The sequence below is a fragment of the Dasypus novemcinctus genome, chromosome 31 (assembly GCF_030445035.2).
Source record: "Dasypus novemcinctus isolate mDasNov1 chromosome 31, mDasNov1.1.hap2, whole genome shotgun sequence".
Taxonomy (NCBI): Eukaryota; Metazoa; Chordata; class Mammalia; order Cingulata; family Dasypodidae; genus Dasypus; species Dasypus novemcinctus.
The window spans coordinates 21,567,198-21,639,286 of NC_080703.1; positions in this window are offsets into that span (position 1 = coordinate 21,567,198).

A 72,089-nucleotide genomic window follows, 5' to 3' on the forward strand; every position below is an offset into this window, starting at 1 on the left:
CTGAAGTTCTGAACCCTCCAAACCCATCAGATCTAATTTTCAATTTCATGGGTCCAATTGGCTGCTGTGACAGAGCTTCAGGAAAGTCTGTGAAGTTGAAAATTGTTATTCTGCTAAATGCCTGCAAGTGTAATGATATATGGATATCTCTCCCTGCCTGCCAGAAGAGGACAGTGCCCGCATGTTCAGCATGTTGAGCAACTCACAGGCAGAAAAATAAAAAGACAACATCCAAAGACAACCCTACAAATATCCCCTCATCCTCTCAATATCTACTGAGAAGTGTTTTCCAACCAAGCAATCCTATCCAATTGTTCCTTCATTACAAACCAATGGCAGAGGTGATTTTCTGAACTTTCATAATTTTGTATATGATTCTTTACATAATATTGTGATTATTGCAGAATGAATTCATGTGAAAAAAGCAGTTCTAATATGGATCAGAATTTACTCTGACCCTACCTGATTCTTTTGGTTGTTGCTCAAGTTTATCACACCTGAAAACTCTCCCTCATTGGCCTCCCGAAGATTCAGACATTTCTGAAGGGATTTAAATGTCTATGTCAGAACTGACATTTTAACCAGCCCTCCTTCCTGCCACCTTTCTTTTTCTATTTGGAAGAAAGCATGAATTAACATTTACCCTGATGTTCAAGGAATATGTGGAAAATATTGCCTCTTTATACCGGCTTTCCGTTTTAAAGCTCCTAAAGAGTTTTGAAGTAATGACTATCTTGATAGGTAAAAGGCATAGATGCAGATGAGGGAAATTGTGCTGTGTCATGTAAGTAATTAGGGGTGTCCATTCACATTATATATTAGCATTATAGTATGCTAATCACCTCTGTATACATCAAGGCACTGGTGGAAGTCCCTTTGTCACATTGACCTCTGCTGGATGGAATGTCACAGCAACCCTGCTCAGCCTGGAAACTTTCTCCTATTGCCTTAAGGCTCTTATCTAAACCAGCAACTAGAAAGCAGAAGGGAAGTATAAGGGCAAAGGAAAATATAATGAAGAAGGAAAGGATTCAGTCGAGGAAGATAAATGGAGGTAGTGATGGGCAAGGAGTAGTAAAGCAAATCAAAGCAAAAGGAGGAAAAGGCTAGGAAGAAAAGACTTTGAAATGCCGAGGAAGAAGGCTGCTAACTCCATCGATCTCATCAGCCTTTAGCAATCTCTGCCTGGATCAAAAGGGGCACATGAGGAATTTGGCAGTTGTCTAGCTAATTTGATCATTTAATCCATTGGTAATTTAGGCGTAAAAGTTTATTTATTCATTTATTTACATATTTATTTATCCTGAATTACCCAGGTTGAACATGTCTCCTGATCAAATAAATGGGACGTCGGCAAGTCTCCATTTCTCTTTGAACTCTGCAGACTCAGCCTAAAATAGCACCAGTAATGCAAAGCCAACAATTTCACCTACATGCAGTGTACGCCACGACCACTGGCTTGATGACCTAAATTAAGTATTTGAGGATGGGTCTGAGAATTGGACTTTGCAAAACCCAACTGCACCATCCAAAGGCATCCATTCCCTGCCCACACCCTTTCAGGACAGGAATTTGTGTGGTTTCCCCTTCCTCATAATATCAGTTCCTTTTTCAGTGGCAGAGTACCCTCTTCTGATTCTTTAGCTTCATGCCACTCACAATGGTGTGTTGTTCGTGGAAATGCTTTGTCTCTTTTCAGCCCTGGGAAAAAGGAAAGCATCAATTCTGCTGGCAACCTCAGTCATCTGGTCCTGTTTGCCACCTGAAGTGGCAAGACTGTCCCTTCCCACATTTCTGTGTCATTAAAAGAAACTGCCTATAGGGCACCTTGTTTGAAAATTAAAAAAATAAATAAATAAATTCCATCACTTCCTTTTGTGTTTTACCCTTGTCTACTCAGTTGTTTATTTATTTATTTATTTTTTTCACCTCAAAATTCTACCTTTGGGAAAGGTGGGCTCCATAAATACAGTTTGACTTAAATTATGACCCTACTGCACTATTTCTTTGAGCTGCTATTCTCCCTGCCTGTTTCAGCTGCAAAGCACAATTGCTACAGCTCAATTATTAAAGAGATGCTAAAAATAGCCCAGTGCAAGGCTGTCGACAAAGAAAAAATCATTCAAACGCAGCAAGAGACACAACTTGGGCAGCAAGCTCTCACTGTTATTAGATCTTTAATTCTCCCCACCCCCCTTTCCCTTTCAATTTTTCTTTTCCTTCTTTCAGCAGTAATAAAGTAATAGGCAGCTTAAAAGGTCCCTTTTTTGGTATCCACAGAAATTTGCATAAGCTGACTGCTTTGCCACCACATAGTCTCCTTTCCAAAAAGGCACAGCTTAACTTCAGGAGCCCTGTTGCCCAGCTGTGAGCAGAGGAACTTACTAATGATTTTTTTCCTTGCAGGTGTATAGTAGTCCAATCCATTGAGATTTGGCATTCTCCAAAGTGCCCCTCCCGTGATACATCCTTTTGACCTGTCTAAATGAGAACTTTGTTTTTGAGATTCATTTTAGAAAAGTATTTCAGTACCCCCAAGATAACAACTATAGCCTTATTATTTCACCCCCTAATATTCTATGACACTATTTATCTTTCTGAGATATATATCTATATTTATATCTATCTATCTATATAAACTGAACACATGTCTTTTCTCATGGAATAGAGAGCAGCATTGTTGTCTGATCAAGTAACATGCTTTAAAAAAATAATAAAATACATATTATTAGGAGCCATGGTAGAGAAAAGATTGGGCATGGTGTCACAAGATTTGGAGTCAAACCTTGACATGCTGGTTTTCAGCTGTATGGCTGTGGGGGGAGTTGTAGGATCTTCTGTGCCTCGTTTCATCAGACTGTATGGGGATATGGTATCAATTTTTAAATTGCTATTATGCTATAAGAAATCATATGTAAAGAAGATGGAAGACATGAACTACTCAAAGAAATAAAGTTGGACATTTCTAATAATAGAAAACAGATGTGAGTTTAATATAAATTACTGAAATCCTGACAAATTGAAGAAAAAGGGACTAATACATGGTAATATTTTTTAAAAGTTTTCAAAACTTTTCTCAAATATCCAGATAGGAAAATGCACACACACACAAATATGTGTGTATATATAGAGATGCATAGTGAAAAAATAAATTCGTTACCCCCAGATTATCAACAACAACAAAAAAAAGTAACAGAATTTTATGCAAAATAAATACTACAAAAAAAAAAAAAATCAAGGAGTAACTCCTCTGAACTCTGCAGGGAAAAATAATTGCATACTCAGATAAATTATGTTTTTTAAGCCGAGGAGTAAAATAAGCATTCACAGATATCCAGGAATTCTGATAATTTGCTATTCTTCTTTCTTTCCTGAAAGTGTTACCTAGAGAAATATGGTAGCAAATAGGAATAAATCAAAACAAAGTTAAAATGAATGGGGAAGACATAGCATGGGGCAGGGGGGCTGAATGAACAACGCCTATAAAATGGAATTCATGTCTTATTATGTGTTCATAATGTGTGAGCATATATATATATCAGAAATAGTTTTGAAAGAGTACATGTAAGAGGAAAAGAATAAGAAATTAACAATCTGCTGTGAAATATCACATTCTTACAATAAAAGTGAGAAATTGTCATAGGGAAGTACAATGTGAAAAGTTACTATTTTTAAATGATCAATTGCTCTTGGTATCTTGGGACCTATATAATGTCTTAGTTTGCAGGGCTGCCAAGGCAAATTGGTTTAAACAACAGGCATTTATTGGCTCAGAGTTTTGGAGGCTAGAATTCCGGCATCAGGGTTTGGCAGGGCTTGCTTTCTCGTGGATTCTGTACCATTCCAACAAATGTCCATCACACAGTGATTTCTCTTTTGTCTGCTGCTATGGTTCCCCCTGATTTCTGTTTTCTGCTTCCATGTCCAATTTCCTTTTCTTAGAAGGACTTCAGCCATTTGGGGTTAAGATCCACCCTCATTAATTAATAATAACGTCTTCAGAGGTTCTCTTTTCCAGTGGGTTCACACCCACAGAGATACACATTAGGAACTGAATATGTCTTGTGTGATACTAGATTCAATCCCCAAAATATAGGTACACAGTTTTGGTGGTTTTTGTTTTTTGTTTTTGGCTTCTATATAAAGGTGACTGATAAAAAACAAAACAAAAAAATTAATAGTTTACACATCAATAGGAAAAAATAACAAATATAATTCGAGCAACGTAAAATTGTAGAGATTTCATAAAGCCAGGTAGTGTTAAAATGAATGCAAAAGAGTAAAATAAGGGAAATAAGATCATAACTATTTTAGTTTAGTATCACTTCCAGATGAAAGACAAAGAATCTCAGATTTGAATAAAAAAAAGAAAAATCTCCAAGCATCTTCCATGTTAGAGGTTTGCAATAATTAACAAGCTGTAGCTCAGTTTCCCCTGATATGCATTGGGGAAAGGCTAACCCCATCCCCCATAAGGCTACATGTCCAAGGGCACGGCACTTCCCCAAAAGTTAAATAAAGAAACCACATAGAGACGGGAGTAAAGGAAAATGGAAACTTTCCCTACCTACATATCAGAGGGAGAAAACATTCCTACAAAACAAAGAAACATCTGCTCCTGCAGCATTCCAAGAAACCATAACTCCCTAACCCACTATCTTCTAGTCACTATCAGGAAAGTTCCAACTCTAAAGGCTTCCCATTGGCCCCTGCACTTTACTCGGACCCGACCCTCAACCCCTTCCACCAACTATCATTCCCCCGCCTAGGAAAGTTCTGTATAAATTCAAACCGCCCCCCTTCCAGGAGTGGGCTGAAATCTCTCTTCAGACCTCCACCGTGCTGTTGGGAGGCGGGGGGTGGGCTGAAGTCTGTTCTTCAGATCCTCTCTATTGGGAGAGCTGCTCAATAAATCTTTCTTTGTCTATAGCCAATCAGTCTCTGTGTCCCAGTAAGCGCCGTGTTTTCTCCAACATTCCATATCTAAGAGGTGCGACTAAAATAAGTGACACAGAAGTAATAAAAATAAATAGAATGAACAACATAGACTGGAAAAATGGTAGAATTTTCATTTCCTCTGAACTAATATTTACATGAAAATACATAAAAGAACTGCTGGGGCAATATCACATAACCAGAAAGACTGGTTACACAATCCCTAAATACTTACAGTTCTGCCATGAGGATGATGTAGTAGCATATAGTTGACCAATGCCCTTTGAGTGCATTGGAGAGATGCTGAGGCAACGAGGGACTCAAGGGGACAGAATTCCAGGAAGGAAGACAGCTCAGTGAGCTAAGCCCAAATTTCTGCATGTACTTTTCCCTTCAGGGAACTTCCCCGTTCTTTGTATGCAGAGAGAGGTTGAGAAATTGATCAGAGAGCTGCTGCTAAGAATCTGAAAAATGGGAAGACCTTTTAGCAACACTACAGGACTGGGAAGCAAAAATTGCAGTTCTACCAAGACATGCCAACATCCCAGAAAAAAAAGGGATTTGCTGAGAAGTGAGTCTGACCCTTGTGGATTTTTTCCCCACTAGACATTTTTTGATAATTTAGCTTCCCAGATGAAAGGCCTAAAAGCTGTTGCAACAATGGCTGAAAAGCACAGAATTTCAATAATCTCATAGTGCTGGGGATACCAAAAATGGAGTTCAGGACCTGCCAAGGAGGAGCGATCTCAATAAACTATCCGGTTCTCATTAGGGATCCCTGGTGGGTTCTATAGGTAAAATAAGCTTTATCACAGGACTGCAAACCAGGCTTTATTTCAGACTGTGATAAAGGTGATTTGTCCTCCTTCAGTTGCCATCCAGTGGGTTGCGTGGATCCTGCCTGGAAGGTGACACTATCATTTAGAACTTCCACAATTTTTCATATCCACTACTCAATAAAAATTATGATGTGTATTATGAAATAGCAATATGAGAGTAAAATTGAAAATAGTAACAGGAGTGCATATGATCCAGGTCTTAGAGTTATCAGAAGCATGTTTTATTATAATTGTGATGAATATGCTCAAGAAAATAGACGGAAAATTTCACCAGATTAAATCATTAAAAAATTATTTAAATGGAACTTATAGATTTGAAAAATATTTTAACATGAAATTAAGAATGCAACAGATAGGCTTAATGGAAATATGGAAAAATAAATGCAACACTGTTAAAGCAAGGCAAGAAAAGAGTAAAATAGGAATATAGGACAGGAGATTAAAATAGAATATAACTTGTAAAATTCAAATGTATTCATTTTCACATGAAATGTCCATGCTCTACATACTTTAAAATAAAATATTGCTAGACTTGCTTAAAAAAGATAAGAGTTTCTTGATGCATGTAAGAGGAACGTGTTAAATATAAGGATGCAGAAAGTTAGAAATGTTAAAGAAATATCCTATGCAAACACAAACAAAAGGAAATCTAAATTAGCTATATCAGATAAGGTCAATATAGAAGGGAGAATTAGTAAAAGAGGTAAAAAAAAATCTCTCAGATTTTGGCTTTTTTTTCAGTTGATCCATTAAGAGGATAGATGTTTGCTAGCAACAGCAAGAAATAGACATATAGTTGAACAGACTTTCAATTTTGTTTCTTTAGTAAATTTGGGATTCTACCTAAATCAAAGTCATTTCATTCTCTATCTTCCTTGGTCAAGCCTTCCTCTTTTCCTTCACCTCCAATTCTAAGTGGTGGTTTTGTGTTATAGTCGATAGGGACATAGAGGCAATTTCCTCCACATTTGACTTATTCCTATGGAAGAATTTTCACTATTCATCTCAAAGGCAAATCTTTCCAAATACACTGTGGACACATACTGGATGACGTTGCTCCTTTGAATCTCCTGTTCATTTATTATTTCCCTCTGTAGGGATTAATCCTATCAGTTTAACCACATCAACTATTCCCTCCCATCATTAAAAAAATATCTCACTTTCTCTGTCTGCCAAAGTTATTGACCTTATGCTCAGCCATGTGCAAACAAACTTCTGAAAGGTGTTGTTTAATGTAAACTGTCCTCATTTTCTCACCTTTCATTTACTTTTCAATCTACTCCAATTTGGCTCCCCTTCAATTCTGCCACTGAAACAGCTTTTGTCAAAGTCACCAACAACCGTGCGGCCAAAGGTCACATTCTGTCCGCATCGTATTTTGATATTTGACAGCATTTGATACATGTTGCCTACTCTTTCTTTTTCTAAACCACTCCCAGTCTTGGTTTCCTCACGGTTTTCCCTCCACATCTCTTCTATACCACATCCCTGCATGATCAAAATCTTTCCAATATGTTTTTCTTTTCATTCACATAAAAGTTTATTTTATTCTCATAAGCTAGAGCTCATTAAAGTCAGTTTAAAAAGAATTACAAATTTATTTGTTATTCCAAATTTACCTGAAAGTTTTGAAAAATCTGAATTTAATATTAAAAATAATTTTCTTTTAATTTTTGCATCCCCAGTGACAAAAATGAATCATCATTTTTCAAATATTTGATTTGACTTACGTGGTGGTTTGAAACAGTATGCACTCCAGAAAAACATGTTTTTGATTTAATCCATTCCTGTACTTACTATTCATACCTGTAGGTATGAACCCATTATAAGTAGGACCTTTTGATGAAGTTACTTCAGTTAAGGTGTGAATCCCCTCAATCTGGATGGGTCTCATCCTATTATTGGAGCTCTTTATAAGAGAATGAAATTCATAGAGAAAAAAGAGAACCATGGAAGCAAGAAGGTGAAGTCAGTTGAACACAGAGAAAAAGGAAGACAGCTGCAGAGGCTGCCATGTGCTGCCTTGTAGCAGAGGAGGCAAGGATTTTTACTGCTGGTCTTTGAGAAGAAAGCATCACCTGGATGATGCCTTGATCTGGACATTTTTCCAACCTCGAAATCATGAGCAAGTTCTCACTTTTTTTTTTTAAGATTTATTTATTTATTTCTCTCCCCTCCCCCCCCACCCTGGTTGTCTGTTTCTCTGTGTCTATTTGCTGCATTTTCTTTGTCCGCTTCTGTTGTTGTCAGCAGCATGGGAATCTGTGTTTCGTTTTGTTGTGTCATCTTGCTATGTTAGCTCTCCATGTGTGTGGCGCCATTCCTGGGCAAGCTGTACTTTCTTTTCCCCTGGGCGGCTCTCCTTATGGGACGCACTCCTTGTGCGTGGGTCTCCTACGTGGGGACACCCCTCTGTGGCAGGGCACTCCTTGCGCGCATCAGCACTGCGCATGGGCCAGCTCCACACGGGTCAGGGAGGCCCGGGGTTTGAACTGCGGACCTCCCATGTGGTAGATGGATGCCCTAACCACTGGGCCAAGTCTGTTTCCCGTTTCCCACTTTTTTTTTAATTTAAAGATTTATTTATTTAATCCCCCCCCCCCCCACCTGGTTGTCTGTTCTCTGTGTCTATTTGCTGCGTCTTGTTTCTTTGTCCATTTCTGTCGTCAGCGGCACGGGAAGTGTGGGCAGCGCCATTCCTGGGCAGGCTGCACTTTCTTTCGCGCTGGGCGGCTCTCCTTACGGGGCGCACTCCTTGTGTGTGGGGCTCCCCCATGCTGGGGACACCCCTGCGTGGCACCGCACTCCTTGTGCGCATCAGCACTGCGCATGGGCCAGCTCCACAGGGTCAAGGAGACCTGGGGTTTGAACCCTGGACCTCCCATGTGGTAGACAGATGCCCTAACCACCGGGTCAAGTCCTTTTCCCCCAGTTCCCACTTTTTAACCCTACCCATTTCATGGCATTTTCTTTGACCATCCTAAAAAACTAAAACAATTTAGAAACCAAAGCATCCATTTCAAAACTAAGCTAATTCTCTAGGTCATAAAAAAGCTCAGTTTTATTAACATTAACCACAGGGATATTCCATAAATTGAAAAATAACTATAAATTTATCAATAGCAATAAAACATTTTTCAATTTTTCTTGTAGTGGTTTTGCCAATTTATGTAACACAGTCAATTACAATTAAAACTTACACATTTTGATTCATGTTAGAAAATATAAAATCATTATTATGTATTATAAAAAGTTTCAATTTCAATATAAATTCATGAACTTGTCTAGCTAGGTCACAAATAATCTATTTCTTTCTAGAGAGTTTAAAATTTAGCTCATTTCTATGCAATGTAATATCAATTAGAAAACATAAATCATACTACCATTTCTTTGTCTTTGGTTACTGAATATTTGGCCAGAATTCATTTGTTTCAGGAAAATCTTGTCTTGGAGCTAGCAATATAGTAAATTTGTAAATATTTTCCATAATTCAAACAACAAGCGTTGGCAATGAACACAAGACCAACATTTCTATTTCTACCAACATTTCCATAAACTGGTGAGGTGTCATAGCATTTCAGTGTTTAACTGAACAACTGACAATTATATTCATGATATTTTTCATAAAGTTGTCTCTGGAAAATTGAACGCCTATATTTTTAACAAGAATCACATGTGGAACAAAACAACAAGGAAAACATGAATCTCTTGTTTAAAATTACAATAAATTCTCACTTTTAACCTCCTACAGCTGGAACACTGTGCTGATAGAAAATAGATTTTGTATATCTAGCTGAAAGTCTTCTTCAACAGAAGATCTGATAATATATATGCCACAAGTTCAATATTTTGCCCTGTGAATGACCATATTTCTCATAACCATGGAAGGCTTTTGAGATGAAATATACTGAAATGTTAATTGGGCAATGTCTCACATTGCATTACTCATCTAAAGACAAAGAAAAATACTTGTAATTAAAAAAAAATTGAGTCAGTTGTTTTTTTGATATTGTTAGAAAGATGTCCTAGTCTACTGACAATTGTTTGATGGCTTAATTAAAGATATTACTTGTTTTGTAAAAAATGATATTTTACAAGATTTTCTAGCTAAATTTCCATTACTGAAATAATAACTCTTTTACTGTCTCTCTATCTAAATATTGTTTTTTTTCTTTGTTCCAGAATACAATCCATTTTATAGCTGCCATTGTTAAAATCTTAGGTTCTATTAAAACTCTTTCAAACATTTTTTGTGGTACATTTAATTCTGATTTCAGGTGGCTAATTTTGTCAATTTTACTTTACTTGGGAAGGATCTTCTCATCAAATTTACTGTGTATTTGTTAAAAGTGTCTTAATATTGTCTGTTATTATCTTTAATTACATGTATACATACATATATAGGTATCAGTTTTTTCATTTTGCTCTGCTGCAAAAAATTGTAGTACCTTTTCATTGTGAAATTGTGATATATTTCTTCAGATTCCTTTTCACTTTACTGATTTGGTAGAAATTACATTTTCTGCATCTCCAGTCATTGCAGTAGTATGCCTTAATTTTAAATTAAAAAATCTATACTTATTCTTCAAATTAGAAAGATAATTTAATTAAATGATAATAAAATGATGATATATATTAGCATTTGCTTACAAATTAAGATTTAAATAGGAATCATGTGACCTGCACAAAATATTTAGGCAATATGTAAATAAATTACAATGTTAAATAGTGCATAGGAAAAAGTCATTTGAATTAAATCAGTCCATTGACATTGACTAGTTCAGGAAATAGTTTATGTGTACTAATAGAAATGATGCATGTACATGATGTACACTGCAATACAATCTAATATGTTATGTGATACAACTCTTAATGTTAAAGTGAAATGTAATCCTATGTGAACAAAAAGTTGTATTTAGTGGGAAAGTATTTTATAACATTTCAATTTTAAAACTTAAACTAATTCAAATTTAATAAAATTAAAAACTTGCCACATTTCAAGTTCTCAAAAGTCACATTTATAATGTCTCCAATATTGTGAAAAGATGACTGCAAACACTAATTTATCACCTTCCTTCTCTCTTGCTACATTTACTTTTCCTCTTCATGTTTTCTAATTAATTCTCCACAGTGTAGGAAAAGTGGCTTCACACCATTTCATGGCTTACCAATGAAATTAGCAAAAATTTCCAACTATTTACTGTTGCCTCCCCAGACTTAGATGATATGTGCCTGCTTCTGCCCTAATCTGATTTAGTTCTTTTTTTTCTTTTTTCACTCACTCTAATTTTTTTTGCATCCTTCGACTTTTCATTTTTATTTTCAAAATTTTATTTTCAAGACTATCCTAAGAACATTTCTGCTGTAAAGACTATATTTTCTTCTTAATTTTGACAGAGATCCCCTATGAGAACACCATTCATTTTGTTCTTAAAAATACCCTTATTAACATAACCATTTCTTAAAGATTTGTTTCTGTAACACCTGGTACATTTCCTTTCCAGCACTTAGTGTTGTATAATTTTGTGTTGATTTCATGCTTATTCAGTCCATTTACTTAAAGCTTTTACGACTAGTTAGTTCAAATATCATAGACCTACATGACACTAGATTTGAAACATCTTCCACCTATAGCTACAGAAACAATAAACGCAGCCCAACTTCTGGCCTGATTAATAAAATCCTCACACTGAAGACTTACTAACTTTTTTTCCTATTACATGACACAACATATCTGGCTTTTACAACAAAATTATATGATATGCCATAGGTAAGAATAAAACAATGTGAAGTGATAAGAGAAATACTGAAATCAGATTCAGATGTGACACTTATGTTGGGTTATAAGACAACAGTTAACAGCAACTGTGATTAACATGTTAAGAGCTACAATGGGAGTTGTAGGCATAGGTAATAAAGGATGGGTAATGCATGCAGAGAGATGGAAATTCTAAGAATGAATGAAAAATAAATGCTCGGAATCAAAACATTGTAAAATAAATGAAGAATGCCTTTGGTGGTAATTGGTACACTCAACAAGGTCAAGAGAAAATTCAATGAGTTTTAATATATGTCAACAGAAATGTCCCAATGTGAAATGCAAAGAGAAAAAAGAATGAAGTAAATAGAATAGCATAGAAAAGAATAGAACATAATATCCTAAAACTGTAGGGCAATTTCTAAAGGTATAACACATAGCTAATTAGAATGAGAGGTAAAAAAGAACAGAGTATAAAAATATTTTCAGTACTAATGGCAAAGAGAATTCCCCAAATTAATGACAGACATGAAACCGTAGATTGAGGAATCTCAGAGAGCACCCAGCAGGAAAACATAAAAACATCACATCATAAATAGCGTATTCAAAATGTAGAAAACTAAAGACAGAGAAAATCTCCTTATCTATAGAGGAATAAGAATAAGAATGACAGCAAACTTCTTGTAAAAAACCATGCAAGCAAGAAAAGAATAGGTATGAAATCCACTCCAGAAAGTAGAATATCAAAAAAAAAAAAAAATTCCCAAACTAGAATTCTGTATCCTGTGAGATTATCTTTCAAAAGTGAAGATGTAAACACCATTTCAGACAAACAAAAAACTGAAGGAAATTTATTGCCAGTATAGCAGTCCTACATGAAACTTTAAATGAATTTCTTCAATGAGAAGCAAAATTATATAGGTCAGAAACACAGCTATAAATAAGAAGTGTGTCAGGGGAGAAATTTGTTCAAAAGATAACTGTTTAAAGTAATAAAAGTAACACAGTATTGGATGATTATAACACTTAGATAAGTGAAATGAATGATAGCAATTTCATAAGGGATAGGAGGAAGGAATTGGAAATACTCTTGTTATAAGGTACCTGCACCATACATGGAAAGTGTAGCGTAGTATAAGAGTTGACTTAATTTAGTTTAAAAGGTGAGTTGGAAACTCGAGTGGAACCACTCATTTTTTAAAGAGGTATAATTTATATGCTAAGAGAGGAGTAAAATGGAATAATATAAAATGTTCAATCAAAACAAGGGAAGGCTGAAAGGGAAGAAGGAAGAAACAAAGAACAAATAGAAAACTGTTACAGTTATGGTTATTATTAACCTAATGAAATCAGCAATCACCTTAAATATGAATAGTCTTAATACATCAATTACAAGACAGGAATTGTCAGAGTATTTTTTTTTTTAAATAACAAGAAACCCACTTTATATAGAAAAACTTAGGGTAAAAGTAAAGTGATAGAGATATATACCTTGATAATATTAATCAACAGGAAGTTGCAGTAGTTATTTTAATTTCAGATAAAGTAGAGTTCAGACCAAGAAAAACAGTTTGGTGTAATGAGGACCCATTACATAATGATAAAGAGGTCAATCCTCCAAGAATACACACCAATCCTTAGTGTATATGCACCTTGCAAACCTCAAAATACATGAAGCAAAACCTGATAAAACTGCAAGAGAAAGACAATCCACTGTTATATAATAGTTGGAGATTGCACTATCTCTCTTCAGTAATTTGTAGATAAAGCAGACAGAAAATCAGTAAGAGTACAGTAGAACTGAACAGCACTATTCATCAATTTGATCTAATTGACATTTATAGAATACTCCACCCTATAACAACAGAATACACATTCTTATCAAGCTTAGATGAAACATCCGTAAAGATAGACACATTATTGGATGTAAAATTTTAAAGCAAAATCAGTAACAATGCTGGCTGGAAAATACCTAAAAATCTGGCAATTAAACAACACACTTAAGAATTACACAAGGGTTAAAGAAAATATCTCAAAGGAAATGAAAATATAATTTAAACTAAATGGAAACAAGATGACTACTTATCCAAGTGTTTAGGATGTAGCAGAAACAGTACTTTGAGGGAACATTATAGCATTAAGTATATATTGGAAAGATCTAAAATCAATAACCAAAGTTTGCAATTTATGAAACTAGAGAAGGAAGCAAACTTAAGCCTAAATCCAATAGAAGAAAAGAATTAATAAAAAGTAAAGTCAGGAAAAAAATGAAATTGAAAACTGGGAAACAACAGAAAAATATTCTTGGAAACTAAAGTTCATTTTTTGAAAAGATTGGAGAAATTAATAAACTTCTAGACTAATCAAGAAAAAAAGAGAAGACACAAATTACTAACATCAGATGAGAGAGGATCATCACTAGTATTTTCATGAATATTAAAAGGATAACAAATGAATACCACAAACAACTCTGTGCCCCCACATATGATCATTTCAATGAAATAGACTCATTCTTTGAGAGAAACAAACTACCCAAACTAACTCAAAGAGAAAGAGATCATCTGAATAGAACTTTATCTTTTAATGGAATTGTATCAATAATAACCTTCAAAAAATCACCATGCCCAGATGGGTTTTATTACTGAAGGATTCTATCAAATATTTAGAAAAGAAATTATAACTGTTCTTGATAATTTCTTCCAAAAAAACAGAAATAGAGGCAGAGACAACAATTATTAAGTCAATATATTAGGTCAGCATTATTCTAAAACCAAACTCAGATAAAGACCTGATAAGAAAGGAAAACTATGGTCCAATACCTCTCATTAGTATACATGCAAAAATCTTCAAAAAATATTAGTAAACAAAGTCTAACAATTTATAAAATTATGGACCTTGACTAAGTTGGATTTATTCCATGTAGGTAAAGTTGATTCAATATTCAAAAATCAGTATAACACAACATAGCAATAGGATAAAGAAGAAAAATCATCTAATCATATTGATTGACACAGAAAAGGCAGTTGAAAAAAATCACATTTGTACATGATAACAATGCTCAGCAAACTAAGAGTAGAGGATAACTTCCACAACTTGACAAAGAACCCCTACCAAAATTTAACAGGCAATATCATTCTTCATCACAAGAAACTGGACATTTACCCCCTAAGATTGCGAATAAGGAAAAGATAAACTCTCTCACCACTGCTATTCAACATCATATTAGAAACCCTAAATAGGACAAAAAATAATAATGAAGTCAAATAAATTGGGAAGAAAGAAATAAAACTGCCTCTCTTTGCAAATCAAATAATTGTCTATGTAGAAAATCCAAAAGTATCATAGTAAAACTTCTGGAATGAATAAGTGACTAATGAATAAGGTCACTAACAGCAATAAGTTAAAGTACAAAAAATCAATACCATGGTCCAAAATGTAAACCAAGTGTAAATCATTGACCAAGGTTAGTAGCAATGCTTCAATATTTGTATACCAATTTTAACAAATGTGCCACCCACAAGTAAACTATAATTAATAGGGGAAAGGGGAAAAGGGGCAGGATGTTTGGTATATAGGAATCCCCTATATTCTCCACATGACTTTTCTAAAAACCAAAGCTTCTTTGAAGATAAATTGAAAAAAACAAGACACTGGGGGAATAAAAGGAAGAAAATGTCACTGTACATATAAGACAACAGGTCTTACAGTGATGAAAGTCATAATGCCAAAGCTTATTTTTCAGTGATGAAAGTCATAATGCCAAAATTTATTTTTGAAATTTATTATTACTTTTATTATTTTGGATTCTTTTTAATTCTTTTTATTTTATTTGTCAATTTTAAAACTATCATTATTTAACTTTCTTATTAATTTTATTTGGCTATTTTGTTGGCTTCATTTTTGAAGAAGTTTTGGATCACAGAAGGGTTACAACTGTGGCAGGGGAGGATCATTGGTGTGGGGTGTCAGTGATGGGGGGGTTCATGGGAGAGGTTCAGCTGGGGCATGCCTACAAAGCATTTGAAAGAGTTCAGATTTTCATGGGACATTATCATGGTGGGTGGCAATTGACACAATAACCAAAAGAATATTTAATTCCCATCCTGGGGAGTTCTGCCATATTCTCTTATGGCATAGCAAGAATCACCCAAACACAGGCACAGTGACTAGTGAAGGAGGATGGGTCATTGACAGGCCCTTGCTATTGATGACTGTACTTAAGAATCTTTTCTTTTGAAATTGAAACTCAGCCTAGTATTATAGTTTGCCTAACAGGTACTTTCTGAAAGCCTCCCTGCTTCTCATATGTGGCCTCTCTCTAAGCAAAACTCAGCATATAAATGCAGTACCTTCTTCCCCAGCATGGGACATGACTCCCAGGGATGAGCCTCTCTGGCACCAAGTGATTACTACCAAGCTACAACTAGCCATACAACTGGAAAAAGAACTTGACCAAAGGGGGAGAGGGTAGAGACAAATGAGTTCATATGACTAAGAGACTTCAAAGTGAGTTGGTAATTTATTCCAGAGGTTGCATTTATGCATGTCTCAGCAGGATCTCATTGACTGACAGAGTAAATTTCCTCAAATAGTGGGGTTCCTGAGGACTCTGGAGACATCCAGACACTAGAGGCAAGGCTGACAAGAGTTTGGTGCCTTAGTGGGTCTTACTTTGGAATTTATGTTCCCCAGTGTGACAGAGTTAGACTCAGTTGTGGTTTTCCTACACATGGCTCTTCTGCCCCTTCTATTTGAACCTATAGTTAGTACTAAAGTTGATAAGTTTATGCCCAAGAGACACATTTTTGGGCTTTCCATGTGCCAGTTGGGCCCTGAATCTCAACAGAGTTGCAACAGCTACTCAGTTCATTGGACTCATTCAGGTAAACTAACAAGGAAATGATTACGGACAATGACAATTTTAAGGAATAGAGAGTTTACAACTGCAAGCTTGATAGTTCTTTCCATCTGCCCCATGGAATCTAAGCCTCCTCTCAATTAGAGGAGGAGTGAGCCTCACCAACTCAGAATCCTCAGGATTGGGAAATGAACGGTGGATGAGAGTGGGCTTACTATTATTCGACTATTGACTTATTTTTATTCTAGTAATGGAGGAACTTTTATCATTGATGTGGAGGCAGTGGCTACCGAGGTTCTGAGGGGAGAGAAAGGGGGAAAATTGGTGTAATTTGGGTCTTTGGAATTGTCCTGAATAATGTTGCAATGTCAGATACAGGACAATATATATCTTGTCATAACTTATAAAATTGTGCAGGACTGATTGTAAACTATAAGGTAAACTATAATCCACACTTAGTGGAGATGCTCTAATATGTGTTCATCAGTTATAACAAATGAACCACACTAATGAAGGTTGTTAACATGGGGAAATGTGGGAGGGGTAGGAAGAGGGGCATGTGGGAACTCCTTACATTTCTTATGTATCATTTATGTAGTCTAAGTATCTTTAAAAAATAAAAAAAATCAATATTTAATTTTAATATCACATAATATGAAAAACTTAAGTATAAATCTAAAACTTCATTCAAGATCTATATGCAGATAATTACATAACTGATGAAGGAAATCAAAGATCTAAATGGAGAGATATTCTGTGTTCACTTCATAGAAGGCTTAATATGGTTAACATGTCAATTCTTCTCAAATTTGAGCTATACCTTCAAGGTAATCCCAATCAAAATCTCAGAATGTTAATTTTTTGATATTGACAAAATAATCTAAAATTGATATGGAAAGGCAAAAGACTTAGAATAGTGAACACAAAACTGAAGTGGAAGGACAAAGTTTGAGGACTCATCTTACTTTAAGACTTACTACAAAGTTGTGGTAGACAGCATGGTACTGGAGAAATAATGGGCATATAGATTGCTGGTGCAGAATCAAGAGCCCAGGAATAAGGCTCAGAAATAGACCCACACAAATATAGTAATTGATCTTTGATAAAGGAACAAAGGCACTTTAATGCAGAAAAACAATTTTTTTCAACAAATAGTGCTGGAACAATTGGAAGCCATATGCAACAAAGAAAATGAACCTAGGCATAGACCTTACACCTTTCAAAAAATAACTCACAATAGATCATAGACTTAAATATAAAATGCAAAACTATAAAACTTCTGAAAGAAAAAGAGGATAAATATAGCTAAGATTGGACTTGGCAATGAGCTTTTACATACAGCACCAAAAGCATGACCCATGAAAGAAAAAAAAAAAGGTAAGATAGAATTTATAAAAATTAAAACTAATGCTCTTTGAAACACAGTGTTATGTGACTGCAAAGACAAGCCATAGATGGTAAAAAATATTAGCAAAACATTTAGCTGTAAAGAATTTTGTAAAAAATATTTTAAAAACTCTTAAAAACCTAACAATAAGAGAACAACTCAGAAAATGGGCAAATGAACTATACTATGACATGTAAGTTATACAATATATGAACAGATAACTCAGTGTCATTGAACTTTAGGGAATTATGAGTTAAACAAGATTTCCATTCCACTACAGACCAATTAGAAAAATCCAAATCCAGAAGACACTGACAAGCAAATTGAAAATACCTACTGCTGGAGAGAATGTGTAACAGCAGGAACTCTGGAACACTCATTCATTGATGGTAGGAATGCAAAATGGTACAGCCATTTTGGAAAACATTTTAGTAGTTTCTTACAATGCTATACATAGTCTTACCATATGATCTAGCAATCGTACTCCTAGGTAACCATCCGAATGATTTGAAAACTTATATCCACACAAAAATTGCATGCCAATATTTATAGACACTTTATTCATAATGACTTAAACCTGAAGTGATGAAGGTGTCCTTCAATAAGTGAATGTGTAAATAAACTATGGTACACTCACACAATGGAATATTATTCATCAGTGAAAATAAATGAGCTAGCAAGTCATGAAAAGATGAAAGAATCTTAAAAGGCTTATTTCTAAGTCAAGAAGTCAATGTGAAAATGCTACTTACTTATCAGATTGCAATGATATGGCATTCTGGACTAGGCAAAACTATAGAGATGGTAAGCAGATCATTGTTTCCAGGGTTTAAGACAGAGATGGGGAGGGTTGAGTATGTGAAGCACAGGAGATTTTTTTTAGGGTAATGAACTATTCTGTATGATGCTGTAATGGCATGTACATGACACTACTTCTTTCTTAAAATCCATAGAACTTCACCTCATGAAGAGTGAATGTTAATGTATGCAGACTTAAAAAAATTATTTAGGATGAAATCCCAGAATGGAAAGCAGAATGTTCCAAAACATTGCAATTTCATTACAAACATATGGCACTATCTAATTGAAGGAGGTCAGGAGAAATGTGCTGACTTAAGTAACTTTGGAAATGAGTGGAGTATATAAGACCAAAGGCAGAAGAAATTGTCCAGAGTCACTGTACGGTAATTGGTAAAGCTGATTCCAATGGGTGTAGACTTTACAATTCTGACATTGATATACATATATACTGGAACTGAATATATAATTAAATGGATGGCAGATGACAGGAGCCAGGTTTCTCTCACCACTGGAGTGATAGTTTAGAGATAAACAAGGGGAATAGTCTTTAATAAGGGTAAAGGATTAAAGTTGGATATATCAGTATAAGTTCATGCTTAGCTTAATATCATAGTCTATAAAAATATTTATAAATATGTGTACATGCATATATCACTATATATACACATATTCCTTGCTTTGTCCACTGAGAGGACCTAGAGGCAATGACACCCCAAGGAACAGTGAACATACCTAGCTCCCAGATGTTGGTTTCTAATATCTTTCTCCAATAAAAGGAACCAGGATTCCTTGGATAAATGCCTCATTATAGGAGTGCAGCAGAAAAGTAAAGTAAGTGAGAAAATGCTCACCACACTTGGATGAGCATATGTTAAAGGGAAACAAGAAGCAACTGAGAGAACCAATAGTCAAGGGTGGAAAATTCTGAGCAACCAAAAATTATACAATAGACATCCATGAGTACCTATTGATATAAATAAATGGTTGAATATATACGTAAATGAATGAACAGAGACAAATATTTTATGTAGAGAGATGATTTACGTAGAAATTCTACCGTCGAGGAGATGATACTAAAGTCCCGGCTCCTGAAGTGTTGGCTGAAAATAGTGACTTCCTTCTAAAGAATAAAGTATGGAAAAGGCAAAAACTAGTAACTACAATGGAGCAACTTGACAAATACCATCTCAGCCAGATGATCAAAGTTAAATAAATAGATAGGGACAATAAATAATAAATAAGGACAATAGGTAAAAAAGAAGGAAATCTGAATAAATTATGAACTTCAGGTAAAATAAAACAACTGATATGCATATAAGGAGAAATTACAAAGAATCTTGCTATTAAGAAATATAAAACAATATTTAGGCATTAAAAAGGAGATATTAGGGATAAAATCAATATGCTTGATTAACAGATACATATCACTTTCTACTCTTGGAAATATTCACATATTCTTTCTATTATGGACCATTTACCAAAATTAATTATATCCTAGTTGTTAAAGGAAAGCTCAATAAATTTTAAGTCTTTTTTTCTAGCCACAACTTAATAAGTTGCAAAATTAATAGGAAGGGATAGATAAACTAATAACATAATTTGGAAAACCAACGTGTATTTGATGACATAGAAATGACATACATTGATGACATCATTTCACTGGGCACAGAAGAATATTACATATCCAGTGTTTCCATGTGGTCAGATTGGGACCATGTGACTGAGTTCTCATCAGTGGGAATGTTTGTTGTCATTTTTTGGTATTTACAACAGTCACAAGTTCTCCCCTCTTGAAACAGAGGAGGGACCCTAATAGATTTGTAACATGGGACTCCAGTAGATTTGCAACATGGAAGCAGATCAGATACCTGAGTCACCTTTGGAGGAGAGCAGAAAGGCGGAGCAAGCTAACCTGAATCAGACCAGGAGAAACAAAGAAGGATTTGTTGTTTTAAAAGGCTGAGAAGTCCGGGTTTATTTATTACCACAGCCTAACCTAGCCTATTATTACATGTCCCCAAACACCCACAAATTCACAAACTCATAAGAAAGTTGATTTAAAGTTGAAAAGAAAACTTCAGTGCAGATTACTTAAGTGTAAACAGTAATTACAATACTGTAAATCAAAAGACGTGCTTCAGAAAATATTATTCTTCTGTGAGAAATCATAGCTTTACACGATTTTATTATTAAAGATAAATATATATTTATAAACTCTTTGCCCTAATATGCAAGAACATAGAATAATTCTAAGAGAAGCAAATAAAAAGAATGAATACAGATAAAAATGGAAATTCAGTTCACAACAAAACAATAATTTGATTGATAACTAAACTTAGCAGCTTATTCTTCAGAAAACCTAATACAAGATCAAGATTTTAGTTGAGATTTATCATAGAAAAATGAAATAGAATAAACCACATTAACAATTACAAAGGTGATATAATCAGAAATCTTAATGGAAACTAAATTTATGAGAAACTATGAATTACCAAATTTGGCTCAATGAAATGTATACACCTGATAGAGCAATAACAGCTAAATAAATTTTAAATGCTGTACAAAAATACTAATAATAACTCCAGAAAGATCTTATACAAAATGTTTTATTAGTAAATTAAATCACATAATTTCTGCACTTTTCATATGTTCTGCAACAAAGAAAATGAAAACGATTTCCAATTAACTTTGGTGAAGGTAAGATTTCTTGGGAGTAGAGTCCATTGGATAAATGATTTTCTTATTGTTTTGTAATGAAATCCAGATACACAACATATATATATATATATATATAATATATATATAACATATATATATATATGTTTCCCTAAGTATAGAGAAGATGTATAGAAGGAAAAAAGTCCAAAAAACAGAAAACTGTTTAACCTAGGAATTAATATGACTTATTAAGACATTTTAAAATTAATTTTAAGTATAAGATATTGCAGTATTTTTACAATTTTGATATAACCATATTAAACTAATATATTAATAGAAGTATACTGTATTGACATATTACAAAAGAAAATATCATCCTTATGGCAGATGCTAAAAATGCTGAAAACACATTTTATTATATTTAACATTTTTAATAAAAATTTTTATAACATATATATTGTATAAAAATTCTGTGTAACAGAAAGAACATTACTCGTGATTCTCTTTTAAGCTAATAGTCGATGTTAAACTTACTAGCATAATAATCAATGCATTTCCAATTAATTCAATAATAAAAATAGGATACCAGCACTGCGATTTCATCTTGATTTAGCTCTTTTTGGCTAGATCTAGCAATCAGAAAAGATTACATAATAAGAGGAGCAACTTACTAAGAATTTGGTGCAGTAAAAGATAAAACAGAGAGGGAAAATGACTATGTAGTTGAGAAATAGACCCAAGAACTTATTACAAGAACTTATTGCATAATACAATTGGAATTCCAAGCAATAGGTAAAACAATCAATTCAATAAATTGTGTTTGGACAAGTTGGAGAGGTATGTTAGAATTCTAGCTAACACCAAATTAAGTACAGATATATTAATATCAATTGTAATAAAATAAATATTAAAATATACTGAAAGCAGAGATATAATTTTGGGTTGCTGAATGTATTTCATATTATGACCATAAACTCAGAAACTATAACATAAAATATTAATAGGTTTTATTACCTAACATATTTTTAAAATGTAAAATAGATATGAGGTAGATTAAATGCCAAGTGATAAAATGAACAATGTATTTATCAAGAAGGATAAATTTCAGCGATCATATATATATATAACCATACACATACACATGCGGAAAATAAAAAAAATAAAACAGGACTAGAGTAGAAAAAATGGTGTAGGATTTGCATGCATAATTGACTGAAAGGAACTATAAATCACCATTAAACTTAGGTTTTCTAAATTGCAGTAATTCAAGGAGTAAAACTTCAAGGAATAACAATATCCTATATTCTTTTTTTGATTGGCAAGGATATAATTATTGATTAATAGCTAGTGCCAGGAAAGGTGCAGGATAATGGAGAGCCTCACACAGGTTATAATTAAAAGTCAGTGCAAATTTTGTGGGGGGCAAGTTGATAAAATGTAACAGAAGGCTAAAAATTCATATACCCTTTAACTCAAAAATTTCACTACCAAGAGTTTGCCTAATTAATTGATGAAGCAAATGACTCTTTCAGAGATTGTTTAAAATAATAAATAATGGGGACAATCTGTAAAGTAAAAGTAAATTCTGGATAAGAGAAATACATTAAAGAACATAATGGACTAATAAGAGCTTTAAAATGTGACATTGTAAAAAGTTGTTCATTGGTATGGAAAGAAGTTATTATTATCTATATTTTTATATGGGAACAGGTAATTAAAAACACAATTACATTATCTCATTATATATATGTATTTATATGTACTTGGATATATAGTCATGTAAAAACTGAATGAATATATGTATCAAATTAATGTATCTATGTATATTAGTGGAATTGGGCTAGACAGATATCTTTGTTTTTTCTCTTGCTTTTCTCATAGCTATTTTCCAAAGAAATTTCCACAAACATTTTATTATGATATACAATTAATAGACACAAAGTTTACAACTGCAAACCATCATTTTAGAAAGACTGAGAAATACCCTTTGAACAAACCTCCTTTGTTAAGAACTGTGATTTCATGGTCTCATAATTACATTATCCAGTGTCAGCCTCCATGAGCTGGCCATCACCTCACAGAGAAAATGAGCCCTGATTGAACCGGTTGAGATGGAGAGAGGAGCAATATAACCCTTCTATGTCCAAAATACCCTGTGGTCACCAACATTTAATAGCCTGAGAACTCTACTATATGTGCTGAGAGGCACAGAAACAAATAAGTGTTAAAATAACTCCAGGTATAATCTTACTCCATTCTGGAAGATATCTTTTCACTAGTTCTCATGACAGATGTGGTGTGAAGACTTTGAAGAATGTCCATTCTTCAGCCTATAGCCATGGCCTTCAGTGTGAACAGTGAGTCCCTTCTACCTTTATAATATGTTGTAAAAAATACATACATCAAGCAGTACGTCATTCTCAGGAAGCAAAAATATCAGTCACGGCTCCAAATTTGAAGTTTCCCGATGTCTCTGTTGCTAGTTTCCAACTGAAAACTCATTCTGCTCTAGCTTTTCTTTATTTTCTGGGTCTGTGACTTAATCCTTCCAGCCACCAAGAACAGTGGCACAAAAGTAGAGAATGGCAGGTAATTGGAGCAGAAAGAGCAATAAACTGAAAACACTAAAGACATCACCTGTTTATTTGTAATTCAACCTCCTGGTTGTGGTACCCTGACTAAAAAATCCCAGGGGAAGGAAGGTGGGGACAGAAAAGTCACCAGATCATGTGAGCTTCTGTGACTGGTAGTGATTCCTCAGGTTCCTCATAAACCATTCTTGCAGCGAAAATCCATGAAAATATGCCTCTAACACAGAGATCATAAACAATTTAATAAAAAAGCTTTTGTAGGAAAAACTGTACTTTAAGTGTCTGAACATTCCAGCTCACTCCCCTCTTATGCCTTCACAATATTTCCCAGCATATAGGTAAGCAATGAAATTCAATATATATTATTACCAAGATGATGCCAAGACAAGAACTAGGTAAAGAGGTTGACATTTTTAAAAATTAGAAGAAGGGAAAAAGGATAAACAAAATAAAAGGAAGAGCATACATCAGGAGAATAATTACTCCAGGAGACAAAAGAGTTTCAAAATTCTCCATAGGATCAAGAAAAAAATAATGAAAATACATTTCCTCTGAAAAGAAAGACCCAGTAAGTAATGCTGATAAATTGGATAAAGGTAAGTTAACCAAGACTGATCAAAATGAGCACAATAAGATCAGCAAAGAAATGGAAGGAAAAAATAAAAATCAGTACAAAAGCGAAAATTACATCAAAAGAAAATAAATGGTAAAACAAATCTGTCACCATGGTCAGATAAACAGTGCCAAGCTCTAAGAAATTACACAAAATGAAATGAGAGAGAGAGAGGGACAGAGGGATGGATGGGGGGAGGGAGGGAGGGAGGAAGAGGAAGAGCAGAAGAATAAGATAAGGAAGAGAAGGAAAGAAGAAAAATAAGCATACACGATATTATTCTTGGATATAAAATTGAATAAATGGTGACAAAAAAACAAAAATAAAAATATAGCTAACACTTCTAGGAAAAAGACTTGAATCCACAGATGGAAGAGTTCCATGGTTTCCTTGTAATAAATGATATAAAAGAACAGTGTGGTACAGTAATTTTAATATCTAACTAAGTTATGTTTCAATTGTAAACACGATGATCAGACTAGATCAAACATGAAGGTTTTAGGGGATATACCACAGGTGAACACTTCTTGAATAAAAAAAAATGCAACTATAAAATGATATAAACAAAACCAAAAGAATGTAAATAACTCAGAAATGCCGAAGTCTTGTTTTAAAAAAAAAAAAGTCATAGGCAATGCCGTGTGGGAAAAATCTATGATGAGGTAGAAGGGTGTAATTGTGCAGTGGATGAGCTTGACAGTGGTGCAGTGATGTGATTGTGTTCAGAGGTGCTGGTCTGTGAGGGGGAGTAGGATTGGGCGGTTTGGGTTGGGCTATCCATGGAACTGGGGGGAGCATCAGGGGAAGGATCAGGTGAACTCTGGGGATTTGCAGGTCTGTGGTTAAAACTACCATGTTAGGAATGTTCTTTGGGCAAATATGGCAGGAGAGGATTACTGATGTAGGGTGTTGGATGTGGAGGTAGGGTATAAGGGGCAGGGTGCACCTGGGGTAGATTTCTATGGAATATGAAAGTGTTCATCTTGTCATAGTGTGTTATCTCAGTGGGCAGAGAACTATACAACAAACAAGAAAATATCGAAATCCCATCCTAGGGAGTCCTGCTATGTTTTCAATTAGAGGGATAAAAATCCCTCAAGGACATAGGCAGTACCCAATAAAAGAAAACAGGCCAATATGTCAAGCCTTCAATATTATTGCAAATATGAATCTTATTCTTCAAAAATTGAAACCTAGTGGTTCCATAGGTTCTGAAGGGAGGGGAAGGGAAGAGTAGAATCAATGGAGCATAGGACATTTTCAGAGCATTAGAATTGGTCAGCATGGTTTCGCAATAATGGATATAGGCCACTTGAAATTTTGTCAAAACCTATAAAAGTGTACGATCTAAAATGTAAACCATAATATAAACCACTGACCATGGTTAGCAGCAATGCTTCAATATTTGCACATCAATGGTAACAAATGTACCATCTGTATGTAAAATGGTACTAATAAGGAAGAGGGGAAAAGGGGGAGGACACTGAGTATATGGGACTCCTCTATATTCTCTATGTGACAGTCTGTCACAAAGCTTCTTTGAAGATAAAATGAAAAAAATAAGATACTGGGGGACTATGTTGAAGAAAATGTTACTGTACATACAAGACAGCAGATCTTACAATGATGAAGACACAACGTCTAAAAATTTTTTTGTTTCCAAACTTTTTTTTTTGTATTTTATTGGTTATTTATAAAATTATTATTTCATTTTCTTATTAATTTTATTTGGTTATTTTGTTGGTTTCATTTTTGGAGAGGTTTTGGATCATAAAAGGGTCACAACAGTGGCAGGGGTGGATCCCTGCTGTGGGGTGTCAGTGATTGGGGGGGATGTTTGGGAAAGGAAGAAGCTCGGGATTCCTCTAAAGCATATGAATATGTTCAAGTAGTCATGGAGCATTGTCTTGGTGAGTGGAGATCCACACAATAACCAAAAGAATATTGAATTCCCATCCTGGAGAGTTCTGCTACATTCTCTAAAAGAACAGTAAGAATCCCCTGAATGCAAGAGCAGTGCCTAGTGAAGAACAGATCATTATGTCAGACCCTTGATATTGATGATTGTACTTATGAACCTTTTCTTGTGAAATTGAAATGTATTATGCAATGTATGTATTACATATGGCTTAAGAGTTACCTCCTGAAAGCCTTCCTGTTGCTCAAATGTGGCTTTTCTCTAAGCCAAACTCAGCATAAAATGTATTACCTTCCCCCCTCTCCCTTCCTCCTCCCTCCTCTCCTAGAATGGGACATGACTCTTGGGGATGAGCCTCTCTGAAACCAAGGGATTATTACCAAGCACCAACTACCAATGCATCTGGAAAAAGACTGACCAAAAGGAGGAAACGGTAAATACAGATGAGTTGTTATGGCTGAGAGATTTCAAAGCGAGTCCAGAAGTCATTCCAGAGGTTATGCTTATGTAAGTCTCAGCAGGATCTCATTGACTATGCCAAAAAACAGTACTCAAACAGTGGGACTACTGAGCACTCTAGAGATATCCAGAAACTTATAAGCAGGGCAGACAGCTCTGGAATTCAGCACCCTGTCAGTGGGTCTTACTTTGGAAATTATGTTCCCTAGCATAACAGAGTTAGACTCATTTATATGTTGCCTACACATGGCTTTTATGCTTCTTTGGTTTGATCCTATAATTAGCACTAAATTTATTGATAAATTTATTGATAAATTTATGTCCCAGAGACTTTAATCTTTGGTCCATCCATATGCCAGATGAGCCCTGAATTTCATCAGAGTTGCAACACCTACTCTCCCGTTCATTGGACTCAGCCAGGACAACTAACAAGAATATGATGATAGAAAACACCCATCCTAAGGAACAGAGTGTCTGCAATTGCAAGAAAGATAGCTGGATACCTCTGCCCCATGAGATCTAAGCTCCTTCTCAATTAGAAGCAAAGTTGGCATCACCATCCCCAAATCCTCAAGATTGGGGATGAATAATGGACTAAAGTAGGCTTATTATTATTCTACTGTAGACTTATTATTATTCTAGCAATGGAAAAGCTCTTATCATTGATATAAATGCAGTGGCCCCCAGAGGTTCTGAGGGATGTGAGACAAAAGAATAGGTGTAAAATGGGGGCATTTTCAGAACATTGGAGTTGTCCTGCATGACGTTGCAGTGATGATACAGACCATTGTATACTTTATTATAACTTTCAAAATTGTGTGGGATGGACAGAGTGCAAACTATAATGTAAACTGTAGTCCATGATTAGTAGCAGTGCTTCCATATGTGTTCATCAATTGTAACAAATGTACCACACTAATGAGGGACGTTGTTAATGTGGGAAAGTGTGGGAGGGGAAGGGAGTGGAGCATATGGGAATCACTTATATTTTTTATGTAACATTTATGTAATCTAATGCTCCTTTAAAAATAAAAAAAAATTAAAAAGGAATAGAGTGCAGTGAATCCATTGAAATATTAAACTAAAGTCAACCTAGTCTGTGAATGTGTGTAGAAAACCAAATGTAAAATTTGTAAAGTGTTATAGTATTAAAGTAATAATACTTATCAAAAATTGGTGGAGAGGAGAAAGATAAGAGTATTTGACTCCTCTTATTTTTTTATTAGGGTATTAATAAATTAACCTATTAAACAGAAATAAATAGAGTGACCTTAATTATAGATCTTAATGCTTTATATTTTTAATTTAAGAGGTATATTTATGAACAAATGGCTTTTGTGAAAAACATGCATTTGAATTTCAGCAATTTCTTTCATTTCACTTTAATTCCTTTTTTAAATTTAGGTTTTACATTTATGTAGAAATACATGTACAGAATATTTAAAGTTTGTTCTACAAAGTTTATAATAAAAACTTGCTTTCCTCTGCCAATGCCACTATTTTCTAAAACCTAGAAGATACCACTTTTAACTATTTTAGCCTTTTTAAACTTTCACAGTTCCATAAAACACATTTATTTTTGTTTCACGTATTATTTTTTTCTTCCTACTGTAGAAAAAAGAGAATTTAGCTTTCTAGACTCTCTACCCTCTTCTACAATATAATCCTCTAACTCTGACTTCCCAATACACCACAATATTACTGTCTTAATTTTTTATTAAATCAACAATCACTGTACACATTATAGTCTATCATGAATGTTATTTACCTCTGAACCAAGTAATAATGTTTTTATACCTTTCCTTGTGTCCAAAATTTCCTTTGTAACTAATACTGATAAATCTAATGCAGTTCTCTAAGTCCTGTCCTATAACTGTTCTTATGGGATTTTCCATAACAGAAATCCTAGAAATATCCACTCCTTTCAGATATTCTTTGTATCATATTTCTAGATTACATATCTTCCTGATTCTTGGTTCTCTCTTTTTGGTAGAGTAATTCTGCATTAGCTTCCAGATAATGGGTGTGTGGGAAGAAAAATGTGAGCCTTTTCACATCTTATTCTTGAGTGATAGTTTGGAAGGGTGTGAGAATCTAAAAATTAAATCACTTTCCCCTGATTTTAAGGCACTGTTTCACTGAGTTTTAAATTTCAGTGTTATTATTGAGAATTTCATAACTGACCATTTGTATGTTATCACCCTTCCAATCTTTTAGGATCTTTTACTTCCATCCTTCTGAGATTTTGTGATGGTGAGCCTCTTTACATGTGTGCGTGTTTGCATTCCTTAAATTTCTACCAGGCTTTATTATTACTTTTTTTTTTTAAGGGACATAGCTGTGCACTCTCTAAACCCTGAAGATTTATCCTCTTGTATGTCTGCTTTCTAAACTATAGTATTTGTTGCTACTGCTTGGCGTGAAATCATATTTCATTATGTTTAAGGGCAGGTGTACAGGGCATAAATAAAGGAAAACTTTCATTTTATAGCCATAGTCGCAGTCAGGTGCCAATCTTACAAGAAAGGTTGGCTAGCAATGAATTCCTTTAGTTCTGTTTGTCTAAGAAAGTTATTGTTTTTCCTTCGCTTTGAAAGTTTCTCTGAATATAGAAACCTAGGTAGGTGGGGATTTTCCCTTTCAAATCTTGATAAAGATTTCATTTCCCTCTCTTCTTAATTGCATGGTTTCTCACAAGGAGTCCATTGCAATGCTTTTCCTTGTTCCTTTATGGGTGAGGTAACCTCTTTCCCATTCTGATTTCCTTCAGATTTTCTCTTTATCATCATCTTATTGTAATAACAATTATTATATGCCTAAGTGAGTGTTTTGTTGTTATCTATCCTGCTTGTTGTTCTCTGAGATTTTGGAAGTGTGGTTTGGGTCTGCCATTAATTTTGGGAAGTTTCCAGTCATTATTGCTTCAAATATTTCTTCTGCTTCATTCTTTCTTTTCCTTCTGGTATTCTAGTTACTCATACGTTACATTTTAAAATATTTTCCCACAGTCCTTGTTTTTTTTAAATTTAAAAAAAAAATTTACTTCATTCTTTTCTCTCCTTGCAATTCAGTCTGGGAAGTTTCTATTGATCTATGTTCAAGTCGAGCTATTCCTTTGATGGCCATTTTGAATCTACTGATGAGCTTGTTGAAGGTGTTCTTCATTTCTGGTATGGTGTTTTGCTGGAAACTGAGGCACAGTGGTCTCACAAGGAGAGACTGTGTTGTTTCCACGGCTATGCTTGCACCCTAAGGAATGCAATAATTAAGAGTTCCTGGCAAACAGGATGAAGCTGTTAAAGGCTAAAAGAAAAGATGAGTACATACCTTTTGTAGTAAATAGAACACATACACTTTGTACCTTGAGATAAGATGTTTTGAGTTCCTTAGTAATTCTAGTAGTTAACTGCATGTTGCTGCTTGTTGTCATGCCAACTGGGGTGTATAGAGAACCCCTTGTAAACAATAAAGTTGTCTGATGAGTCACTGCTCGAAGACCTCCTGATCCCAGCTCTCTCGTTCTTTCTTCCTTTTTCGCTCTTTCTTTCTCTTTGTTTCCTTCTCCCTTTTCTCTTTCTTTCTTCCCCAACACCCTTTGGGCCCAAATCTCCAACAGTGTTTTTTTTTTTTCATTCATAGCTTTTCCTTTTCAGCCTTTCTTAGAGTTTTCATCTCTCTGTTTCCATTACCCATATGTTCTTGTCTACTTTTACCTTTAGAAATCTTTCTGGTGTGGGCTCAAAAATGGGGTTGCCCAAGAGTTTCTTATTCTCATTATACTCCTCGCTCAGCTTCCAGCAATTTGTCAAAATGATCACTTATGAATTCCTACCTGTTTATGGCCTGGGAAGCTTCAGCTCCAGCAGTTTCTGTTCCAGTAGCTTTGGCTGCAGGTAAACAGGTACATTTCTTTGGAGGCATCCATCCTAGATTTGGGGATCTCAGTTTGTCATCTCAGTTCTCTGATGGATCCAACAAAAAACTCGTGATAGGAGTGACAACTTCCAAGGTCTACATGTGGACACGGCAGCAGACCATTATACACCAAAAAGGATCACAACATCCTTGAGGTTTCTTTCTTTTGTCGACTTTTCGAAGGCCAGTGTGCAAAATTTTCTATAGTTTTAGATTTTGTGATCTACTCTTTAATGGAACCATAATCTTAAAGTCAATGAGAAGAAAAAAAACTGAACATTGTCATGTCTGCTAGAAATAAACATGCTTATTATTTTGGTCTTTTGGATCCATGTAAGTTGGGTTAAAAACCTTTAGAAAGAAAAATCGTAAGTATACATGTGAAACAAATCAACTCATGGATTCATGAGCTATTGAAAAGGAAAGAGGTGAATGAACACTTAAAATACTGGATAAATTCCAGGTCCATAAGGTCCATATATAGTCTTGTGCTTTACATTATAGATGGATCTACATTTATTAACATTTTAGTTAAATTTCCATTTCATCTTTTCTTAAAACTTTTCTTGTTTGTTCATTTTACTCTATCACATCTTTCTTCTTACCTAGAAAATCTCATGTATTTATTCTTTATTACTGTATTTGTTTTAAGGGCCATCCTTTGTGGTTTATCAGGAAAATCGATTTTCCCATTACTACAAATTAAGTAGAATGGGAGTCATTCAGTTTTAAAATTTTACCCTTACTCATTTCTTTTTTCAATAATTCATACATTTATTTCTCAAATATTTATTGAGAATCTACTACATGTCAGATAGTTGATTTGCGGCAGGGTTTTGAGAAGAAATATGGAAGGAAGATTTTATCAAAAGGGCAGACAACATAGAGGTGAAAGACTAGTAATTAAATTTGACTTTGAGAAAATCATTGCAAAATATAACATATGGTTTAGATAGTGATTATCACCAAACAGAAAGAATAAATAATGACAGCATATGGGAAGATAAAGAAAGTTTGGGGCATGAAGGGTAAGGAAAACAAGCTTTCTGAAAAAAGAGCTTGGGAAAAATACTGGAAAAAATATTTTGGCAGGGAAAAAATTGAAATATTTAAATTGTTTTGTGTTTTTACCACTCTTACCTAGCCATCAGATAGTTTTGGTTGGGTTTTTTAAAAGATTTATTTTATTTCTTTCTCTCCCCTTTCTGCCCTTCCACCCACCCCTTGTTGTCTGTTCTCTGTGTCTATTTGCTGCGTGGTTTTCTGTGTCCACTCTCATTCTTGTCAGGTGGCACAGAGGATCTGTGTCTCTTTTTGTTGCATCATCTTGCTGTGCCAGCTCTCCATGTGTGTGACGCCACTCCTGGACGGGCCCCACTTTTTTGGCACGGGGTGACTCTCCTTGCAGGGTGCACTCCTTGCATGTGAGGTACCCCTATGCAGGGGGCACCCCTGCGTGGCATGGCACTCCTTGCACGTGGCAGCACTGCACTTGGGCCAGCTCACCACATGGGCCAGGAGGCCCTGGGTTGGAACCCTGACCTCCTATATGGTAGGCGGATGCTCTATCAGTTGAGCCAACTCTGCTTTCCCAGATAGTTTTTAAAAGGAGATATTATGACTCCCAGTAAGTCTGAATATATAACATACCACACAAATATGAAACAGAAAGGCTATGATGTTGAAAATAATCAAGGCTCAACTTTTCCTCTTCCTCCTGGCCACTCTTGAACATTGATAAGTTAACTCCCTGTTACTTCCTGAAAAAGAGGTGAGAGGAGACTAAACCAAAAGAAGTGGGAGGCACGAGGAGGACACTTGTGTGATTTGTTTGCACCCCATCGAAGAATATGAATAGTATTAAAAGTGAAGCCTCTGCTAAAATGGAATATCAAGTTATTAATCAACAGCATCACCATGGTCACGCCTGATTTGAAGATCAAACAATTTAATTGAGTATTTAGGAATACCAAAAAGCATAGTCTTAGCTATTATGTCACAACTCAATAAGGATGATTTATTGAGTTCCATTTATTTCTTAGGCACCACATACATAAGACTCAAATATTATTCTTGGGGCAATAAGCACTTTATATTTAGTTAGGGAATAAAGTATATTTGTTTGAAATGTAATAATCTATTGATGTTTGTACAAACAAAAGATGAATACTGTAAGGATTGGAGGAGAAAGGTATTTCATGACTAAGAAATCCTTACAGAGATAAGAGAAGATTTAGAGGATAAGTAAACTTGATAGGGACCCATAAGGTTCATAAGGATTCATTTACTCAATCAGTCATTCGGTCAATTGTTCAAACAACATTTTAATCCCTGCTCTTCCAGGTCCTGTGCTGGAGGCTGGGGACACAAAGGTGATCATATCATCCTGTAAGGAAGAGGTTGTCACAAACAGCACAATGTGCTCAAGACAATGAATCACAAACAATCTAAGTTTTGATATTTAATGGACCAGCATCATCAGCATCTCCTGAAACCTTTTTAGAAATGCAGACTCTTAGGTCCCACCCCAGACCTACTGAATCAGAATCTACACTACAATAAGATCCTCAGGTGCTCCTTGTCCACATTCACTTTGAGAAGGCAAAGGATAGTGGGCATTACGTCTTTTTCAGATTCCTGGCATTTAAGTACATTTTTCATTGGGGAGAAATACAAGGTAGGTGGGAGGCAGCAAGATAGCTCCCTTCCACATCCTCTGGCGGCCAGAAGCGAAGGATTAGGCACAAGACCCACGCTCCTACCTGGATGCTCTGCTTGTGGATTTGAACCTTGAGAGGGTAACCCAAAGATACAGGTCAATTAGAGGTTATGACAATGGTGTGAATGAAAGCACCATGCTGGGCAGGCGGGTGTGGCAGTTGAGTAGCACGCTGGTGAGTGTCTAATGGGGGTGGCAGGAGCACTGGCAGCTAAACAGACTCTTCCTCAGTCCCTTTGGCTGTGCATTAATTCCATAAGGTTTTTGCAAGTCTTTTCTTTGTGAGCCAACCAAGGGCCATTCGATAAATTTCTTTACTTCTTCACGTGTTAAAATCAATTTCTTCCCTGTTGGCATTCAGTTCTTCTACACTCAAGAGAAACGGGCACTCATGTTAGTCTGGATTGATTTTGGTCAGGAGAAATTGTGTTGAATCTATTCTCTTAATTGTTAAGTTTACTGGAAGATTAAAAATATATAAAAGCTATAAAAGGAAAATTTCAATACCTCAACATAGCCAATATAACAAATATAGTACGAACTTATAATCTTGGCAAATATGCATCCACTTTTTTATGGTGAAAAATCTTATATTTAAAATTGGCCAGCTGGACTCAGTATTGAGGATCCCAATTTTGTTGGCAACATCTGAAGCATGTTGACCTTGGCCACGTCGATGTCACTGAGCTTTTTCACAGCCTATTTGATCTGGTGCTTGTTGGCCTTGACATCCACAATGAACACAAGTGTGCTGTTGTCTCAAATCTTCTTCATTGCTGACTCAGTGGCCAGGGGTTACGTAAAGATGGGGTGGTGGTTAAGCTTCTTTCTCCTGGGGGCACTGTTCAGAAAATAATTGTGCTGTCTTAGGAGATACATGTCTTGGGTGGCTGGAAGGTGGGTGATGTGCAGATCTTTTTTTGTGGCTGTTGAAGCTTTCTCGGCTTTCAAAGTCTGCTTTGACTTCGGTTTCTGGAGGGGCAGGTGCTTCCTTCTTTGTTTTCATTGCTGAAAACATCCTGCAAACACCTGCAACTAATTTTAAAAATAGTTTATTGTTTTCCTAAGAAATGACTATATAAAAAAATTCAGCAATACAAAGTGTTATAAACTCCATGTTTCAATGTTAACATCATCAGTCAATACCGCAAATGAAAATACATACATTTTCATGCTCATATTCTTTTACGTCTCCCCCCTCAAATTCTGATTTTATCAGTTATTTCATTGATTTTACACGGTACAGGTTTAGATTCAAAGTTGATTTTGTGGTCATATTTCACATGACTGAATAGCACTAATTTTTAGTTGTATGTATTCACTATTCACAACTTGTTCAATTACCAAAACTTCTCCATTTATGAATTCTTGAATGAATTTTGTTGTCAAGATTTTAAAAAATTATTATTAAATGATGGATGCTATACGAATCTTTGAGAATGTATTTCTGGGGTTTCATACCTAGTTTATCTGTCATTTCTGAAATAATATTTTTGAGTTTTATTTTATTTCTGGCTTATGTCTGTAGAAGTTTTTCAAATATCTCTGGAAGTAAATATTATTTTGGATAAATCTAAGCCCAGTTAATTTTTTCTTTCAAAGGTAATGTAATTTCTTTTTCCCTTGAGCAGATATAGATTAATGATTATTTTAAAACATTTTATTATAATAAGCTATACATAGGAAAATGACATGAACCACAACTATATAGCTCAATAAATTATCACAAAATAAACATTAGATCAAGAAATAAATTACCAGCATCCAAACTCTCTCATGTTACTACACTTTCTCTCTTGCCCAAAGGTCACCAATATTTTAACTTTTAATAACATAATCAATTTTGCACATTTAAAAATTTAACATAAATAGAATAATTAGGAATATTTTCATTTGCATCTGGCTTCTTTCATTCAGCATTCTGTTTTCATTCAGCTTGGCGTGTGCAACTGCAGTTTGTTTATTGTCATTGCTGTATAGTATTCCACTTGTGTGAATACACTACTATATAGTTATCCATTCACTTATTGATTGGCATTTATTCTAATTTTTGGAAGTTTAGACCAATTATTCCATAAATATTCCTGCAAATGTTTTTTTTTTTGTTAACCTATGTACCCCTATTTGTTTGGTATATACATAAGGAGTAGAATTGCTTACTTGTAGGGTATGAGTGTGTTCACATTTTGCAGACATAGACCAAAAATGGCTGTAAAAAAGTCATACTTCTTCTAGTAATGTCTGAGAGTTTTATTTGTTCCACATGATAGTCAGCATTGATATCAAAATTTTTAAAAATTATTGCCAGTCAGAAATGGTGTTTCACTCTGGTTTCACTTGTCATTTCCCTGGGTTTGAAGATAAGATCCTTTACAACAGTTTATTGTCCATTTGGATAATTTGCTTTGGCAATGTTTATATCAAGATTGTTGTCTATTTTTTTCTATTGGTTCTTTCCCCTTTTCTTTTTGGTTTATAAGAATTCTTATATATACTGGATATGAGCTATTTGTCAATTAGTGATCACTTTTTAAAACACCACTATTCAGTTGTTTAGCATTTATTAAAAAAGCTGATCCACAGTGTGAACTTTCTCGTAATTCAAGGACCACATGTATGTGAGTCTATTTCTTGGCTATCTTAATCTATTCCCTTGGTCTATTTCCCTATCGTTGCACTAAATTCACCTTGTCTTACTTATTTTTTCTGTAAATTTATCTAGATATTTTGTAAGATAAATCTTGTTTCATTCTCCTGCAAGAGTGTCTTTGTTTTTCTTGACCCTTTGTAATCCAAGTAACAAATCACATTGTAAAACTCTGCCAAAAAATGCTGGCAATATTTTGGGTGACTTTTTGTAAATAAAATGTATATTGAAATACAATGTTCAAACAGAAAAAAATGCACAATTTATAAGCATATAGCCTTGGATATTTTATAAAAAGAACACACTGAAATAACTACCATCCACATGTAAAAAAAATACAACACTAACTCTACCAAAAAAACAACCTCATGACCCTTTACTGACCACCCCCCAACCCAAAAGTAACATTATCTTGAATTAGTTTGGTCAAGTTTTGGATTTTGTGTAAATAAAGCCATATTGTATATACTCTTTTTTTTTTGTCTGTCTTCTTTCATGAAACATTGGATATACAAGATTAATCTGTGTTGTTTCGTGCAACAGAAGTTTATCAATTGTCATACTTCATTGAGTATCATCATAATTTTAATGCCTTCTATTCTTGGTAATATTGGGTTGTTTCTATCTGGGAAGTACTATAAATACTGCTATTATGAACACTATTTTGCATGTCTTTTGGTAAACATTTATCTATTTCTGTTGAGTATTTATTTACATAAGCATAAAATTGCAGGGTCATAAGATACAAATACATTGAACTTAACTGGATATAGTCAAAGTCAAATCATTTTCCAAGTGTTTCAACCAATTCCATTCTCAGCGAAGTGGTTTCCAAATTCCATATATGAGAGTTCCAGTTGTCTATTTTTAATATCATTATTTTTACTTTGGTCATTCTGATTTGTGTATAGCAATATCTCATTTCAGTTTTCATTTCCATTTCTCTGATAAAAAGGTTGAGCACCTTTCCATCTGTTGGTTAGTCACTTCAATATCCTTTTTTCCCTCAAATATTTGTTCAAGACTGGCACACTTTCTATTTTGTTTCGTGTCTTCCTTTCTCATTGATTTGTGGGATTAAAAACATTTTCTGGATACAAGGTTATTTTGTCAGACATACATATTACTATATTCTCCCACTTTGTGTTTTGCCTTTTTCACTTAATGACATCTTTTGATGAGTAGAAATTTAGAATTTTAATGTAGTCCAATTTATCAATTTTTCTTTATGATTAGTGTCATGTGTTCTGATTAGTAAATACTTGCCTACCTCCAGTATATGAAGAAGTTTTTTCTATGCTATTTTCTATAAGCTTTGTTGTTTGACTTTCTACATTTAGATCTGCAATCCACCTGGTATTGATTTTTCTGCATGTTGTGAGTTAGAGGTCATGACTGCATTCCCCCCCCCCCATATTGATACAAAGAAGGCAATTTTTATTAAATAAAAAAAAGACTTATTTTACCCTTTAAACTTTGTGAACCACAAGAATATATACGTTGGGGTCTTTTTCTCACCTCTGAATTTTTTTCCATGTATGTGTGATTCTATTTCTCACTTTTATTTTCTGTTCTATGTGTCCATCCTTATCTTAATAAAGCACGACATGTTTAGTATTGTATTAATTTTAGGTAGTGCAATATTTCAACTTTGTTTTCTTCTTTAAGATTTCCTCCCCTCTTTTGGGTTTTCTCATTCCTATGTAATTTTAGAAGAAATTAGTCAATTCTTCAAAAAAAGAATGAGCTGGTATGTTGAATATAGTTCCAATAAATGTATAAATGATATTGGAGAGATTATTTCATCTTAAAAATTACATGCGATTCTAGGAGTGCAATGTATCTCTTCACTAATGACGGTATTTTTTCTTAACAATGCACTCCAGGATAAATTGTGTTATCATTTTATGTAGTTCTAGTTTAAATTTGTTATTTTTAAAGAGTTTTTACATTTCTACTCATGAGAGAAATTAGCCTGTAATTTCTTTTCACAACATTTTGATATCAAGTTTATGTTGGCCCCATAAAACAAAAACAGGTCATTATTTCCCTTTTTCTCTTCCTTCGATGGGATTTCGTGAGACTGATGACTTAAATGTTTGGTAAAATCCACGGGAAAGTTTTTGAGGCTGAAGTTTGTGATTTGCCTTTTAGATCTGGGTATCTTGAGAAATATTTCTTTAACCTTGAAATTCAGTGGGCCTCTACACCAGGTTTCATTTTTCAGATCATTTTTGCCTCGATAGGCTGATAACTCACTGTGATCCAGCATCCAGCAGAGAGTTAGGGAAACATTCCAAAAGAGTCATGTTCATCGTGTAATAGATAAAGGGTGAACAAAGCCTGCTGCCAAGTACCCTTCTGCAACCTTGCCATTTACTTTGAAACTTCAGGATTGAAGGTCCTCAAAGAATACTTTCACACACACACATACACACACACAGTGCATGTCAAGTTTCCATGCAAGCAGTAGCTTAAAAGGCAACTGAGAGAAAAAGAAGACTGACACAAAGAAGGAAGATTATGTTTTATTTTCACCCTAATTCAAATATATTTGGGTATAAAGGAAATATCAGAAATTTTCTTTCTCTGCACCCAATTTATAATAATTTTAGTCCCCTTGTGTCTGGTGGGAATTCTAAAAGACCCTCCACATGTACAAAAGTCAGAGAATGCTGAGAAAGCATCATCTGTCTCGCTCCCTCACAAAACTAGCCTCTTCCGTCCTCACCAGTCTTACTTTCCATAGAGGCCCCTTCTCTTTTCTACCAAGATATTGTTTAAGCAAAACCATACACATAGGAAGAGGCTAAGGAGTCATGGAAAGGCGGCAATTTGCAATGTTGGCATGAGTCCCAGTAGGAGTCAGTGATGGATTGTGTTAGCAGATCACAGTTCTAGGATGGAGAGAGAAAAAGAGAGGTTGTGTGTTTTTTTTTTTTTTTTTTTTTTTTAATGAAGGTGGCAATTTGAAAGTTCACACTATTTGAAGTGTCAGGTTGCTTTTCCCAATTATTTTTTTATTCAAAAGATTTTGCAAAAGGAAATCTAAATGAACTTTTAAAGCACTGTAAGGTGGTTAAATGTCAGCATTTTAGTTCCTGTGTATATTTGCAATAGGCATTGAAAAATAAAAAGTTAACTTAAATCTCCCCCCAACACGCTCTCTCCTCTGAATGAATTGGAGACTCTTGAATCATTTATAAATTATAGGGCCCAGGCTGTGCTGCAATATTTAATACTATGACATAAACTGTCAGGAATTTAGATAAAGATTGTTGAGGAAAAGATTTATGAGAGTCCTTCAAGTGTTGATTTATATAAATGTGTTTGTCTTGTGATCTGAAACATTTCTTTGCATACTGGGTATAAACAGAAATGTACAAATTTATTTGTCTTCATGACACAGAGCCTCTGTATATAGGCCAGCCCATCAATTGGCTAGTCGTTCAACAAGTAGTTTGGGGGTGCTTATTATGTGTGTTTTTTTTTTTTAAGATTTATTTATTTATTTCTCTCCCTTCCCCGCCCACCCGGGTTGTCAGTTCTCTGTGTCTATTTGCTGCGTCTTCTTTGTCCGCTTCTGTTTGGCATCAGCGGCACGGGAATCTGTGTTTCTTTTTGTTGTGTCATCTTGTTGTGTCAGCTCTCTGTGTGTGCGGCACCATTCCTGGGCAGGCTGCACTTTCTTTCACGTTGGGTGGCTCTCCTTACAGGTGCACTCCTTGCGCGCGGGCTCCCCATGTGGGGACACCCCTGCATGGCACGGCACTCCTTGTGCGCATCAGCACTGCACATGGGCCAGCTCCACACAGGTCAGGGAGGCCCGGGGTTAGAACCACGGACCTCCCATGTGGTAGACGGACGGCCTAACCACTGGGCCAAGTCGCTGCCTATTATGTGTTGAAAAGACATATCCATTCCTGTGCTGTCCATTAGTTCACATGGGCCACACGTCTTTGAAATGATGAACATTATATTTTCACAGAGAAAATTTTGGCTTGTTTTGGAATATTTGTTTATAAGTTTAAACATAGCCTAAACCCAGGATAATTATAAAAAATATATCATGACATGTGTGAAATAATCCATATAATAACAAAAATTACTCCCTTTAGACGTTGTTAAATTATAATCAAATATTGGTATTAAACCAGACTTCTATATAAGAGAGTAGATACAGAAAAACTCCCTTCTCTGTCCACTGGCTGGACAGAGAATCTTTTAAAAACAGGATTATGAAAGACATTTTGAGAGGTAGGGATTAAATTTGTCTGTAGATATTATCTTAGTATCCAGTATATGCATCTGTCTTAGTTTGTCAGGGCTCCTGTAATAGGCCTAAACAACAGATATTTATTATCTCACAGTTTTGGAGGCTAGCATTCCAAAATAAAAGTAGGGCCATGCTTTCTCTGAAGTCTGTAGCATTCTGGTGGTGGCTGGCCAGTAATCCATAACTCAATCTCTACCCCTAATCACATGCCATCTGTCTTCTCTATCTCCTTCTGTCTTCAACTCAAACTGTGTCCAAAATTCCTCTGCTTATAAGAATTCCATTAATATTGGATAAGGCCCAGCCTGATTCAATTGGACCTCAGTTTTACTAGTAACATCTTCAAAGATTCTGTTTACAAATGAGCCCGTATTTATAGGACTGTGGGGTAGGACTGGAACACGTCTTCATGGGGAACTTGACTCAATCCATAACAACATCCTTAAATGCTTTCCGGTATATATCTAAGCATCTATTTTTGCTGGAGGCTTAGAATTTTATGATTTATATTCCCTATTTATCACTATTTAAAAAGATTGTAATTATCTATTGCTATGTAACTACCACTCCATTCCTCCTAATTTATTATACCTTCTCATGGTTTTAAGGATTTCAGGGCTCAGTTGGGCGGTTCTTGCTTGGGATCTCTCACACAGTTACTGTCAGATGGAGATGGAGGCTGCTGTCATGTGAGAGCTCCATTGTATTAGATCATTTTCCTACAAGGCTGGCAGCTTATCCTTGCTGTCAGCCCCGAGCTCAGCTAGCCTGTTGACTGGGGCACCTGCATGTGCTGTTTCCATGTGGTTTGGGTTTTGCACAGTCAGATGGCTGAGAACTCAGAGGGAGTAAACAAGTACATGTCCCATGAGACTAAAATCCAGGAAGATTTTAGTCCTGGGCCAGAGAAGTATCAAAGGGTGACTTCTATTGTATTCTATTGATCAAAACAGTCATAAAACCTACCATATTCAAGGGGATGGGAAATAAATTCCACCTCTTAATAAGAAGAGTGCCAAATAATTTGAGGTTATCTTTAACCAAACAAATAGCTCATCTGCACCAGTCTGAATCTGTCACTTCCTAATCTGCTACATTTGCAGATTGCAATGATGATGAAAACTTCTATAATAAGAAGGTTAACTATGCAATGAGACTTGACACCTAGAGAGGCTGCAGTTGCACGATCATTGATATTTCTCATGATTTAGCTAGTTTCCAGTTCATGCTACTATATACTTTTGCAAGCCAATTTAAACCAATTTTCTAGGTCTTATTTCATGACACACTTTAACAGGCATTTTACTGAAGTTCAAAGGGCAAGCATCCACTGTATTATCTCTTTCTTGTAGGGTAAGAAATGCTTTTAAGAGAACAATACCAATTTGTTTTTAATTTAGACAATTAATTACACTCATGTCAAGTCTTCCCATTGTTTTTCTTACACATGAGATATTACTTTTTATACTTTAATTGTCCATGACCATTTGTGTTACTTCACTCACAGTGGAACTTTCATTGCATTAATCTTATAAAATAATAGGGCAGAGATTTTATGTCAGTTTAGCAAGTTTGGAAAAATACTTCATTTAAGAAGTGGTATTGATTTGAATAATTTTACCAGTATATCTTCGAGAGTATCTATCAGTTGCCTAAAGAATTTCATTCCCAATTGACAACTAAAAATGTACATCTTAGGATAAATGAAAATCTGTTTTGTTCATGGAAACATTATTTTTTGTTGTTATTATTTTGTTTTAAATATTGTAGGCCTGTCTTCCATGGACAGATATGTGATCCTGAAACCATGTAAAATTCTTGGATGTTCATTTTACTTTCAGCTCAGAATAAATGTCGAGAGGGGTTGTAGTTGTTTCATTCTGAGATTTATGCATTTAAGGGAATTTGATTAGCATATCAGCATATCCATAAGGGAAAGAATAAAGCAGTGAAGGGGTCTAGAAAATCAGCTGCAGATTGAAAAGTTATTTAGAAGAGAGACTAATGAAGAACAGAGAAATTTTATATCAGAAGTTATCACTGTCTTTGTATAGTCTAAAGTCTCTTACGTGGACTTTCTGTGTGATTTCCCCAAAACTCAGTAATGACCAATAAATAACTATTTCAGGGAATCAAATTTTGACTCTAAAAAATGTTAAAAACAATATCTAACTACTAATCCAGTTCCAGAGAAAAAATAGACTCTCAAGAGTTTCCCGTTTTCTGGAGTTTTCAAGAAGAAATGCTTGGAAGGAAATTATGGGACAATGTATCCCAAATGCATCAACTGGACTAGGGGATTAGGGTCCTTTTAATGTCTTACTTCTTCCAATCATGAGAGAGTCACGTGCTGATGGCTCCCAACTAATATTACCAGGCCTGATTTCCCCTAGAGCTTCAGAAGTCTATAATGGACTATCTGCCTAAGTCTCTGTTTGGATATGGGAAAAAACACTCCAAACTCATACTTCTAAACCAGAATTCTTGTTTTTCCAAGCCCTAGTTCCCAGCCTGCTCTTCTCCCAGTGTTCTCCATTTTAGTAAATTGAACAGTTATTAAGACCAAAAACTTGGAGTGAGTCATCTCTGCCTCCTCATTTTGTCTCTGAGCTTACATCAAATCTATGTGCAAATACATCCAGAATTGCACCACTTTTGTCAATCTTTACTGTTACTATCCTCCTCTAATCCACCTGGATTTCACCAAAAGCCTCCCAAATAGCCATCTTTTTGCTTCCACATTTTATTCTTTGCTCAGAAACTTGGAAGTGCCCCTCCTTCATACCATCAAAAGACTCCCCATAAGATTTAGATTTCAATCCAGAAGATTTCCCATGACCTGAAGTCTTCACTAGTGTTTCAATTATTTTCTTCCACTCTCCCTATTGCTCATCATGTTCAAATTATCTTGACCTCTTTGTTTCCCTTGGTGCATGGTCAAGCTTACCTCTCCTCTGGGGCCCTTATTCTTGCTATCCTTTCTACCTTTAATATATTTTATCTGTCTATTTCACTTTATCAGATTTCTCTGTTTCAATTTTTCCCCTACCTCTCTATTATAGCACTTTCTCTGATTATTTTTCTTCATATCATTTACCACCATCTGGCTTAAAATCTGTGTACTGATTATTTCCTTTCTTCCCACTAAGCTCTAGGCTCCTTAAATGCAGAATCTTTTCTATTCACTGCTACACCTAGAACAGTGCCAAGCTCAGAGAGTTGGTGAATAAATGATAAAATGAAACAACTAAGACCGAGAGATAATTACTGTCTTCTTAAGATCACAATGCTTCTGTGAACATTGGGACCTGGTACTTACCCCCAATAATGCCTGTGAATACCTCTGTCCCACAAGATATCAAGTTTCACAGAATTATTTTAAACAAATCTATGAAGTCTTGTAAGCCAGACCAGATGGCTTTCACAAATCCACCTCATCTAAAACATTGCATGGGAATGAGGGAGAGCTTGTTTTTTTCTCTCTTCAGATTTGTCTTTGTTATCGAATCGTGTTTCCCTTCCCTCATAATAGCATAGTTTTCAACATCTTTACTTGTTTCCTGTTTTTGATTTTGGTTCAGTTTCTAATGATTTTGTAAGTTTTTTTTTTTCTTATCTTCATCCTTTATGGATTTAAACAGTTCAAAACACTGTCATCAAAATCCTTTTTTCAAACATTGATTTTATTATCAGTGTTTTCATGAACCTCCCAACGCCTCAGTGTCTTGCCCAGTTACTATTTTTTTAAACATTTATTTATTTATTTCTCCCCTCTCCCTTCATTGTCTGCTCTCTGTGTTCATTTGCTGTGTGTTCTTCTGCTTGTATGCTCATTGGGTGGCTCTGGAAACCAATTCTGGAACCTTCCAGAGTGGGAGAGAGGTGATTATTCTCTTGTGCCACCTCAGCTCCCTTGTCTGCTCTGTCTCTTATTGTCTCTCCACTGTGTCTCTTTTTGTTGTATCATCTGGCTGCATCAGCTCTCTGCGTGGGCCAGCAGTCCTGCGTGGGTCAGCACTCTGCACAGGCCAGTGCTTTGTGTGGGCCAGCTCGCCACATGGGCCAGCTTGCCTTCAACAGGAGGCCCTGGGTATTGAAATCTGGACCTCCTATATGGTAGACAGGAACCCAATTGCTTGAGCCACATCCACTTCCCTTGCCCAGTTCATTTTGCACCAGACTCATACCACTTTGCATCATTCTCTAAACTAACAATAGTTTTGATTATCTGTAATCTTCACAACATGTATAAATGAAAAATATATATAGCAGAAGCCTTTTTGGCTGACTGAATTTTGGATAAGGCAGTATTTATGTACACTACTAATCTTTTATTAAGGTTGACAGTTTTAGCAAATAAAAATACAGGACTCTAGTAAATTTTAAATTTCAGATAAGTAGTGAGTATATTTTTAGTATATCCCAGATATTGCATGGAACTTACTAAAATATACATATTCATTGTTTATCTAAGTTTCCAATTTAACTGGTTTCAAATTTAACTGGTATAGAATACCAGTTGGTTACCAATTTAACTGGTATAGAATATCCAGTTGGGTCTTCTATATTTTACTGACAACCGTAATCCTATGCCCCTCCTGTCATCAATATTCTGAGATGAATGGAGAAATTTCTAAATGGGAAACATGGGGTGGGGGGTGTCTTTGGGGATGGGAGTAGGGAATGCAGAAGAGAGAAGAACAAGAAAATGAGTTTGAAAGGAAAAGCATCTGTACTCTGTCTTCAGTTTCTGAAGGCTTTAAGCTTCTGTGATGGGATGGGGAGGACTGGGGGAAACTGACAAAACTCTTTCCTTGAAAGGACTTGTGTCATGAGTTGAATCACATTTTCCCAAAAGTTATAATCAAGTCCTAGGACTTGGGTCTGTCCATGTGACTTTATTTGGAAATGGGGTCTTTGAAGATATGATTAGTTAAGATGAGGGCAAACTGGAGTAAGGTGGAACCTAATCCAATAGACTGGTGTCCTTACAAGAAGAAATGTGGACAAGGACAGACAGCAGGGAGAAGACTACGTGAAGTTAGAAGAGGCAGAGACTGGAGTAATGCCAAGGATTGTTGGTAAACCCCAGTGGCTAGAATAGGGAAGGAAAGATTTTCCCCTACTGGTTTCAGATGGAGCACTGCTCTGCTGACACATCTGGATTTCCAGCTTCCAGAAGAGTGAGACAAGAAACTTCTGATGTTTTAAGCCATCCAGTTTGTCGTACATGGATATGGCAGCCCTTGGAAACTAATACACCTATCTACCAACATGGATAATTAATGACTCAAAGGAGATGGGGAAAGTCCTATAATTTGCTGTTATCTCTCCATCACCACCACCGGTTAAGAGAAATGCAAGAAGAAGCACAGAGAAAGAGCTCTTTGAACTAATAAAACACATGAAAAATGCCATTTGAAAACCTCTTCTCCAAAGATATTAAGGATTCCATAGTGAAAACCCTAAAGCTTAATCTATTAATAGCATCTCTTTTCTCTTACACCTGCCCTGCCATTCTTGGCAACAGAAAAGTGGGTAGAATGGAAGATTTCAAGTTTAAAGGTGAGGACTAACACAGAGCCCAAATAAAATACAAATTTAGTCATTAAGAAAAATTCACCCAAAATATAGTTGAACAAATAGATGACCTGGTTAGAGACATCCATGTGTTTTGTTTTGTTTTGAGTATGGACTAAATGCAATGAAACTGGTAAATAGTAGCATAATTAGGTGGTGAGAGTGGGAAGATTCTGGATACAATTTGAAGGAGGACCTGGCAGGATTTGCTGAGGGATTGGATATGGAGAGTGAGAAAAAGAGATGAGTCAAGATTTACTCCAAGGTGTTTTGGCTTAAGCAACTGGAAATTTGGAGATAAAAATAACTGAAATTGGGAAGACAGCAGGTAAAAGAGGTTTAGGGTAGGGGGAAATAATATAATTTGTTTGAAGATATTCTGCTGATAGGTAGGATGACTATTTGTTGTCCAAATTGGGACACTTTTAAGAATGAAAAATGTCACTTTCAGTAGGATAACAGGTATATACAGTGATTGCAAACCAGAACACATGGTCACTTACTCTACTGAGCTATGAAGACTGAGAACTGATCTGGGAGTTAGCAATGTGGACGTCATTGATGATCCTGAGAAAAGCAGTTTCTCTGGAGTGATGGGAGCCAAAGACTGATCTGAGAGAATACAAGAGAAAAGATAGGAGAGTTATTGGATATAAAGAGTTTAGAAGACTTAAGGCTTTTTGTCACTGAGATGGCAGGGGCATGAGGCAGACAGTAATAAAAGTTAAAAGTAGGAAAGTAGGGTCAAGAAATGTCTCTTTTGTTTTGGAGAAGAGAATAAAAATGACATATTAACGTACTGAGTAGAATGAGGTAGTAGAAAGGGAATGCTTGATGATGCAAAAGGGAAGTGAAGAACTGTCAGAATGACATTCCTAAGAGGTTGGTAAGAAACGTGTTCTCTTGTTGCACAGCTAAAAGGTTGGCCTTAAGGAGGAACATAACTGAGGATGATGATTTATGGGCCAGTGGTTGATAGGCTGGTATGGATGATAATCCAAAAAGTCTCTTCCGATTGGTTGTATTTTGTCAGTGAAGAAGCAAGTTCCCTTCACTGCAGAAGATGGGGAAGACATTTCAGGGAGTAAAAGAAAAGAAAGATTAGAGAGATAGGTTATGGCTGTAGGACAGCATAACAGGTCCAATTGAGATTAGAAATTATCAATTTGCCAATCTGAAGTGAGAACGGTCAGCACAGATGTGGGTTTTTTATTCCACCATATATAGCTATGAGGGTGGTGGTGTAGATAGCAGAGATAATTTTGCATTTCAACAGGTTTATTGGTCTCCTAAGTGAGTATAATAGAATTAGGAAAAGAAAAAAATAATTGAAGATGTAAAATTGATATTGGAATCTAAGTTGTGTTGGGAAGCATTTGAAAGTAAGAGAAGGCTAGGGTTATAAAAAAGATGTGATGATCATTAATGAATGGTCCATGAGTTCTTGTAAAATTTGAAGGATGCCTATTGAAGGGTCCTAAACTAAGTGAGCTGAAAATCAGCAGGTTGAATTTGAGATTGTAGAGGGTTTTTAGTCAATGGCAATGAAAATGTCTAGATATAGCCATGCCTAAGCTAGAGTGGAAGACTATTTTATTAGAGGAGAGGAAGTCAAGGAACCAAGAGACCATTATATCGGAAGCTTACCTGAACACTGACATCACCAAAGATCATGGCAAAGGTTGTGCAATGGAAAGTGACTGTAATTCAGGAGCTGAAGTCTTCAAAGACATAGATAAAATGTTGTGAGTGCTGGTTGATTCTTACAAGGAAAGAGAGTGGCTGATGCATGAAAGCATGGATCTCAAAGCTGGTTTTTAGTGTCAGAGGGCAAGAGAATGATCTAGAAAAGGCACAAAAGGCCAAGGAGCACTAAGAGCAGCCATTATCTATCATTGATTTTTCTTCTGCAAAAGTTACATCTACTTCTGGTGTTTCCCAGATAAAATTTGCAGAACTTTCTAACGATATTAAAAACCCATCAGATTCTCCTTTGAATCTCATAGAAGTATGGCAAAATGCCCCCTTCCTCTCCCCTCCCTCATTCCTTTCCTAACAAACCTAGATGGTTGTTCCTTATGGAGCCTATCGTCTGACAGGCTGGATTCATTAGCTCTCATGCTTTCTCCATGTCTTGGCTCCCTTTGCAATCAGCATGTGCCGCCTCAGACTTTATGTTCTGAGTCACAATTTAATGGTTAGCCTTCCACAATCAGAGTTCATTTGGCGGTGAGTCTCATTAGAAATTATATCCTTTTATCAGTAGAATTGAAATCCCCATTACTTGTTACAGGTACTTAAATGGCTATAGCTTAATTAACTAATGGTGTCTTTCTGAGGACGGTCAAATGACACCGTGTAAATTATGTTTTCACAGGCAGTACATAGGCAGTTACCAGGGTGGCTCTGGGAACTAGAGGGTGAGGCTTGGCCACGCTCAGCTTCTTGGTCAAGCCTGCTCTCTGGCTCGACAGGGAGGGATGCACCCTCTACTGAAGTGAGCTCTCTGGGTTCACATCATACTTACAAGTCTTTGTATTTTACTTTCATCTCATCAAATTCACTTGGTCACGATGTTCTCATATCTCTGTAAAGCTACCATTATCATATACATGTATAGATTATTGCCTATAGAAATATGTACTTACAGCCATGGGATGAGTAAAGATCACCAAGAAGGGGATGAATGTGGAGGAGGAACATAGCAATAGGCATGGGAGCTGCTGGATGACTTAATTGTTTCTTCCAGAGTGAGAATAGTTCCCATTTTGTGTCTAATTGTAGTTCTCTCTGACACAGGCAAGGCCATCATGCCATGTGGGGACCCAGGATTTCAGTATTTCTGCTATCCCTGGAAGGGGTTACTTATCTTAAATAAAAGTTTGGGGAGACTTAAAAAAGATAATTTAGGACAACTCAGTCCCCCAAAATGCCCCCACATCACATCTCTTCTTCCCTCTCCCTGCCCTCAGCAACTACTGTGTTCACTCTCTACCTCAATGCTACAATTTCTTCTATTAGTAGTCACAATAGTTTTATACTAGATTATCAGTAAATCCACTCCAATCCATATTTTACTCCTCCATTTTGTGGACCCTGGGATGGTGGGTGATGTCCTCTCTATCTCTAGATCAAGAGGGGGCTTAAATTCCACATGGATGATGGAGCAATTCCTCTGCTTGTAGTTGTTGGCTCTCTTGATTCACTGTGGTGTTTGACCATCTTCATCTCCCTGTTAGCTGACCTGGGTAAGTCCAATGAATCAGAGAGTAGGAGTCACAACTCTGCTGAGGCTCAGGGCCCAGATGGCACATGGGCAGTCGAGAGATTCAAGTCCCCTGAGTATGCACCACATCAGTATCAACCACAGGTTCAGTAAAAGTGGCAAAAGGCATGTGTAGGAAGGTCATATCTGAGTCCAGCTCCATCACACTCAGGAACACAAATTCCAAAGTAGGGCCCTCTAACATGATATTGCAGGGTCAGATGCTGGACTTTATATATGCTGCCTTAACCTACTGAATGTGCTGGGGGGAGAGTGTGAACCACAGTGTAAACTATTATCTATGTGGTGCAGTAGTGCTCCAAAATGTGTTCACTGAGTACCATGAGTGTGCCACAATGATGGAGGAGGTTGTTGGTGTGGGAGGAGTGGGGTGGGGGGGTGGAGGATATACGGGAACCTCTTATATTTTTTATGTAACATTTTTTTGGTGATGTATATATCTTCAAAAAAATACAATTTACAAAAATGATGGGGTGGGAAGGTGGGGAGCAGAGTATATGGGAACTTCATGTTTTTTAATGTAACATTCTTTGTGATCTATTAACTTTAAATGAAAAAGTATTAAAAAATTACATTGAAAAATAAAAAGATAATTTAGAGTGCATTGGAGTAGGCTCTACTGGGCACCTTGTAGAAAGGGCAGAATCTAAAGACAACACAGATTCCACATGATCCTGTCTGGAAACCTTTCTTTTGGATTCCATGTTCATGGTTCTGGAGGATTCCTGCCTATCTCAGGGATATCCTGAAACAGGGTCACAGGGTTTATTTGTGCCTTTCTACTTCTAATATTCAGAAGCCACTTTCCTGATGGATACTACTTTCTTAAGCAACTTTTAATTCCTTAGCTATGTTTAGCTACATCATTTTGCATCACATGCGTTTCATTTTGACTTATAAGTTTTTTTATGGTCTTTTCTGTGATTAGGGTACTATTGGTTAGTGCTAGAATTTTTCAGAGGATGCCCTTATGGGGTATTTTTACTGAATTGGGATGTTGGGAGTCATAGATCTATCTGAAAACATTTCATTATTATTTGGAAGGTGAAACATTTCAGTATTATTTGTAGGTTACCTAATCTCCCCAAAATATGCCAGCACCCCCCAGAAATATCTCCAAAGATAAACATTAAATGCTGCCTTTTATGTCTCTCTTGATATGAAACCCATTGTGATAATGGAGGATGGAATCTGAATTACAGGAGAATGGGAAAAGATACTTAATTGTATAAATCATCATAAAATATTTTTCTTTGACCTGATCTTGAAAGACATAACCCAAACCTGTACTACCAGCTAACTAATTCTTCCTTCACACCTATTAGCCAGACTGGTCCTCACCTTGATTATGTTACCCTGACAATTCCAGGGAGGACATGGTGACTAGAGGGAGAGATGCAAATAAATGCTAATGTACACACATATTTACATTCTTGCAGGCAAGCGCCTAGATTAACAATTACTTATGTGTATGTTTAGTTTTGTATATATCATTCACACATGGCTCATTTACATGGTTGTACCTCCTGGTAGAAATAAGGGTCACTACTGAGTCTTATTTTCTGCATTTATTTCAGCTGCTTTTTATTTGCTTCCTACCAAATAAAACTGGGGACACTAAGACCAGAGTTCCATTTTCCTATGATAGGGAGCCACTTTTTCTCTTCAACAAGACTTTTGGCTTCTGGATATGGCATTTGCGAACTCTACCTCTTTCTTTCACACGTTTTCCTTGTGCTTTTAAGATGTGGCCTTCTCCCATCTGAGGCAGTCCTTTCTCATTGGCTACTTGCCCCTAGGGGCAGACCTTCTGGATTGCTGGGCTTTAAAACAGACGTACCTAGACACATGGCAATATTTCTCATCATTGATATCCCCACTTCTGTCAGTGCTCTCCCTGGTCATGGTAACTTTAGAGGTACATAGATTGTGCTTGACATTGGCCATTTCATTAGTTTGAACTCATGACCAGGGCTGGCAGGCACTGACCCTCACACCTGTGCAGCTTCTCCATTGTTCAGGGATTCTACTGTTTCCCTTGCATGTACCTGTAAAGTTTTCTCTGCATCTCTGTTTCCTAAGAGCCCCTGAGAGGGACTGTGTATCTATCTTCCTGGAATAGACTCAGTTTCAGCAGGAAAACATGTTCCAGAAGGGTCATTTTGAAAACTCTCTCTCCAAGAGTGCCTGGACAAAATTTGTCAATTTTGCCTCCCGCATGTCTCCCTACTTATTGAAATCTTTATAATGGTGGCCTTACAACCAGAACCACTGGACTGAGCTTAAACAGAAAAGCACACACATACAGACTAACTAAACGCTAGCCAAACAAAAGGACTTCTTGTCTGCTCATGAAATTGGCTTACAATATCTCCAACATCAGAATCTTTTGGCCAGAAATGTATGTACTGAATGTTCTTGAGACACTCCAAAAAAAGATGTTTTCAGAGAAGTTTGTCTAGAACTAGTATTTGAAGTTTGATTAAATGTCACAGTTGAATGAGTCAAGCCAAATTAATCACATATGTATCTATATGTTTAGTCTTGTTGATTTTTCTCTCTACATGTGTTTTGTTTGAAAGGTACATCTATTTTTATACTGAATTTCTTTTCTCACACTTTTTTTCTCACCTTACATGAACTCCACATTTTAGCAAATCATAGAATTTTATTCTGTGTTGTAAATGAGTTCTGGTAACAGATTCTTTCAAAAAAAACTTGATGCAAATTCCATGAATAGATAAAATTTATCTTTCAGGCATTTGGAATAAAAATTTGGCTCATTTGGGAACTACTATGTGAATATAAAAAATAATGCTGAAAATAATTTTATGGCAACACAGATACTAGGTAAATTGCAGCTCCTCCATTTTCGTTTACTTTCTCTAGTACCACTAGCATAAAAGCTGGAATTGTGTATACCTACTGACACTTGCTTACAGCAAAAACTAGAATGAATGGAATTCCAGAATTCTATGCTAGCAGAACCATTTCCTTCAAACTATGGTAACTGAACTTTATGGGAAACACACACTGTTGTAAATGCTTTAGGTATATCAACTTTGCAAAACTCTGTGAAGTAGATACTATTATAAAGCCCAATTTATATAAAAAAAAGCTATATTATAGAATGTAAGTTACTCGTTTAAGACTATATAATTTGTAAGAAAAGAAGCCTGGATTTAAACTCAAAAAGTCTGATTTCAAAGCCCATACTCTTCACAACTGGGCTGTACTATCCTAGACATTTCGGTATCATCTCAAGATTTTGCCTTTGCATTCTCCAACCAATCAATCATCAAGTCCTCTAATTTTACCTCCTACATAATTTTGAAATTAGTTTCTTTTCTCTTCCTCACTGCTACTGCTGAAATAGTTCAGGACAGATTGGTTCTATTTAGCCTCTTCAACCAGGCTTCTCCACCACTCTTTCTCTAGTATCTTACCAATGCATCTACCGATCACAGTTCTGCTAGAATGATCTTATGAACACCTAAGATATGAATCAAACATTTGACAATGTCAAGCAAGTTTTGCAGAATAAGTTTAATCTTTTTAATATCAAATTTAAGTTTGGCATTATCTGGTTCCAAATTTTTTCCCTTTGTGTTTTCATTCATTCAACAAGTTTTACTTGAGGGTCACCTATGTTCTAGGTACTGCTAAAGGCAATGAGGAATATAGAGTGGTGATGAAAGGTTTCTTTCTGGACTCAATTGATAATAGACTGCATTCCAGAAAGGTCAAATGCAAATCATGCTCTGTCAGTTCCTGACTCTGCTTTGGCTCATGTTGCTCCATCAACTTAGAGGGCTCACCTCTCCTCCTCTATCATAGCTCCCATCATATTTGAAGTGCCTGATTAAATGTCATCTTTATTGGAAGCTATTCTAGAACTTACAGGTGAGAATAAATGACTTATTCCTCAGCACTTTCATACTACCATTATTTGTATATTTAGAACCTATTTCTATTCATTTGGTTGTCTTTCCCAAGAAAATTATAAACTCTGTGAGAACAAAGACCATATCATAGGTGTATATCCTTGGTTTTTTGCTCAGTAGCTAGCTTATTGTGCCCTCAGTGCTTATTGAATTGAAGTCACTCTCTTTTCTGTAGAAAAAGAGACATTTCATTAATATATGATTTTATGCTAATTTTATTCATCAATCCTTAAATTATCACTTGTCTCCCCTAGCTTGAAAGGATGGCCTTGACCAGCACAACAAAATTTTAAAAATGTGTAGAATTTCCGCTTTTTTTGAAAATCAGAAAGCCTTTGAATTAGAACGGCCAACATTTTTATACTAGAAGCCCTAGTGAACAGAAAGAGATAAATAAATGGAAGGGATAAGGTTAAAGTAGTTGAATAAATAATGGCTGAGAATTTCCCAGGATGAAAACAGGCTGTGTTACATCAGATCCTAAGATTCACAGAATTCCAAATTGAACAGATAAAGGACAAATTCTATAGGACCCAGCCCATTTGATAATACTTATTGCCATCTATGCTTCTTCCCAGCCTGACTCTAAAACCTCATAATTAATTACAGTACCTGGCCTCACTACTTTTCTGCATTGCAATGGACATGAATTATGCAGTGATTCATCCTGAAGGGAGAAACGAGCAGTAGAAGAAACCCTTTCTGTAACTTACCTCAACTATGTTGGTTGGTCTTCTTTGACATGAGGCTACAGTCTAAATCTCATTTGTCTCTAGAATCTAGAAATTTATTATTTTTATATTACTTTCTAGGATCCAACAGACCCTTTCTTGATTCTTTGGCATCACCAGAATTTGAATTTTGGGTAGAAATTGGCAGTCCAAGTTAGTTTACCATATTCTTGGACCTGAAGGTCCTTGCCAGTTCTTTGTGTGGATTTTGTTGGCATTTTCCTGAATGCCACTATTTCTTTCTCTCTGAAAAATAAAACTGTAATACTAAACATAGGAAAGTTTTGGGTAATTGTTTTAAATTCCTCAGATTAAGGAAATATGTATCATTGAGAGCCATAACTTGTAGTATACTAAAATGAAGACTAAAACCATTTTTCATTCATTCACTAGCAAATATTTGTTGAGTCATTGTACTATGTAATAGGGACATTAAGATGATTCATAAATCATTCGTATATTTAAAGAGCATATAATCAACTGAGAGAGCTACGTGCTGAGGAATAATAATACAAAATATAAAGCAATAAATCCCCAATGTAGATATATTATACATAAATTTTAGAACATAAAGATAAAAGTAAAGTTATAATAAATTCCAGAGAGAAAAAAAAATTACTGGGAAGAAATACAAATCTCATTAACATGAAATTTATCAAGAGCCATCTCATATAAAGAAGTTTTTACATAAAGTCTTTATGTAAAAGAAAAGAAATTTAGGTGCATAGTTTTATACCTAGCTAAACTAACATTTGAATTTGAAGGTGACAAAAGATATTCTCAGGCATAAAATGCCTCTGTAGCCATAATACATATATACACATACACACACACATAAATATTTAAAAATGTTCTTGGAAGAAATATTCCAGAAAGAAGGGACATAAATCCAAGAGGATATAATTAGTTTCCATAAATTACAGTGAAAAAGCAGTTAGCATAAGTCACTGTTATCTAAAATCTCAAGGATCAAAAATAAAAATGTATATGCATAACAATATAAAACTATTAATCCAGCCAGTTTGAATTTGAAAGGACTGGGATTGAGAGATCTTAGGGAAGTGAGTACATGTGAGGTACTTATCTTATTTACAAATATATACATATATAAATATATATATATATATATATATATAAGCATTTGTATATACACATTGATAAGTCTAAAAACTTAATGTGCTGATTTAATGTTAGCATGTGCCTTATTAAGTATGTATGGGCAGAAAAGACAAAGAAACTTATAGGGGGAAAATATATTGAACACAGACATGTTAATGACAATTTATAAAACTAGGAAAAGCAGAGCACTGCTTCAATTGTCAGCAAGGATAGAAAGTATGACCCATGAAATTTATCTTCAACCAAACTATCATTCAAGAATGAAGACAAAGGAGCAATATTTTAAAATACATTTAAGGTAACAAATTTCCCTCAAGTTGCTTCTGAAGGATATACAAGAAGATGAATTTTAGCCAAGCAGAATAGGGAAAAAATATCCACACAGAATTATGAAAAAGCATATAAAAATTAGATGCATCTAATGGAAAACAGAAAAGAATAAAAATGTAAGGGGTAAATCTCAATATTAAAGTATTGTTTTAAAGTTTCATTCAGCAGTCAAAACAAAGAGCTTCTGGACTAGGCTAAAAATCTAATTTGTGTGCTGTACACAGGATATTTAAAGTAAAATGACTGGTCATTTATTTTGAAAGTAATGGTATAAAATCAGCATTTGCCCTTTTCTTTGGAGAATTACCTCACTGGAGAGAATTAGAAACAAAACTGTAAAAGTGTATTTAGAGAAACATGGAGAAAGCTGAAAATATGAACCACAATATAAGTGGCTGAAACTGAACAGAGGAACAGGAGAATGAACTTTTGAATGGATGTCTGTGGTTGCAGAGGTCAGAAAGAGCTAGCAAATTACAGTTCTAAAGGTGAGGAGCTTATGTTAGAATACCAAACAGACATCTCTTCTTTTCAAGAGAGGAAATGAGGTGCAGAGGTTTGAGGGAAGACCTCTCCTAATTTAATACAGTTATTTAAAGCAGGAGAAAGAGGCTGAATAAGGTTAGCCACAGAAAAGAATTTGAGTGAAGCAGTCTGTGTCAGAAGAAAGAAAGAGGCTTTGCCAAGAAAACTGCCTAACAAACACCCATCTCCCTTGGTTGGGAGAAATGAGGGGCTGAAATAACTCATTGATATAAATATGTGTCAAAAAGAATATTTTTGTTCTGTTTGAATTCTGCCTCCAAGTAATTTCCCACATCCCTAAATGACTGTTTTAAGAAAATCTCACTTCCTAAAAATAAGAGCAAAAAGAGTTTCTAGAGTAGGATCTCCTTCTACCTCTCCCCCAAATTATTAATGAGAGAGAGAGAGAGACAGATAGACAGACAGACAAAGAGAGACATGCAGAGAAAGAGAGACACAGAGAGAGACAGAGAGAGAGACACAGAGAAAGAGAGACACACACGCAGAGACAGAGAGACACCCACAGAGAAAGAGAGACACAGAGATAGACAGAGAGACACACATAGAGTGAGAGACAGAGAGACAGAGAAAGAGAAGGAAAGAAAGAAAGAAGGAAGAAGGAAAGAAGGAAAAGAAAAGAGAAAAAGAGGAAGGAAGAAAGGGAGGAAGGGAGGGAGGGAGGAAGGAAGACCAAATGAGAAAGACAGGAGTCCTGGACTTATTTCAGTAATGTCACCTTGGCTATCTCAGATTCATCTGCCACAAATACCACAGAATAACCAAGACTCAAAACTTCCTTACTCTGGGCTTTTGGCAATGCTTCTAGAGTAGTTCTTCAAGTCAGTACATATGGATTAAATAATATCATTTGGCAATCATGACTGCCTTTTAAAAAAATCTGTACATCTTTCTGATAAGACCCTAATATTGGAAATTTTGGTGTGCAAAACTGAAAGCAAGAGGTTATCCCTTGGAGTTTCAGATGCTTTCTTTTATTTTTCAAGCAATACAAATAAGGTGAGGTCCAGTGGAGCTCTGACCTAATATTACTGAAGAGGAAAGTGCATGCCAGCATTTCTAATTAAAACTATATACATTAGCAACTACAGTAGCTTCTGAAGCCCTTGGCACCTCTACAGGCATGCAAAAAATTATGGAGTCCCAATAAGATTGATTCTGGGAATGCTTGGGTACATGATCTTATGTTAAAATGTCCCACGGTTGCTGATGCTAAGAGGACATGACTTCTACTACTTCTGTAAGTGGCAGGAGTTGCAATGAGTTATCAGGGACTATTTGCTATTATCAAGAGTCATTAAAAAGTATTCATTCTCTTGGATCTACTATTCCAACTTCTGAGATTTTCTCCTAGAAAAGAAATGAAAGGAAATATGGTCTTGGCAGTGAAATTTTCATTTCATTATTTAATAATAAAGGTGAAGAATGAGAAAATCTCTAAATATCTAGTGATAATGTGTGAGTCCCCAATATAGAGCACCTACATATGGAAATAGAGACTAAACAGAAGAGAATAGGCAGAGGAAGGAGTAGTTGGGACTGCTGGGCAGATAGAATTTGGGGGATAGGGTACTATAGTAATGAGAAACAGGAAGAGTCATGAAAATGTATGCAAAAATTGGTCTTGGGCTGCTCATGGGCTGGGTAAGAGTGGGAGGACGGCTAGCAGAGCACAACTGCTGGAAAGCTAAAAGCTGAACAGTAATTCCTAAAGTCACACAAGGCTAGGGTAGCTCAACTTATTTGACTACTCATTATATGTGTTTTTAGATTGGGTTTACTTTTGTGAAATTCCTATAATGTTTCAAATAATAAGGATTTAACGTGCAAATTAAAGTGATGATTTCTAGAAATTTAACTTTGAGACCTTAGATAAATGATTGCATGAACTTGAAATAATCTTTGGTTGCCTAGACAATTTCTAAGTAAAAGACACAAAATGCTACTCATTAAATATAATGTTGATTTACTTTTATTCCTGAAAGAGCTATAAAGTGTAAAACTGTGCAGATACCTTTGGGTGATATTATTTATATGTTTATTGTTGCTACCTAAAACATGTTAAAATTATTATTTTTTAAATGGCTATATTATGTATGCTATTGTCTTCTATTTTTTCCCTTGTATCTAGAAAAAACCGACTTTGGCTATAGATATAAATGGTAGACTACATTAGTAAAAGAAAAACAGAGAGATGAATGCATATGCTCAATAATAGATATGATTTCCTGTTTTTTTATAAATGTGTTAAAGTTTATAAAGATTGATTTATTATGCTATATGTAATTTTTATTAATATACTGATAATTATATTTAAACATCATAGTTAAAACTAAGTTTATTACCAATCTCTATGTTTATGTATGCTTATGTCTAAAATCATACATAAAAGGACATGCCAATAAATCCTTTACTGAAAATTATTATGTGACTAATATACAGAGACCAAAATTGAAATTTGGATATTTTTCCCAGTAAAATGATAAAGTTATTTTTTGCCCAGATTTTCAAAATGCCCCCTTTGGCCCCAAAATATTGTTACTTCTCTGTGCCTTTTAATATTCTTAAGGCATTGTGAGGCAGGTGAGTATAGGGAAAGAGAAACTTGGGTTACAGCTAAAGACTCGGCAGACAATATGGCTGACAGACCACATGTCCCTGAGACCTGAGCCAGAAACCTGAGAAGTCTGCTGGAAAGACCCTGCGAGATTCTGGTCACGAGAATCTCATTTGGAATGACAATCCCGTTCAGGGTCAAGGGAAATCCCTGGATATCCTCAACAGGCATCACCACTGGCCTCCTGAGAAATGACAAGTGGGGCAACCAATCAGAACAGCAAACAGACTTTAAAGAGCCCTGATGTGGCTCCCCACATGTGTAGCCCACCCTGCAGAATGCCTGTGGCCCGTGCCTTGAACAGTGCACTTTCTTCATTTTCTTATTTCTTAATAAACTCTTTACTCCCTTGGCTGCCTTATCGTGAGTCCTTAAATTCTTTTATGCTACATAAGCCAAGAACCTAGAAACCCAGAAGCCAGAGCCTTCCAGTAACAATTAGAAATATTCCTTACTTTTAAAAAGTTCAGTTCTCAGTAACCATTATTGTTTATTATGTGTGTTTCTACAATGTTACTTATAATACTTCTTGTCTTTCGATATTTATAACTTTATCTTGTGTCCTTTGACAGCTGTTCTTAATTTGCTTTTCCCAAATTTAGATCTTTAATTCAGAAAAATAAAGCTGTTAACCTATCTTTTATATCTTTTTTATGTTTTGGGTTCCTAAAATGGTCATTTGCTAACGCAAAGATTTGCTGCCTCTCTCTATTAAAAAAAAAACACAATAAGAATAGTTTTATCTAGAGTTCTCCAAATTTAATTATTTTAAGACTGTATGAGAATACTTTTATTTTCCAAGCTTGAGAAGGGGAAAAAAACTGGTGAATCAAAAGAGAGTTAATCCTTCTAGGTTAATTATATGTAAGTAAAATAAGTTAATATAAATGCTCTTTAAAGATTACATACTTTTCAAGTTAAAAGAAGTGTACTTATAGTTAAGCACAAAGAATGGTAGAATAACTCTCTACAAAAATAATTGTTTCCAGGATTCTAGATCCATAAACCCTATTCCTTTTTAGTTTGTGAAGGATCTAGACATATCCTGCTCAGTTATACAGGAATCATCAGTACCCTATTACTTTGCTCCAGTAGGCAAGGATTACCCACCTTCTCCAAGAGTTATAACCATAACAGCAAATGTGCAGAAGTTTCAGGTGATTTATTCTAGATTCTCCACTATACTTAATGGTATTCACTACTGTACAGACTTTCCAATGGCAAGAAACATTCAAAGCTTCTTGGGGAGTTGCCTTGCCTCTGGTAAAATATCATTGCTTGCTCTTCACTCATCACCATGCCTTGCTGTAACGTTCTTACCAATCAACTTTCTTCCTTTACCTACAGGACAACCATGCAATTTTTACCTGTTAGGGAACTACCATATCCTGTATAAACCTTCTAGAGATTTTCTTAGATGACTTTGATTTAATTTTGTAAGTTGATAATTTGCTTAAAAAGAGGGAAAAAAACTTCAAGCCGGCTACGCTATTTCAGATTTAAATTCACACTTGAAATATTAAGTCTTTCCTCCAAATTAAATCAGTTCAGATAGCACAGTTAATTGCCCTGGCCTGGACCTACTGGCTAGCAAAATGTTTATACTAATAGGGGTTATAATTTTGCGTTGGTCCACAACTTTGCAAAGTTTTGGGGGGGAAATGTATTTTCCTGACCTATAAAATTCTTCTGCAAATTGAAGATGCTTTAGATGCTTTACTACCATATTCATTATCCATTGCTAGGAACAGCTCAGCTGGGTGCTTCTGGCTCAAGGTCTCTTATGAGATTGTAGTCAAGATGTCAGCCAGGACTGCAGTAGCTGAAGGTTGCAAACCCCTGTAGTTATTGGCAGACCTCAGTTTCTCTCTGGATGTAGACTGGAGACCTTAATTCCTCTCCATGTGAGCCTCTCATAGGCTGTCTGAGCATCTTGAGGATAGGGCAGCTGGCTCCCCTAGAACAAGGGATCTGAGAAGGAGACAGGGAAACATCCCAGGATGGATCTGTAACTTTTAATATCCTAATCTTAGAAGTGATACACTATCCCTTCTGCCATATATATTGCAACATATCATCATAAAATATTTCTACTGTACAAATACAGTATGCTCACAAACATAGATTACAGTAAAATGTAAAAACAATAGGAAGTGATGAATTTTGAGTTGTAATTATCTTTTATTTTACTCTAATTAGAATTTAATGAGAACCACTGGTTTTAATCCAAAGTGAACACCCTCTGTTCCAGGCCAGTTTTGAAGTATTCCTAATAGAGTCTTTTGCTTCCTCGTTTGAATATCTTATTTCCTGCAATGTATTGGCACGCAGGATGAGATTCTCAAATGAAGCCAGGCTTTGGTGTCAGGAAATGTAGGTCCAGTGTGTTAGGAGTTTTGAATGAGCTAGAGAAAAATCTCAGTTTGGCAATATCCTGGCCCTGTGACATTAGAACATTTACTAATGATTTTTTTTTGAACCTTAATCCTCACCTGGAAAATAACACACATCCTTCTCCCTCGACCCTCCCCCCCTCCAGCCCACAGCCTGGCCTTTCCTGAGTTAACGCAGGTGAACTCCCTTTCTAAGTAGTGAGGCTCTTTCACATTCATCATCTCATGTGATCCTTTCAACAGCTCTGCTTAGTAGACTCTGTTTTATATCAAAGGTCAGAAAGGTTAAGTGACTTGCCCAAGGTCACAGGACTAATAAAGCTGCTCTATAAATATGAAGTAGCAATGGCAGTTTGGGCTCAAAAATAATAACCTTCCCTGAGAACTGAAATCAATGGCCAGATTTTAATTATAGCAGGAAACAGTGATTGGGGGACTTAAACACTGAGAAATCTTTTTCGGCACCCTCCCTTGATCAATGAGGTCCCTTGGGCAGATATAAACTCAGATTTAATTAAATGAAATCTCCTACACCAGCAAAACCTCAACATGCCGCTCCTCATTTCGCCACTGCAATGAGTAATATCATTTCTTCTGTGTTCATTGCACAGGAAATGGAAGGTTATAGACCAATGGCTCAGGTCTCTGGATGCCACAACCTCCTCAATTACATGACAGATATATTCCCATCGATGCCAGATCAGCAGCAGGACCTGTTGTGAACTCCACGCCCCCGGAGCATCAAAGGGAAAAGAGGGAGGGGGAGGGGATGCTTCCCAGCAGAAACCATGATCCTTCCATGGGGTCCCCCAAGGGAGCAAGGAGGAGGGGCTTTCTCCTGTCTCTGTTACTTGGTTTCTCCTTGTGAGTGATTATATCCACATCAGTGACGGAACTGGAATCTTATCAAGGGGGGGGCATGGGGAGAGTGCCTTTTAACTGCTATTGTTATATGTAGATCAGTGAGGGAAAAAACACAAACAAACTGTATGTTGAAGAAGTACAAAATCAGAGCCAGGGAATGGTTCCAGAATTCATGGAAATAGAGGACAAGCTGTAGAGTCAAATGAAACAGGGGTGGAGTGTCAGAACAGCCAGAGGTAAAGCAAGGCTAGGGTTAGACCCCTGAGGCAGCCTCTCTTGACCTTGACATACCAAAATGTTCCTGAAGCATTTAATGGGGCCACACTGAGGGAGGTTAAGAGGGATATTCAAATATTACTCACAAGACTTTACATGTAGACGAATTATGAGTGTGGAATCATTCCTTTCTCCTAGAGCCTGTAACCACTTAGCAACCCTATTTCAGAGTCATATTTTGGAATGCACGTAAGTTCCTATTTCATATGGATAGGCACATGGGCAGCTTCCAAAGCGCTTCTACAATATTATTTGACCTTAACAGTAAACCTGCGACAAAGACAAAGATGATAGCCCTAACCACATTTTACAGATGAGGAGACTGAGGCTTAATGAACTTAAGGAAATTATTTCCACAGCTTATATTTAATAAGTAGGGAGCGTGATGGTTTGAAGCTGCACGGACCCCTGAAAGTGTGTTCTTAAAGCTAACCCGTTCCCCTGGCTGTACACCTGTCGTAAGTAGGGTCTTTGGATTAGGTTAATTCAGGTACGGTGTGGCCCAGTGTGGGTCTTAATCCTCTTTGTGGAGACCCTTATAAACGGGATGAATATGGAGAGAGCGAGAGAGTGCCAGGGAAGCACTCAAGCTGAAAGCCATGAATCCCAGGTGGGAAGGGAGAAACCAGCAGACGCCACCACGTGCCTTGCCATGTGACAGGGGTCCAGGATCAGCAGCAGCCATCTTCAGCAAGAAAGTATTATCTAGAGATGCCTTGATTTGGACATTCTCATGGCCTATGACCTGTAAATATGTAAGCTGATGAATCCCCATTGTTAAAAGCTGACCCATTTCTGGCATACTCCTTTCAGCAGTCTAGCAGTCTAAAACAGGGAGCTTAGGAGTGAATTCAGAGTCAGAATGCATATGGCAATAGCATGATTAAAACCATGAATTCTATTGTGAGAGTCAGGTGCTTTTATATTGAACTTCTGACTTATCTAGTTTGAGATGGCTAATGAGAGATTAATTGTAGACAGATAAACACAAGTTCATTTCTGAAATCAGGTCGATTGAAGCTCAATATTAGGAATCAAGCAGACAAAGAAAATCAACAAACACAGCCAACCAAATAAGCACAGAACTCTGTAAAATGAACAGAAAAGGAATTTGCTATTTATTACGTGGGGCTCTAGTGAGTTTCTGACACTGGACGCTGACAGGTACATGCCAATCAGCATATGTCTGGTTCCTGGAAAGGGCATTTATCAATAGGGGAGAGGACTGGACTATGTGATTTTAAAACAGTTCCCAAGACCGAATTCCAGGAACCAAAAATGTCTATTCCAAAGAAAAATGTGTTAGGGGTGTTATCGTAGAATGAAGACAATACAAAATGTTTAAAGTGTGACCAAATTTACAACATGAGCTGTCATAATCCAGTACTAACATATGTAAATGAATTAAGCAACAATAAATAAATAAGAAAATACACGAGCAAAGTAGGTAATTGGATATGGCAACCCAAATAAATTTCTACTGAGGTAGAAATAAAAACTACTAGCTAAGAGTTGGCTACTATGAAAGACAGTGGTATCTTAAAACTTAAAAAAGCATTAAATGATTCTTATGTATTAGTCTAATTGTTCCACAATACATTATTTTACTGGTGACAATAATACCTTTTTGTTTGTTTGTTTGGTAACCACCCATGGCACCCAGCAAAGTTATCAATAAGAGCTGCTTGAATAAATTAGAATACACTTAATCAAAATGTTTAAAGTCAACATTAAAGAACCCATGGCTATGTTGCCAAGAATAAAGAAGTCTTTTCTTCTTTTGCTCTTTGTGTGGGATCACCAGTGTATTTGTTCCTTGAATTCCCCATTCCAGTGAAGACACTGCTTTCCTGGGTCTTGGTACATGGTCTGCTGGGAGTCATACCAAGTCGTCATAGAGGGTGTTCTATTACCATACTACAGACATTAAGCCTTAGATTTGCATTATGAGGTTCATTAATGTTTTACAGTCACCTACATTTATGTTCACTGTCCACCCTTCCTTTTTCTGAGGGCCACCTGTGTCAAATACAGACGTTATGATACTTCTGTTCCAGTGGGGGAAGGAGCAACTATGCTCACTCATGAAATTAACGCAAGGAAAAAGGCCTTAGAATCAGATAAGAGGTAAGGCTCCATGAGTTCTGGGGAATAAATGACAACTGACAGGTGAAGAGGACCAGGCTAGCTGTGTAGAATAAATGATATTTCAGTTGGGCCTTAATAGATATGCCAAGATTAGAGCAAGAGGGAATGGAAGGAAAGACATTGGGGTTGAAAGGCAATGCATGTGCCAACGATGAGAGCACACATGCACATAGACACACACACACACACAGGCAACAATGAATCTTTGTGCGTCCACAATGTGGTCTTTATCCAGTCCACTTGAGTTTCAAGAAGTGTTTGTAACCCAGATCACTCCTAACTTGAACCATTGTGACTACAATGCCTGAGAACAATTACACTCTATTTTAGCATCATTTTCTAGCTTCATTAAACCCAGTGTCAAGCTAATGTCAAAATTTTGCTTTTAAAATTTTAAAAGGTTTTCTTTCCCTGAGCATTTGAAACAGAGATGTATCCCAGTGCACACTCAGAGCATAAGCAACTCCGAGGTTTCCATGGTCACTGCAAAGAAGGACATCTATATGTATTTTAAGGTACACTCGTTTCAAATGTCTAGGCTCCATTGGGTAACAAAGGAATTTCAGGTGGATTGTTCCCAATCTTTAAGTCCTTTTCTTAAAATCTGCTACTCAGAAGCAGTTGGGATTTAGGACTGCACCTTTCTTCTCAATTGCTGGTGCTGACAAAAGAATAAAAATATTGCCCTCCGAAAGACTGATGGGCAGATTTTGCACATCAGCCATGTGGATGTGTGCCACAGTTCATAAAACCCAACATGGGAAAGGTAGTTCCATGGCTCCCCTGCAGTAATCAGTCTAGCACCAAGTGGGATATAATGGCAAAAGGCGCTTGGCAGATCCAAGTATTTGACATGCATAAATCTAAACACTCCACTAAGAGAGCTCTGTGCTGTCGTCCTTCAGTGTGTGACAATTAAAACTGCCAAGCAAAGCCTAGGGGTTTCTGGAAACAACTGATCTCCCCTCTACTTGAATATGATCCCGGAAAGAAGTTATCTCAAGAGAAAAGAGGAGAGACTGAAAGTAGTAATGATGCTAATAATAGTCAGACCATTGTCTACTAAATTCATGACAGGGAGTATTTAAGTTGATATTGTATCAACAGCTAGAAGTTAGTGGAAAATTACAAGTAAATCCATAGGATTGTTTTCCTCTCCAAGGGCAAATACAGTTAGTATTACAGGGACAATGATGGGCTATAGAAAAAAATGCCCTCTGTTTATAGTCTTTCTTGCTCGTGTTAGTTTCCTCAAGTTTGAAACATGGGAGGAGGGTACACACGCACACATACAATTTGACTTTATTGATTTCTCCTTGTGTACTGTGATGATTAACATGACTGATTTTGCTTAACAGCATGAACTTAACATCTCTCTCCTCTCTTGTTGCAGACTGCCTGCCCTTCTTCTCCGTGGACCACAGGGAGGTGCCGGGATTGGCATTGTGTAATACTTTATGCTCATCTGTTGCAAAGTCAGAAGGAGGATGCACCAGGGAGGGTGGGTATTAAAGATGTCTTTAAGGAAAAAAGGAGAGTTTATTCACTCATATAGAGAGATTCCAAGTGATTTCACTACAGTTCTACTGCTTTGTAATTATTCATAGACATTTCAAACAACAATCTTAAAATTCTAGGAACCCAAATCAATTGCATCATAATAAAGTATGAATTGACAACAATGTTATACCAACTAATTGTTGTTCAGAGTGAAAAATAATCTCTCTTTGGTCATTTGCTTAACAGACCATAATGTCTTAGCACCATAATCGTTTAGTACATTTTAAAATGTCAGAAACATCTATGTGTTGAGCACCTAACACTCAGATTCACTCCCACCCCCCATTTTTCATTGACCATCTGCTAAATAGCTATAGGTGTTAAACCATAATTGAAAGGGAATGATAGGACATAAATAATGGCTACCAATTTGTGAGCAGTTGAATTAACCTATCTCATTTTTATGTAGATAATGTTTTCTCTCCACAACAGCCTTACAAAGAAGATGTTAATATCCATTTTACAGATGGGAAATCCAAGGCTCAGAGAAATGTTAAGTAAGCAAGGGTCAGACATCAAAACAAAGACTGAACTCAGATCACTTAGACTCCACAGCCCTCATGCTGCTGTACCATATTCCTTATTATCTGTGTGCATTTTTTTCCCATGCACTTGTTATGTATCTCCATCCACCAATTCAAAAATAAATGTTGAAGTAGCATGCCTTGAAGAAGGCAATGGTAGAAATGCCTTGGTTTCTTTCTCTGTGGTTAGTGCAATTTGACAGAACTAACTTTAGTCCAAGATACGTTCAAGTGCCTCAAGAAGAGACTGGACAAAATGTTATGTTGGTTTCAGGAGGACTGTTGGGTCTAGTTCTGTAATTCAAAAGAACGTCCTGGAGAAAGCTCTGAAATTATATTCTGGCCCAATAATGTGGATGCTGTTAAAGGTGAAGTGTAGTTTGACTACGTAACTGCATATGTAGACTGAGGAGTAAAAACGTGCATTCTCAGTTTGGAGGGTTTTAGCGACATTAACAAAGAAGTTATTTATTTTTTCTTTTAATTAAAATAGAGGTGCAGGCTTTATTTTTTTTTATGTTGAAGTTTTTGTGTTATTTTCACATCTTTTAGGGTAGTTGGAGTATAATATTAAAAGTGAGCATGGAGTCAGAAGCCTGTTAACTTCTTCTGGTCTCAATTAATTTGCATCTTCCTCAGAAAGGTCACCCTATCACAATCAGGTCCTCACATGTCACCTCTCAGAGTGTCCTGAGCTTCTCTTTGAGAACATTGTTAGAGTATAATTATTTGTGATTTTTATTGTCATTTTTTGGTGCATCTCCTCTAGCTAATTGTACATTTCTGAGTAGGGAAACTCTGCTAGTCTTGTGCATCATTGTACCTCCCTTGCCAGGCACATTACCTGCACATTGTAGGTTTTCATGATATAATTGGTGAATGAATGAAAACCAGATTAGATGCCTGGCTCTAATTCAGATCAGTTTATTGGCCTTGATAAATTTCATTACTCTGATGAGTCTGGGTTTCCTTACTTGTAAAAAGGAGCAAAAACAAAAACAAAAACAAAAACAAAAACAATTCATGGCACATAGGCTCCCGAGGATCTATGGGAAAGCATAATAGTGAAAGTACATTGTCAATATTCAGTGCTAACCCAATATTTGTTTTTGAGTATTACCATTGCTGTTATAATTTCTAATGAACAGAAAGCCAGGAGAATATGCTAAAGCTGAAATTAATGCAGGATGTAAACTGCACCTTCCAACTTCTGAAGTGACTCCACAGACCCTTATAAGAAAATCTTTACTAGAAAATGCTATGCTGCTAAGTTGTCAACAAAAGCCTCTAACAGCCCTGTATTTACGTGCCATCGTGGCTTTCCCCAAAGTATCTTCTAGGACCATGACCAGCTCCAGTCTGTGGGTTTGGTAATTGCTTTTGCCTAATCTGAGCACAATCTGTTCCACTACTTTTAAGTTATGCAAGGGTGGAATAAATATGAAACAAGCTTGCAAACCACATTAAAGAAACTCAAAATTGGGTTTGCACATGGATAAAACTCATAAACGCCTGAACTTTCAAAGCAAAAACTTCTGCAAGGAATAGTATCAGGAGTAAAACTGGGGAAACCTAGTAGAATCATCCAGTAGTGCTTTGAAATGCAATGTGTGATGTTGTATTCACCGAGTTAGCTTTTCCAGGGAAAGCTCTCCCCCACGCCCATATCACAAAACATGCACATAAGGGTATCCTTAAATAGTCTCCCCCAAAGAGCTGCTTCTTGAGAGAAATGGCTATATATACGTGTGAGTATATATATTCCTTGAATATATGTGTATTTTCCCCCTTTAAGGACAATAAAACTAAACTAACTACATTTCTCTTTTTGCTTAAAGCAAAATGAGAAGCTCAGTTTTAGCAAAGGACCTCAAATTCTATATCTCAGCCTCACCCTTCTCATCTGCCAAAAAAAATGTCTTATATTTTTAGGTTATCTGTATCTGCCAGCATACACTATATTTTTTAATGTAACATTCTTATTGCAATTCAATTCCTTTGTAACCATATTTTAAATACCTTGCTGAATATGAAATGTTTTAAGTACATATAAAATAATTTCAACTACAGAATGTTAAGCAAGTCAAACCCAAGTAAAATTTGAATTAAATTAATACTCTGTTAAAAATGACCTACCCTCAGGAAGAGGTGCAAAATTTATGACTGAAAAGACATGACAATACCTGGTTCAGTAAAAATGCTCAGGGCAAAATCACAGGAAAGTGAACCTTACTAATACATTTGAAGCTCTTACTAAAATAACTGTAATTCAAACAATTATAAGAAATGGATGAAGTTGTCATAGTCATAAGCAATTCTAATAATTGGACCAGAGTCATTCTTTATCAATGATAATAATAATATTTTAATATAAAAAAAACAACAACAGGAATAATAATTGGCCTTATCTATCTTAAATTACATAGACTTTCATCACTTAATCAAACAACATATTAATATCCCTATTTTATCCGTAAATTTCAATTGTAAGGAGAATAAACAATCTTCTTCTCAAATGTTGAATTTACAAATGTATTGATGAAGTTCCTGTGAGAGTAACACATCTTTGTGATTAGATACTGGCGATAAATTAATCTCAGTTTCTTTTACTAAATTGCACTCATCGATTGATTTTGTTTTGCATGCAAACTCCGTACCTCAGACTAGACCAAATATCAAAAGGGAGTGGTATAATTGAAAATCTTACATCATGGCAACATTTAGCATGTTCGTTTGCTGTTATTAACTTGTATCCCAATATCTAGCATTTCATGGGTCATGGTTCCATTATTTTTTTCATATTTTTTTCCATATTGATTAAGATTGATTGGTTATCCATATCTGCCATTTCTATTTGTGTAGTCTTGTGTTGTTTCATTATTCTTTTCATTTTCTGTTGTTCTTTTCTGTTTTTAGGATAATCTGACCCTTTCTGTGATCAAAGAATTTCATTTAAGACTTGTAGTCTATTTCAGTTTTCTTCATTGTTTTAGAAATTCTTCGAGAGCATCTCAGCACATTTCTAAACTTGCTAGAATTTAACATTATTTAATTAAGAAATGCTCAGCCAGGAATTAAGAAGATGCCAATTAACATTTTTATCTTTATTTAGTTCAAAATAGTTGACGTGTGCTTAAACAAAAGACATGAAGTAACATTTAAGTGAATGCAATGCTTAGAGTCACTTCCTGTCACCTACGAGTTTAAGCACGTGATCACTGAAAGCATGTATGCGTAATGGTTTGAATGGTCATGTATAAACAATGCCCAGGTGAACTTAGAGGCAAAATAAAAGTGAGCTAGAGAGAGAGACAGAGGATAAGATGTACAGAGAAGACAAACTCTGTGTCTTATTGGGTATATATTATGTGCCAGGTGTAGGATTATGTGTATTAACTTCTTTATCCTCACTTTATACCTGAAGGATGAGTATTGCTTTCCACATATAATAAGCAGACTAAGAAAGTTAAAGAAGTTTTTAAACTTCAAGTTCACCTGACCCTAGAGTATGTACTGGCCTGTGAACTTACTTATACAGTTCATTTTATTTTATAATTTGGTGTATACTCATAAAGAACTCTGTCTAATTATACTCAAAGAAAGATGAATAAGGAGAAGAAGCAATTAGTGCCCAAGGGATACTAAGAGGGGCCCACTGGATAGATAGTACAGTGAAACTTCTACCTTCTGGAAAGAAAATCTGATGTGGGCAGGAACATTTCAGCTGACTTTTCCAGGGACTGAATGATTTATGTATAAAACCTTTATACGATCTTTGCCCATTGTATCTCATGCTTACCAGTCGCCTTCTGGTCATATAAAGCTTCTGATTACCCTAGAGACACGCTACGCTGGTGGTGATGAAAAACGGGGTCAATTCAAAGCCATACCTCGCACGGAAATTAAATTTCTTTTACTGTTTATTAGATGCTGGCCTGCCAGACTCTCAAAGTTACATTTGGGAGTTCAGTTAAGAAAGTCACCTCCTTTATATCAAGTTCTAGCGCTGACAACTTCAGATTTCCTGACCAGCAAATCTGAGCTCCAGATCCAACAATGCAGTGACCCAGATAAAGAAGTGCCTTGAAACTGCTTCCAGCGTTTCAAGTATGTCCTTAGACCACATCCATCTTCCTCTCTTTCCCTTCTGCTCTCTCAAACCATAACACAAAAGTCTAAAAATGAGGAGGAAGCAGGAAGGGCTTTGAACCATAATTTATTTTGTAGAAGGTTTGCATCTCACCTTTCATAAGCATATTTCTCACAGTGGAGGCTCCAAATTAAGATCTGGGGAAAGGACTGACATTTTAGAGGACCTTTTTTCTGAATGTTTAAAACTACAAGTCTGTAGTCAAAGAGATTATTCTTAATAATGTGAGTGGGCCTCAACTAAACAGGTAGAAGGCTTGAAAAGCAAAACTTAGCTTCTGAGGAAGAAGGAATTCCAGCTCAAGACTGAAGGATCTGCTCCTGCCTATTGGCTGGCTACAGATTTCAGACTTTCTAGTCCCCACAATCATCTGAACCAATTCCTTGAAAATCTCTCTCCCGCTCCATCTATCTATACACACACATCTCTCTTTTTGTTTGCCAGTCTCTATGAGTGTTCTCATTTCCTTTCATGAATTTAGTCATGAAAGGTATGCTGATGAGTTCCAACTCTTTGTATCTAGTATAACCCTTGCCCTTCCACTCCAAACTGTCCACTAGAAATAACGATAGACATGTCCCAACAATATCTCATGTTTGCTGCAAAGCAAATTATTATTTTTTCATTCTAAGTCTGTATTTCATGTATAGCCCATCTAAATTGGCATTGTGGCCGTAACCCTTGTCTTACAAAATCCACATTATCCTTGTTCAATGTTCTCTCTGAAAGCAACAAACAAATGACTATATAATCCTATACAGAGTTATAGAGTCAATTCCTTTACTGCAATCTGGCTTTCATCCCATGGTAGAAAAAGCATGGTGAGTCACAGTTTCTAAGCCTTACATTTTGTTTCATGGTAGCTTTAGCTTCCATGAATAAATATAATAAAAACAATTGTGTGGGTCTGAGAAGACATATGATTCATTTCCTACTTAACCAATCAACTATTTAACCTGTGTGAGCTTGGATATAATCTAAGAATTTTGGTGACTACCATGTGTCAAGAACCTTAGACACAGAATTAGTTAGTATGTAGATCATCTCCTTTAATCCCCTTTAAACCAAGAATGGAATCATTTCCCCAGGTTTGCATATCTAATGTAGTTAGGACTCAAATACAAGGTTTTAGTTGCCAAACTCCTGTCTACATCAAAATAGTCCACTCACTTCTTACAATAAAAATCATTAAAAATAATAAAAGTTCTGTGTTCACTAGTATAAGAGGATAAAGATTTCATAATAACTCCAGTCTATCAGCAAATCTTGTTAGTTCTACCATTGAAAAGTTTCAAGAATCTGATTGGTTCTTTTTATCTTTACTATTACCATTTTGGGACAAACCAGCACCTCTTATCTGTCTCATTGTCTCCACACTGGTCTATCAGAGATGCTGGTAGCTCAGCTATTTTCTCCTCTGCCCCACCAGTCTATTCTCAAGATAACAGCCAGAATGTTCCTGATAATGTGTAAGTCAGAGCATGTTTTACTCAGTGTAAAAGCCAAAGTATTTCCATGGACTTTAAGTCTCCATAAGAAATGCCACCTCTTCCTGCCTGTCTCTCTCTCCACCTCTTGCAGGTCTTCGAAAATAACAAGCACATATCCACTATAGAAGTTTGGTGTTTACTGTTTCATAGTTGTTCTGTC